Source organism: Meriones unguiculatus, chromosome 9, assembly GCF_030254825.1.
Source record: "Meriones unguiculatus strain TT.TT164.6M chromosome 9, Bangor_MerUng_6.1, whole genome shotgun sequence".
Taxonomy (NCBI): Eukaryota; Metazoa; Chordata; class Mammalia; order Rodentia; family Muridae; genus Meriones; species Meriones unguiculatus.
The window spans coordinates 91,262,770-91,334,858 of record NC_083357.1 but is presented as its reverse complement, the minus strand read 5'-3'; the positions used below and the strand labels follow the sequence as shown (position 1 = coordinate 91,334,858).

Below are 72,089 nucleotides of genomic sequence, written 5' to 3'. Positions count from 1 at the left end.
TTAGGGGGAAATTCACTGATAATTATTCTGCTAAATGGACATCATTTTAATCCAATTCCTAACGACTGAATATTATGTCCATCGCTTAACAAATCTATCAGTCTTTATCAGACTAGCTTTCATTTACTGTAAATGGAGATTAGGGCAGAGTAGCACAACCTGGCAAATTGCACAGAATAAAGGGATAAAGAATTCTCAGCCCTAAGTGGGACATCTGGCTTTGGATGATGCCAAACAGTATCTTCTGGTCACAGTATGATAGCTGCACATGTGAGTTCAAAGTAGTTGTAACAGCATGCCCAAGATCTGTGAAAGTTCAAGCTGGGGGACTTTTTAATTAATTAAATTATTTGTTCAGTCTCCATGACCCTTGTTACTAGGGTTCTCAGCTAAAGTCACCCCATATTCTCCAAGAAGTTTACCTTGTCCTGTGTCTCCAGCTTGTCACGGAGATGTCTCTGACCATGTTTTCTCTTTCTGCATGCCTTCTGTCCTCCTGCTCTCCCCAGATCTGATCCTCACTCTCATTTCTCTCTGCATTTTCTGTCTTACCTTGTCTCTGAGATTCCATTTTGCACAGGTCAGAGTGGTTAAGACAAAAAATACTGAAAAGGACTTGGACAAAAAGAAGCACTCCTCCATTGCTGGTGGGAGTGCAAACTTGTACAACCACTTTGAAAATCAATCTGGTGCTTTCTCAAAAAATTGGGAATAGCTCTACCTCAAGACCCAGCTCTACCACCTCTGGGCATGGAGACAGAAGATGCTCCACCATACAAGAGTACACTTGCTCAACTACATTCATACCAGTTTTGTTCATGACAGTGAGAATCTGGAATCAGCCTCAACTAAAGAATAAAGAAATTGTGGTACAAAATGGAATATTATTTAGCTGTCAAAAATAAGGAAATCATGAAATTTACAAACAAATGGATGAAACTAGAAAATATCATCCTGAGATGACTCAGAGCCAGAAAGATGCACATGATATATACTCACTTATAAATGGATTTTAGCCATATAGTACAGGATAAACATACAATTCACAGACCCAAAGCAGATAAGTAACAAGGAGGATCCGAGGTGGATGATTAACTCTCATTCAGACGGGAAACAGACTAGCTAAGGAGCATTTTAATACAGAGGAGAGGTAAGGATGAGCTCCTTACCTAATGAACTATTCACAGTTGATACCTAATAGGGGTGCAGAGTTCGATTTTGAGGCCCTTTTAAGATACCAGCTCCACCGAATGACTACAAATCCAAGACTATGTGGACAGCACACATTGGGCTCTGTAGATGTGAAAAAAAAAATACTGTCAATTCAAAAATTTTAATTAATGAAAATGGAGTTGTATCTGATAGAATTTGCTGAATAAGTTAAATATGATTAAATCAAGTTACAGAAACTTCACAAAGAACTAATAGAAATAATGAAAAAGTGTATAAGGGATTGAATAAACTATTTAGTATTTAGGAATAAGATAAGCCCAAGACTTAAGTTGGTAAAGCTGTGGAAGGGACTGAAAATGAAATCGAACTAGTTTTCTAAGAAGTATACTTTAGGGTATCTAAATCTTACTTGTATTCCCATATAGTGTATTTAAAATCACTCACACACGTATACACCATGGTGTTTGTATTGAGTGTAGCCCTCATAGATTCATGTGCTTGAATGCTTGACACATGGGGAGTGTCACTATTAGGATGTATGTTGGAGTATGTGCAGCCTTGTTGGAGAAAGTATGTCACTATAGAGGTAATCTTTGAGATCACATATCTATGCTCAGGATCTGCTCAGTATAGAAGATAGTCTTCTGTTGCTGCCTGTGGTTTAAAGGTAGAACTCTTGGATCCCCAAGCATTACATCTGCCTGCAAGCTGCCATGATTCCACCCATGATGACAATGGAATAAACATCTGAAACTTTAAGTCGGCCCCAATTAAATGTTTATGAGTTGCCTCCATCATGCTGTGTCTCCTCCCTGAAATAAAATCTTAACTAAGACAGAAGATATTACCAGGAGTGAGGTTTTGCTATGATAAGACTGACCGTGCCTTTGATTGGAGGAATGTGGAGTTCAGGACTTAGGATTTGAAAAACAGTGGAATACTTTAAGTGGTGAATAATGAGCCTTGCCAGTAGGAGCATGGAAGACAGTGGTGCTGAAGATGACTTCAAGTGAGGGGGCCTGGTTAAGAGGTTTCAGAGGAAGTGGATCTTAGTATGTCCCCTCAAGTGTTCTTGTGATATTTATGCAAAAAATGTGGCTGCTTTTTCTCCCTTGTATGAAGAGTCTGCTTGAGTCTTACATGAAGAGATTTGGATTAATTGCACTGGCAAATGGAAGCTCAAAACAGCCTAGTACAGACTCTGTCCTGTGGTTCACTCTTATGAAGAATGTTTTACTGAAATGTATCAAGGTTAGATGAGGAAGGGAGGGAGTAAGGGAGGGCCTACATCTGGGAGACAAAGTGAATAAACTGAAGTTAATAAAAAAATTTTAAAAAATTAATTAAATTAAAAAGAAGAAGAAAGGAAAAATAAAAAAAAAATGTATTGTTCAAGGGTTAAAGTGGCACCAGGAGTGGAATGGGGCTAAATCCTGTGTTCAAGAAGAGAAACAGATTCAAGATATTAAATGAAACTTGGAGAATGGTGACCTGAGGGCAAGATTCTCACCCACCTAAGCTTCCATCTTGTGAAAATGAATGAAAGAAAGGCTTAGTTCCACACCTTGGCAGCACACACCTTTAATCCTAGCACTCAACAGACAGAGGCAATAAGATATCTGATTTGAAGGACAGCCTGGTTTACAGAGCAAGTATCTAGGACAGCTAACTTTAAGCAGTGAAGGAAAACAGTGGAAAACAGAAAGCTGGTGAAGATGTAGCTTGACAAGGGAAGCATATTCTTGCAACAGAACTTGGCTGCGTTGTCCACATGGTTCTGGCTTTAGAACCAATGATGGAATTTCTGTCTTTGACTAAGGAAAGGTGTTGATGCCAGGTTTGTGACAGAGTTATCTCTGGGTGGAGTCCTAGAGAGACTGCTATATGAAGCTGTGAAGGTAAGCTTGGATTGTCCTGGAGAAGCCATGATGTTTGAGATGCCAAAGCCATGGGAAAGCTGTGAATAGGGGAGTGGCACAAGCCCAAGGGAAAGAAGTGTGCTGAAGTCCACAAACCTGAAAGGAGTTGGGGATCTGAAGAATGTTTTGACCAGACATGGAGGTACAGAATTTGGAGCTTACCCCTGGTTTTGGGTCTTCCTTTGGTCCAGCATTTCTTCACTGTGCTCCCTTCCCTATGTATTGGAACAGTAATGTATAACCCTGTTTGATGATATGTTAGAAGTATGTGGTCTGCTTTTTGATCTTGATTTTATAGGGGTTTGCAGTTACAAGATTGCCTGAATCTCATAAGAGACTTGAAACTTTGGACCTCTAAACCTTGTTCAGACTGTGATAAATTCTGGGGACTTCTGAAGTTAGAATAAATGCATTTCGCATTACACTATGGCTATAAACCTATGGGGGCCAGGGTTCAGGAGTGTTGTTATTTTAAAAGGTTTGGAGCCCATAGACTCATGTGTTTTAATGGTTGGCCTGTAGGGAGGAGTGCTATTGTGTGTGCTACTAACAGTGTAGCTTTGCAGAAGGAAGTATGTCACTGTGGAACTTGTCATCAAGGCCTCATAGGTATGCTTAAGTTTACCCAGTATTGAAGACTGTCTCCCGCTCTGGTCTTCAGATCAAAATGTAGAGCTCATGATAGCTCAGTAACCAATTGGTTTCCCATAGCAAGGGGAACAGGGACTATTTCTGACATGAACTCAATGGCAGGCTCTTTGACTTCCCCACCTCCCAAGGGAGGAGCAGTCCTGCTAGGCCACAGAGGAGGACTTTGCAGACAGACCTGAAGATACCTGATAAAACAGGGTCAGATGAAAGGGGAGGAGGTCCTCCCCAATCAGTAGACTTGGAAAGGGGCAGGGAGGAGATGAGGGAGGGAGGGAGGGACTGGGAGGGAATGAGGGATTGGGACACGGCTGGGATACAGAGTTAATAAAATGTAACTGATAAGAAAAAAATAAAAAAAAAATGTAGAACTCTCAGCTCCTCAAGCACTATGTCTGCCAGCAAACTGCCATATTTCCCAACATGATGATAATGTACTAAACCTCTGAAACCGAGAAAATAAAGCAAGAAAGAAAACAAAAGAACAATAAAAACAATTAAATGTTTTCATTTTTAAGAGTTCCTTGGTCATGCTGTCTCTTCACAGCAATAAAATCCTAACTAAGAAACGTATATAATTTTCTTTGAAACAAAAAATAAAACAAGTAAATTACAAAAGTAAAGTGAATATTAAAAGTTTTTTTTTTTTTTTGTTTCAGTATTTTTATGATAATTTCTTTCCAAAGGCCTAATTAGATGCTGGGCCTAGCACAAACTTTTTACCCCAGATACTTAAAGGCTGTCAAGGGAATGACAAGTTCAAGTCTGTGTTGGCATCAAAGTAGGATCAGGGCAAGCTCAGTGAGACATAGTGTCAAAATACAAAGGAAAAGAGGAACTAGAAATACATTTCAATAGTAGTGTGCTTCCAAGTACTACAATAAGAGGGGCCAGCGGGAGAGATGCTCAGCAGACAATTCTAATAAATGATTTATCCTGGATTTTTGTGCTAATTAATTTCTTTATCTCATCTCACTTCCCCCCTTCATTGCATGATGAGCAATTTTTATAGTATTAATATTTTATTAAGTTCAAGTTCCTATGCAATGTTTTGATATATATATATATATAGGTAGTCATTACCTTTCAGTTGTCTGTGCATGTCTTGTCTGCTTCTGAGTTAAAAGTTTAAAAGGGAAATTATCATCAGAGTCTTGGTTGCAGTTTTTACTATTGCTCGGGAGAAGAGAAAGGGAAATCCCTGGTCACATTATCTAATCAAGTGTTTATGAAGGGGGAAGCTTTTAGCATGTGGTGACAAAGAACACATTCTGGTTTAGACAAGGTGCTTCTTCTACTGTTGTATTCTCCTTACATTATTGAAATATTTGCTTTACCAGGGATACAAAGTGAATAAACTGTAATCAATCAAAAATTAATTAATTTAAAAGCAGATACTGCTGTTTCCAAGTGTGTAAAGGGATTCCCTGTTAACAGCCTTGCTGTTTAGTATGAACCATTGGTCAGGTTTTGTTTCTGGGTGCTTCCTCTCAAGTACCAACTATCTCTAGGAGGAGAAGCGATTTACAGGGTCACATCACTGGAAACACAAGGGGATTGCACTGCAGAGGTCAACCCAAGAAACATTTTGCTGTTTTTGACAGGTTCTTTTCTGCTCTGCAGACACTTGGCAACCTGATGAAATCAAGAAGCAGTATTCTACCATAAAATGCATACAATTATTCTCTATGAATTATACCTCTAAAACATTCCAGTTTCTATCCCTCCCTCAGTCTGGCTTTTTATAATTCTACTGGCTTGTTTTTATCAAGCCAGTATTTACCACTTTTGGGTACTTGATTGCAATTTCAAAGTTTGATAAATAATCATTTACAGAGTCCAAAGATGGCTAGTTCTTGTATATTTTACTTTTTGGAATTTTTGTTCTATTCATAGAACTCTGAAGCCTTCATTACTTACTTTTAAATCAAGAACTTCTTCTCTCTTCTTTCATAAGATTCCCTGTACTCTGCCCAAAGATTGGCTATGAGTATCAACATCTGCCTCCATACTCTGCAGGGTAGAGCCTTTCAGAGGCCCTCTGTGGTAGGCTCCTGTCCTGTTCCCTGTTTTCTCCCTAATCCAATGTCCATCCTCTTTGCCTTTCTGAATGGCGATTGAGCATCTTATCCAGAGTCCTCCTTCCTGATTAGCTTCCTTAGGTGTACAGATTTTAGTATGTTTATCCTATATTATATGTCTAGTATCTAGTATGAGTGAGTATATACCGTGTGTGTTTTTCTGTTTCTGGAAAGGACAGGAGCTCCACAAGGACAGCAACAGATCCTAAAAGTCTGGGCACAGGGGTCTTTTCTGAAACTGATACTCCAGCCAAGGACCACTCATGGAGATGGCCTGGAACCCCTGCACAGAGGTAGCCCATGACAGTTCAGTCTCCAAGTGGGTTCCATAGTAATGGGTACAGGGACTGTCTCTGACATGAACTGACTGGCCTGCCCTTTGATCACCTCCCCCTGAGGTGGGAGTAGCCTTACCAGGCCACAGAAGAAGACAATGCAGCCACTCCTGATGAGACCTGATAGACTAGGGACAGAGGGAAGGGGAGGATGACCTCCCGTTTCAGTGGACTGGGCGAGGGACAAGGGTGGGGAAGAGGAAGTGTGGGATTGGGAGGGGAGAAGAGAGAGAAGTACAGGGGGATACAAAGTGAATAAACTGTAATTAATAAAAATAATTTTAAAGAAGAAAAAATAGAACTTCCTCCCCAACCTCACTTTTTTCTTTTTTTAATTTTAATTTATTTTTATTAATTACAGTTTATTCACTTTGTATCCCAGCTGTAGCCCCCTCCTCCATCCCTTCCCAATCCCAGCCTCCTTCCCTCTTCTTCTCCTATGCTCCTCCCCCATTTCAATTTTTTTTGTTTGGATTTTTTTTCTTTTATTGTTTTTTTTTTTTGAATTTTATTTTTTTCTTATCAGTTACATTTTATTAACTCTGTATCCCAGCTGTGTCCTGATCCCTCATTCCCTCCCACTCCCTCCCTCCCCCCTCATCTCCACCGTGCTCCTTTCCAAGTCCACTGATGGGGGGGACCTCCTCCCCATTCATCTGATCCTGTTTTATCAGGTATCTTCAGGACTGGCTGCAAAGCCCTCCTCTGTGGCCTAACAGGACTGCTCCTCCCTTGAGGGGTGGGGAGGCCAAACCCAATTATAGGGAAGGTTCTCCTCTTCCATCTGACCTTAGCTTATCAGGTCTCATTTGAACTGGCCGCATTGTCATCCTCTGTGGGTTGGCAAGGCTGCTCCCCCCTCAGAAGGAGGTGATCAAAGAACCAGGCCATGAGTTCATGTCAGAGACTGTTCCTGTTCCTATTACTGGGAACCCTCTTGGAAACTGAGCTACCATGGGCTATATCTGTGAAGGGGATCTAGGTTATCTCCATGCCAACCTCACGTTTATAAAGACAGACCTTAGTATATTGCTTAGGGGACATTTCCTTCATCACTGGCTTTTTTCTTCTGCATGTTAAAAATTTTCACCTTGAACCTGGCTGATAAGAGCTTCAGTGCTCATAATAACTTCTGATTTATCATTTCACTTTATTCCCTCATTACTTATGTAGCTTCATTAATAATTTTAAGCAGCAGATTTTGTTGTTTTAAAGAGTAAGGTCTGTTTATCTTATTTGCAAAGTAGAAGTCAATTTACATCCATCACTTATAGTTCATTATTCCTCTTCTCCATGTTCTCCGTTTTTTATTTGCCTTGGTAATATTATTTGATAGTTTTAACAATTCTCTTTCATCACAGCCTAAATGGAAACACACACACACCTGACTGTTTGCTTTATATAAATAGCCTGCACTTTTGCAAACATTCTCAGAATGTACCCTGTTAATCCCTTTGACACTTTTCTGGTGATGTCTTTGGTTAATACCTGCATGATCATGAACCTAACATTTACCCTCTTTTAGTTGCAAGCATCTTCAATCCAATGCTGATAACATTCCCTTTCTACAGCATTTGGAACATGTCTGTTGTGTTAATCCATTGCCAGGTGATGCTTTAGATCTTGGGATTTAGATCTTGAGATTTCAAAAGAGGTCTTAATAGGTGAAAAACAAGCCTTGCAACCTTCCGGTTTCCTTCTAGTAAAACAAAGCAAAGCAAAATAAACAAAAAAACAGAACCTTCAAACTGCATTAGCAAGCTTATTAACAGGTGCATATATTCAACAAAATATGGCAAGTAGGAAATAGATGAATAAAGCCTAGCAAAACAAAGATTTCCTTTCCTCTAGGGGAAACAAGCTTGAACTCAAAATTCAAATTGTACTAAAAAGGTTCTCAATGTCGTCACTCTATAACTGTCTTTTTTGCTTTTATGCATTTTTAAGACTAATTACAAAGTTCTATTTTGAAGACTTATTATATGAGCATAGGGTACAATGTGAATGCACCATTTTATTTTAATTAGAAATAAATTCCTTTAATTAAATTCCTTTAATTTATTGTTTAAAGGAATTTTAACTGAGAGAAAATTATCTCAACCGAGTTAAATGATTTTTTTTCTTACCCTTTCATATAAGTAATCTAAGCTCCTGTGGCTTTTAAAACATCCACACACGAATCCAAATACATTTGTATATTCAAATACGAAATGAAAATATACATAGTACAATGATGTTAATTAACATTATTGGTGCTTTCATTCACATCAAAACAGCTTCTTTTAACATATTTTTCTTGCTCTGTAACATATACCTAGAATTAATACATATTCGTCAATAACATTCAAGTTGTAAATATCAAGTTGTAAATATTGGTGACTATAACATGGTCACCAATTAAAATTAAAACTAAAATCAATCATTACTTCTAATATTGATGAATCTACGGTATTATATTTTTGTAGAGGAGAGTAGTGCAAATCCTTTCAAATTTAGACTGAAGTTTAAACAATATTCCAATTTTAAATTAAAAACCTTTCCCAATTCCTTGAGTTAAAATAGGTACTTCTCTAAATTAGCAGAACTTTTCAACCATAAAAAAGAGCCAGCAACTTTCAAGTAAGCATTACAGAGGCTCAGGTATGTTTTAACTAAAAGGAATGTGCTGTTAAATCGTGCTCAGCCCTAATTAAAAAGGCCTTAGGATAATGTAACTTCTAGTGAGAGTTGATAAGAATCAGAATCAAAAATAGAAAGCAATAAAAACATCTTTAACATAAAACAAAGACAATACCGCCTAGCCTATAATGAATGTAGTACAAAACTTGAACTAACTTCCACATTTTTAACTTTAAGGCTAATTAAGAAAAGTTTCTAGGGGTGAGTAAAGAGAAATGTTAACTTTTAATGACTAACTGTTGCTAGAAAGAATATTCAATGAATAAAAGTATGCAATTAAAATAAAATGTAGAAATATACAATGAAAAAGCATAATCTTGCTCAATTTATAATTTAGTTTTTCTCTTCAGTATTCAACATATAATATATACTCAAAATTTGTAAAGTTGCTGCCTGTCAGAAAAGGTTCTATATAAAACAGAGAAAAGAGAAAGCTAAGGAGAAAAATCATTTAAAATATTTATGTCCTCTTGAGTCCAGCTCACCCCACAGAAACTATGGTCTGTAACAAAAGTTAGTAAAAATAGCTATTGTACTGTTCATTTTTTTGATGAATGAACACTGCTTCAAACACATAAATTACTCAGAATTGTGGCAAATATACTTTCTGAACATATATATATATGCAGAAAATGCAACTCCACAATCATGAGACATAACATTTTCATTTCACAGATCCACCTTCAGTGAATAACTTTTGATTTGAACTAAAAGAATTGAAAAATTAGCAACAAACAAGTTTTATCTCAGAGTTTATTAACATACCTCTCATATAATTATGATTCTTCCAATCTTCCACACTGGATGGTAAAGGCTTTGTGATTTATGACAAGCTTTAGTAAATGTTTCCTACTCCTTCTGCAGGGACTAGGGACACCATGATCTCTGGGATCCCTATTTAGTCGAATCTGTGGATAAAAAAAGAAAAGTGAGGTGGATATCAACGATATTCAAGAAGGTATAATTCTTTCCTCTCTGACCTCAGTCAAAGCTAAGCTGTGAAATGGCATGAAGACATTTCTGTTCCTCTGTGAATAAATCCTATCTTGTTACACTGTCTTCTAAAACCTGACACAAAGTTATCATGTTTGCAAAAAACCCTGAAAAATTACTAGAATATGGCCGTTGCACTGGCAAGGGATCATATCCAAAGACTTTCTAGGTCTATATGATCATGCTTTAATGCTGACATGATCTGGATTATAGTATGATCATATTTCAGTGTAGTTAAAAATAAAAAGATCTTGTAAGCTTTAGCGGTAATAAAGTTTGTTAAAAGCTCTAGGGCTCAATGACCAAAAACTTCTTAGGGGACTTTATTCTTTGATAAAACATTGCAGATTTTATAAAATAAGAGCATATGAGGTTTTTTTTTTTAAAAACAAATGAAAAAAATAATAAACTGTATATCAGTAGATGGTTGACTTAACACTAGTTCTAAACCAATAACTTCCTGGAAGATGGCAAGTTCTCTAGCCAGAAAAAAAAAATCTACATCTTCCCTTTATGTTTGACACCACTGAGCCTTTAGGAAACTCTCATATACAGTGTATCTATAATTATAACCATGCATCCCATACATTGCAAGTATAAATACTGTGAATTTGTTCCTTAAAAACATAACCAGTGTCCTCTGAACATCTAGGCCCTAAAGAAATGTTTACAAACTCATGATTGTGGTTGTGTAAACTCTGCAATTTCCCACAATGTATGACATACATTTCTAGATTTTTGAAGTGCCAAGGAGTTTCATTATTGTGTACAATATACTCAAAATATATTCGCTAATCCCATTTTTCCATCAACATTTATATTTATTCACTTGATAGCCTATTCAGAGCCCCCTCCCTCCTCTCCATCCAGTCCTCCCCTCACACTCCTCTCTCCCCATTCCTCACTCAGCTTCTCCTCAGAGAAAAGAAGGACCACCATGGTTAACAATCCACGCTGGTTTATCCAGTCTCAGCAGGACTAAGCACATCATTCCTCCCCACCCCCCGCCCCAGAGGCCAAATAAGTCATCTCAGCTAGAGGAAAGTGATTCATAGGTAGGCAACAGGGTCAGAGACAGCCCCCACTTAATTGTTAGGGAGCCACAGGAAGAACAAGCTGAACATCTTTTATAGATGTGTAGGAGGACTAGGTTCATCCCATGCAAGCTCTTTCATTGTTGGTTCAATCTCTGTTAGACTCTTTACTAAGTAGGTCTTCTTGTGGTGTCTTTGACCCCTCCATTTCCCTCACTCTTTCACAAAACTTCCAAGCTTTTATGATTGTACCATTTTTTTTTTAAAGACTGACTTTTAAAAAGTTATGTACATATCAAATTTTACACATTAGGATGAACTGGTTTTTATTCTCACATTTTAATGAAAGACAATTAAAATATTTGGTTTGCAACGTCCTGTTTTAATAAATATTTTGGTTAGGTAGATTTGAAAATTATTTTTCTAAAGCAACAAACTCAACATATATAATCACTACCATTACTCTTTGTGCTGTTCTTTTTGCTGGATAAATTAAAACAAGCCACAAAGAAACAACCACAAATAGAGCTCTAGAACCCTGACACAGAAATGCATAGATTAGACCCTGCTTCACCATGAAATCAAGGCATTGTTTTGTTTCTACATCACTGTACATTTTCAGATGTAGAGTTCTTTTTTAAAAAATTAATAATTTTGAAGGGAATTATGGAAAAGCAAGCATTAGGTTATCAAATATTCTTATAAAAATAACTTACATGTACCTAAGAAGCTTTTGAATTTTAACTTTGTTAATCCCATTGGACAATGGAGAAGTTTTGGCACCGAGGCTCCACTAATCTCCAGCTCTTACTATGCTCAACAGACTAAATGACCTGCTGGCTGTCATCACTTTTGCAGGCTCAGAGGAATCCATAATATTGAAGCCTGCACATCCTAAATCTAATCATTTCATTTTTTTTTTCATTAAAGTGTTTCAAGATTTTGAAGAAAATACAGTTTCTTTTCCTACCTTGAAAAGGTCATAGTTTTACATATAAAATATGTAAGATATTTATTTTTTAAAAAAAATTATATAAGAAAATTGAATAGAGCAGTGTGAAGAAGCAGCAAGAATGACCTTCATGAATCAAATCTTCAAGCAGCTGCTTTTCTGTGTTTAGGAACTATGGCCCTGGCTGCTGCCATACTGAAAAGAAAGGATACAAAGCCAAGATGAAGAACAAGCCAGAGAGAAGTTCTGAAATAGGAAAAGGAAAGAAAGGATGTGATGCTACTATATTCTCTAACAGTTCCGTTATTATATAGTTCTTTGAAATCATGCTCAGGGGCAAAGTTTGCTATGTTGTCTGGATTTGCTCATAAGTAAATATTCCTATTGAACAGTTTCCTTGCATTTGGGCATATAAAGCATAAAGCACATATATTTTCAAAAAATGCCTACCCGTTTAACTTTGATCACGAAATAGGAAGATAGATAAATTAAAATTTCCTAGGCACTAGAAAGTGGTGAAGGTAAGGAAAACATGGAGATACATTGCACACGTTGAAACATTTTAGCATAAGGGGCTCCTTTAATATTTTCTACTTATGACAGCTTTTTGCCTGAGACGTTTTACACATCTTTGGTAGTATAAGCATATGAAAAGATATATAAATCAAACATTTAGTACTAACAAGTCATGAAGGAAATAATTTTTAAATAGTTCCTTGGCATATACATAATTTTACCACTTATTAAAAATGGGAGCAAATTTGCATTTTGATGAGATGGGTATGCTCATTTATTTTTTTTTACATAAAGAATTAAATGTTGGCTGAATATTTGGCACTAAAGAATGTAGAAAATCTCAATATTTTTGTCAGAGTTGACAGATATTTATTTTATTTAATAATTTCTATGCCATTTTGCATAAATTAATAGTGTAAATTGGCAACAGTATATTTAATGTCATTTTATTAGTTTTTGGAATTCTGGTCTAATCTTAACAAGAATCATTTACTGATTTTTTTATTATATATATATCAGTAACTCAAATAAAAACACATTAAATCAAACATTCTAATAAGTCCAATACATTCATATACTAATTTGATACACACAGAAAAAAGAATCTGGGGAAATAATTAAAAACATTCTTTTCCATAATTGGTATGCTTTATGAGAACAGACAGTTCCATATGTTCAGTGTAAACACTGAAGTTCATAGAATGTAGTGGTCTTAAACCCAAGTAGAGTTGTTTTAGCCAGGATTCAGTGACATTGTCCAGTGTGGCCACACATCAATCACAGTGTGTTCCTTATTTGCATGTAGGAGCAAGGCTGTAATGAAATCTCATTGTGGAACAAAGGCAAGCATTTCCAGAAACATTGTGAATTCATCACCCATTTGATTTTATATTAGCATTTGGTTATGTCAAAAACATTTTAATTTGACAATATTTTAAACCCCGTATTTACTTATATTACCCCAATCTGATTGGCCTGCCCTTTGATCACCTTCCCCTGAGGAGAGAGCAGTCTTACCAGGCCACAGAGGAAGACAATGCAGCCACTCCTGATGAGACCTGATAGACTAGGGTCAGAGGGAAGGCGGGGAGGACCTCCTTTTTTAGTGGACTGGGAGAGGGACACAGGTGGGGAAGAGTAAGGGTGGGATTGGGAAGGGAGGAGGACGGGAAGTACAGGAGGGATATAAAGTGAATAAACTCTAATTAATAAAAATAATTTTAAAAAAGAACCTATAAGATTTTAGGGTAGGTAGATCTTTCAAAATCTCAATTCAAATCAAAACAGAAATAAAATATCAGACTTTTATTTTAAAGAACATATATATATTAATTGAATTTAGCTTTAAAAAACTTACATTAGTCTAATAGCCACTTATACTAGACATATAGCATAGATTAAACATACTAACCTGTAAACAACCCAGATGTTCCTCAACTGAGGAATGGATACAGAAATTGTGGTACATTTACCATGGAATTCTACTAAGCAATTAAAAACAAGGAAATCATGAAATTTGCAGGCAAATGGTGAGAACCAGAAAAGATCATCCTGATTGAGGTATCAAAGAAAGAGAAAGACACACACGGTATGTACTCACTTATAAGTGGATACTAGACATATAATATAGGATAAACCTGCAAAGATCTGTACACCTAAAGAAGTTAACTAGGAGGAGGACCCTGGGTATGGTGATCAATCCTCACTCAGAAAGGCAAACAGGACATTGGAAGAAGGAGAAGACAAGTAACAGGACAGGAGCCTACCACAGAGGGCCTCTGAATGACTCTATCCAGCAGTGTATCAAAGCAGATACTGAGACTCATAAACAAATTTTGGGCAGAGTGCAGGGAATCTTAGTAAAGAAGGAGGAGATAGTAAGACCTGGAGAGGACAGTAGCTCTACAAGGAGAGCAACAGAACCAAAATATCTGAGCAAAGGGATGTTTTCTGAGACTGATCCTCCACCCAAGGACTATTCATGAATATCACCTAGAACACCTGCTCAGATGTAGCCCATGGGTAGCTCAGTCTCCATGGGTGTCTTCAAGTAAGGGAAGGAGGGGCAGACTCTGGCATGAATTTGGTTGCTTGCTCTTTGGTCACCTCCCCCTGACAAGGTGGCATAACTAGACCACAGAGAAAGAGGATCCAGATAGACCTGATAGACTATGGTCAAATAGTTGGGGAAGAGGACTTCCCTATCAATGGACTAGAGGAGGGACAAAGGGGGAGAAGAGGGAGAAAGAGTGGGAGCAGGAGGAGATGAGAGAGGGCCTACAGGCTGGATAGAAAGTGAATAAAGTGTAATAATGAAAAAACAGAAGATAATAATAATAATAAAGAAAAAACTTACATTTGATATGTGAATTGAAAAATAAGTAAACTTTTAAGTTACTTTATTGTTGTTTATTGTTTTTTTTTTTTTTTTTTTTTCAATTTGACATAGCTAGAGTTAGCTGGAAAGTGGAATCCTAAACTGAGAAATTACATCAGGTGGATTGGCCTTAGTGGCTGATGCCTGTGTCATCTTCTAGCCCCAAGTGGGTAGTGGCATGACTGGGGGTGTAAGCATGAGCTGAGTAAAAAGCTGGATGATAAGGCTGTAGCTCCTGATGTTTGTAGGAGACACAGTTGCAGAGCACACTCCCTGATTCCCTGGCAGTTACATTCTTTCAGCTCCATCTTTCACAGTGTTTGTGAACCTTCTATGTAGGTAGCCCGTGAGGGCTAAGCTCCACCACTCTTCTGTTTGATTAGTTGTAGTATTGAAGACAGGCTTCTGTATTCACTGCAGAAACTGAGTCAGGGCATAGACCCAGCAGCTGGCTGGTAGCCCAATAGAATTTTTTTTTTTTCCTGAGGACAACTTTCCAGGGCTTCCATTGATAGTATATGACTGAGGGGCCAGAATTATGTTGCTAGCATCTGGCCAGTGCTCATAGCTTCCTGGAGTGAACTTACATCCATTTATGTAAGTGGGGGTTACAGAGTAAGTAGGCTATATGGTTCTTAGCTCTAGTGGGTTCTTTCCACTGGTAGTGACAGAGTGTCTAAAACTGAAAGAATCGGGGGGCAGAGAAAAAGACCACATACATACACACTTACACTTGATGAAGTAAGACAGGCTGCAACAGGCAGGTTCCAACAAGCTACTGTTTTCCAGATTCTCTTTACACACACACAAATACATACACAATCATACATATCTACATATTACGTGGATGGAAATGGATTCCAGCCTTACCAGCTACTATACACACACACATATATACATGTATACAGTTGCTGGATGAAACAATCCCCAAAGAGTACCCTGCAAACCATACTTTTATTTTTTTTTCCCACTTTTATTTTTGCTGGTATATATATATACCAGCAAAATCTTCTAAACATTACAAAAACCTCAAGGTTGTTACATTCTATTTTTTTCTTTAAGTAAACCATTACCATGAGTATAAATAAGAAAAACATGTTCCCAATACCTTTACATGATAAAATGTTTTATTAGTATTATAGGTGAAGAACAAATATGAAAAAAAGTTATTCTCAAAAATCCATATACATTTGTAACCAAGAAACTTGTTTATACATTAGTGTGAGCAGGGATCCAAGATGACAGCACCAGGAAGATACTGTTTCTTACCAGCAGGACAGCAGGGACTGCATAGTGACCAACAGACAGAACTCTGGGCCCTAAAATACCAGCGATTGTGTTTCCCATGTGAGAGGAAACCCCAGTTTCAGATCACCCAACTCAACAGTGTGAGCAAGCAAGGTAACTTCTCAGCTCAGAAAGCTGAGGACAAAAACTAGTATAAATTGTCATTTCAGTCATGGGTCCAACTTGAGAGTGTCATGTCAGCCAGTGCTATTCTGGGCTATTGTCTTTGCTTGCCAACCTTAAAAAGTCCCTGGCTTTTCTATTTAGTGTGTATTTTTCTCAACTTCATGTTGTTCATTTGACTTTCTACATCAGAGTCACTAGCAGAAACATCTTTACTTAACCTTGCTAAACACTCTATTTTTCCAAATTCTTTCTATAGGTAGTGGTCATTGCTTGCAATCTACATCTGTACGTTCTTCTCAAGGGTGGTGGCTGAATCTTTAATCTGCTCCAGAAGCAATGCCTGACTGAGATCAAGCACTGTTACTGTGAGTGCCGGTGATACTGCCCAGGGAGGGGCTGAAAACCTCCTCAGAGTTTTCATACAACTCACATATTATGAAAGATGTGTGACCATAAGGGCAATCAGAGCTATGCTCCACAACAGCATGAAATCCTCAGGCCTTGTAGTCTTCAGGACTGTGCCTTTCTGAAACAAACTCATGATTGTGTTAACCAGTGAGCTGCATTCTAAAGGGTTTTGCTTTTCTCCTGCATGGCTCCCGACATGTTCTCTGTAGAAGTCTGTCTATTGTAAACAGAAGTTTTCTTGATAAAGAGTAAGGACAATTTGCCTCTGCATGTACTAAGAAAATGTTTTGGTTGGTGTTAGGGATTATACTGGTGTAGTGAAGCTCGTTGTAGGCTGTTCTCTAAAATCAACCAAGTCTGACCCACATAACTGCCGAACCGTGAACTGAACAAGGACAACAGTAGAGATGACATAGTGGATGGAGCCAAAATGGCCTCAACCTTACACAAAGAATTACAGTCCCTCTGATTTTAAAATGGCTGGTGTATAAATTCAGTTGGTCCTCTCCTGCCAACTCTATGCTGTAAATCCTGGATTTCAGAAGTCACTCCTGAAAAAGTAAGTCCCTTCAACACATTTTAATTTTAAGTCTATTCTTTTAGCAGAACAGTATTTGGTTTTCCCTCTCTCCCTGACCTATCTGCTCTCAAGGCTTTGGTCACTTGAGCATTGTCAGTAATGGGTTCTATCTCATGATGGGTACCTTAAGTTGTTTGCTTACTCTGAACATGCTATTACAATTGAGGTTATTCAACATGAATGCTTTCTAACTCCAGAGATCAACCATTAGAAGTATTTGATTCTTTCTATGGTCTTAGATCCATGTTGTGGAGAATTCATTCACTGTTATTATTATTTTTTTTTTTAATCTTTAAAAATTTTCTTTTATTTATTTATTTTTTTTCAATGCAGTTTATTCAGGAACCTTGAACAATCCTAGGACCCTGGGGAAAGCTAGCCCACAGCTTAAATAGCCTCTGGGTAGCCAACCCAGGTGTGCCACGTGGACAATGCAGATAGGTCCACATACATGGAAGCAAGCCAGATCCTCAGCCTTAGCCAAATGTGGAATTGTTCGTGAAAGAGAGTACTCACCATCGGGAAGGTGGAAGGCTGAAACCAGCTCCATCTTTAAGGCATAGCATTCCGCAGCTCTCTACAGTTCCCCCTTTTTGTTTTAGACGCATCAGGCAAGAGTAGAGGTCTGATCTCTGATATTAGAAATAAATTGGGACTTTGTACCGATGTTCATTTAGGTGTCATCCACCCAAAGAGCATCAGACCCGTCTGATACCTTTTTCTCAGAGGCGGGACCTGGGACATCAACCCACATGCAATCAGACATGCTCTTCTCTGGGTCCAAAGCGGCTGACCCTGAGTGCAGTGCTTAGCCTCGCATCGTGAGCGTATCATTTTAGCTTTTTATGGTATCTAACCATGCTTGGGGAGAATGTCCTGCTTCAATGGCTGTAAGGCCTGAATGATCATGGCTGCATCACACTGTTGTGAGACTCTAATCTTGCATATATACCACAGGCAAACCAAGGAGACCAACACCAGAAGGCCTGCTAACGCTCCCATGCCGGCCCATTCCTTCAGATGATTCATGGCTGCAGCAATCCATGTTGATAATCCTGTGGCTAGTCCTGTGTCCACTCTGGTAGAATTTACTGTGACAATGGCCACTCTCAGCTGCTCCATCGTAGTATCGAATTCTCCAGTCCAATTACCTAAAATATAGCTCGACAATTGTTTAGACAGATTTGCAGCACAGGAAAAATTCTCATGTTGTATGCTAGTGACACAAAGTCCAGCATACTTTCATTGACAGCCAGGTTGAGCAATTTGCCATAGGGTATCAATTTGCTCCTGCACGAGGTCAATCCTCTGATTGACCACCATCAAGCTTCCTTTTAGTTGAGCATTAATTCCTTTATGTACAACTAAGGCATGAGCTACATTGGCCAAATGATTATTCAGGGTCTGAGCAGTCTGCCTAGTATGACTCATGGCTAATGCCCTTGTGGTAGCTCCAACAGCCGCCAATGAGATGGTAGTAACAATGGTGGCTGTAGTTCCAAGATCCCTTTTCTGTCTGAAGAGAGTCATAGCGTGAGGGGCATCAATGGGCACAGGTACCCAGTGAGGCATGCGAGTAACCAGGGCATACCTAAATTTACTAGCATTCCAGCATTGGGCAAAAAAGCAAGTATAATTACCACAATTACTTGGCTCTATCTGGCTAATAATGAATAAAAATGAGGGATATAGACAAACAGGTGTGGGCTTATAGGAACTATTATGAGAAGCCTTAACCCCTCGTTGGAACATCCTGCGTCAGTTCTAGAACTAGCAGTGGTAGTGTCCGAGGTCTGAGTAGGTTCAGGAGACCATTGCCCCCAGGGGCGAGACGTGCTCCATGCCAATTGACTAACTCCATGTTTTCCTCCAATTTTGAAAGTCATTTAAGGTTCTTAAATTATTTTTTCCCTTTTTTTAAAATTTTTCATCAATTACACTTTATTCATTCTGCATCCCCCCATAAGCCCCTCCCTCCTCCCCTCCCAATCCCACCCTCCCTCCTCCCTCTGCTTGCATGCCACTCCCCAAGTCCACTAATAGGTGAGGTTCTCCTCTCCTTTCTGATCTTAGTCTGTCAGTTCACATCAAAAGTGGCTGTATTGTCCTCTACTATGGCCTGGTAAGGCTGCTCCCCGCCAGAGGGAGGTGATCAAAGAGCAGGCCAATCAGATTATGTCAGAGGCAGTCCCTCTTCCCATTACTATGTAACCCAATTGGACTCTGAACTGCCCTGGGCTACATCTGTGCAGGGGTTCTGGGTTATCTCCATGAATAGTCCTTGGTTGGAGTATGAGTCTCTGGGAAGTTCCCTGTGTTCAAATTTTCTTGTTCTGTTGCTCTCCTTGTGGAGACCCTGTCCTCTCCAGCTCTTACTATTTCCCAGTTCTTACCTAGAATTCCGTTCACCTGCAAAACAGTTGCCCATCCGGCTCAGCATCTGCTTTGATAGTCTGAAGACCCACTAAAACCTGTGCATCTAAAGAAACTAAGCAAGAGAGAGGACCCTAACTAAAATGTCCAATCCCCATCCAGAAAGGCAAAGAGGATGGACATCAGAAGAAGAAGAAAACAGGAAACAACCTAGGAACCTACCACAGAGGGCCTCTGAAAGCCACTGTTATTATTTTTAAATGATGCTTAAGACCACTAAAAACAAGTTTAACTTTAGACTTCACAATGTCCTTTATGAGACGAAGAAGGAGAACTAAAAGAAAGGAACAATATTAAACCTCTGCACTAAAGTGTGTGTGGGCTTCTCAAGAAAAAGTGTTGCCGACTTGCACATGAAATTTTAAGTTACAAGAGAACATGTTAATAAAAAAGTAGCTTGTCTTTTATTATATTACTTGTTTGTTGTCTGCATATGTAGAGAATCCTTCATTTATGCTCCCAAAGATAGCTTTCACAGAAATGTTCCTCCCATTAACAGAAACACCATCTTGTTGCTTCTGTCCGTAGGAAAGATTGTCCTTATTCCTCAAGATGGCAGTGGGGTGAACTTACTCTGAAAAGACCTCAATACACAGGAAACACTGTACCATCCAGTCATAAACCGTGCACACCAAATGATAAACTACATCTTACTTTGGGAAGATGATTAAATTTTCATTTATTTTATAACATTCATGGAAAATATGTTTGAGGTTTTCAATAGAATCCTAAAATATTTTCAAACACCATATTTGGTTTTCCATTTGAACACTGCCTACATTTTATTCTAAAACAGGCTTTTGATAACCTTTTGGAAAAGTGTATTGCCTTTCCATACCTCCATTTTCAAATTCTAAAGTTATGCTGTTAAAATGTGTTTCTCTGCCTTGGCTTCTCCTAGTTGGCTGCTAGCCAAAGTTTTGCAGTAAATTTGTTTTAGTGAATTACTTTTTCTCCTTTTGTACTTCTTGCCACCTTTGCTGCCTTTCTGTTGCTGGCCAGCTTCCCACTGCACCATGTTAAGCCTTACTTGAAAGCAAGGTGAAAAAAAAATAAAATCTGTTCATAACATTATAGACAAGAGATTTAGTTGCTTCTTATAGTTGCTAGTTTTTTTTTCCTTCTACCTTTCTAGATTCAATCCACATTCAACTCAAATACTATATTTAGCAGTTTTAAGAAATTAGATTTCTTTAAAAGAATATTATAAAATTTTAAATAGTTTTTTTTTTATTTAATTTTGCACTGTGCTAACCATCTTTATTTTCTGAGCACCAAGGGTACTAACTTCACAATAACTTTAAAATGTCAGCCAGTCCTGAAGATACCTGATAAAACAGGATCAGATGAATGGGGAGGAGGTCCCCCCTATCAGTGGACTTGGAAAGGGGCACGGTGGAGATGAGGGAGGGAGGGAGGGAGGGAGGGACTGGGAGGGAATGAGGGATCGGGACACGGCTGGGATACAGAGTTAATAAAATGTAACTGATAAAAAAATAATAATAAAATAAAAAAGTCTTCATTTGAATAATGCATACAGAAAGTCTCCAAAATAAATAAAATTACTAAAGTGAAGGAAATTTTATTAAATACTATTACTATAATTCTTATGTTTTCAGAAATTCTTAACTGTCATGGGCTAATAAAAAAATTTGATTAAAATGATTCTGAATGGATTACTGTTTGTGTCAGAATCACACATTTGAATTCATATATTAACATCATGTCTTTGGCAGTGGTATAATTTAAGAGACATGAAATAAATTGTGAGTATAATTCTTCTTTTACTTAATGAAAATTGTTAAAAGCAAAATAATCTCATTTACCTTAAATATTTAATCCTTCAAGCCTGTGTTTCATGTAACTTCAATAGAAATAGAGTCAGCCATATTTTAGCAAAATTTTATAAAGTTATATTTTTTATTCAGGCTAAACAGTGTTAAAATAGAGAGTTTGTACAATCTTCTATGTGACACCAACCTTTGATAAGTTTTGAAAACATAAATTTTGATTGATATACACTTTAACAAACAAGAAAAATTTGCTAAGTATGAAATCATACTAAGAAAAGGGGTTTACTTTGCCAATATTAAAACTGTATGGTCTATTTCAAAGAGAGAAAATTTCTATAATGAGGACACACATTATATGCATATATACTTTCTGTAATAAGTAAATCTTGTAGGAAAAAATAGATGAAATAACCTATCTTGAGGCTATAGTAAACAATCCACAAGCTTGTAGCAATAACTTAATACTATGATATATTTCACTTACATCTTTATTAATATATAGCTTTGTTTAAATTATTAAATTATTGAGTATATCTTTATTACCATACTCATTTTTTGCTAAATTGTTATTCTAAATTGTCACATAATATCTTACACACAAAAAAATACATTGTAGAAGAGCCTTAAGTAATTGGCTATTTGATACTCAATACACTTTTACATGGGGTCAATTGTCAAAAATGTAAAAATCTATCTATTGTATAAGGGTGGTCATATAATTTTGAAATGGACATGAAATTATGAAAAATGTTCCTATTTTAAAGTAGGGAATCTAAAAAGTTTCTCCACAATTTTTTTTTACAATATAGATACTGTCTCAATAATAAGTATAAAATCAGATAATAGACTTTGTTTATACAAAATGTTCACAATATATTAAAATAACTAAAGCTTAGTCTTATAACCTACATTTTGGTAGGAAAGGATAGCATTTTAAATTATCACCATTTTATTGAGTTCACTTATATAATGTTATATATAATTTACATCAATGAAGATTCACTATGATCTCTTCATATTTTGTTAAACAGTAAATCCTGCAACATTAATTTTAAAGAAAAAATGACTGATGCTATGGATAGGGTACTTAATGAAGAGGAAAGCAAAACTCATGTAGACTTATAGTGCCTTTCAATATCCCTAAGTTCTGGTGCATTAGTATTTGGATGAACACTATTATTGTCTTCCTGTCTCTAAGAGCAAAGTACATAGATATTTCCTGCCTCAGCACAGTTCTGAAAGTATGTGTTATAGATAAAATGAAAACAACTATATCCACATTTTGAGAGTGAATATTTCTAAAACATATTTTCTTTTGTTTACATGAGTAGAAGTTGAAAGGGTTCATGAAATTGTCTTCTTTTTATGAATCATGATCTAGAAGTTGGAAACACAATGTCATTACAAAGATATGAATGGTTGTCACGTCCAAGAGCTGATGAAATGTAACCAGGGCTATTTCAGTATTAAATATATGCTGTAATACTGTTGCATTTCAGGAAACCAAGGGCCCTGAAAACTGCAATAAAAAAAAGTGTTAGTAAATGAAAATTAAGATTTAGAAAAGAATCTTTTATGCCAGGCTAAAGAGAATGATTTTACATGTTATAAAAAAAAAAAAAAAAAAAAAAAACAAGGAAAATTGAAAAAAAAATGAAGTTAAGCAGTTCAATTTACCTAAAATAATAGTAGAAAGTGTTTTATAATTAAAAGTGGTTTTAGAATAGTAATCAACCAGGGATATAAGGGCACAGTGATAAATTATGACATCTAATGTATGTTTCCAGTTGGTGTAAGAAAATGATTCTCATATGTACTACTTATAGGTTAAATGAATATTATTTATTGATATTTTATCATTTATTGAGAGTTTTTCATGTTTCAAGATCTAAACTTAATTGTTTAAAGTAATATTTACTTACTTGAATTGTATTATGCAAAAATTGCATACAGATATTTTAAATTTATCTCTTCTTGTTTGATTATCTGAAGGTTAGAGTCATAAAAAAAGCAATCATATTCACACAGTAGAAAATACGATAAGCCTTGATTAACACTCATATCTACCTGACAAGTCCATGCTTATTTCAGAAATCATCATAGATTTTCTTTGAAAACTTCTTTAATGTCTCATTACTTGTGTTATAAGCCAACTATACAATTAAGCTAGCATTTTATATAAATATATATAACTTTATCTATGGTGTGTCTCTGAAATCAGTACCAAGAAGACAATTTAAAAAGCCTCAAGATGATATTTTCTCTTGAATCTGCTTGCCAACTTATATTTCAATTGTCTTTGGAAACAATGTACTGTGAACACTAAATAAACCATAGCATCAAACTTGAAAAAGAAAGAAAGAAAGAAAGAAAGAAAGGAAGGAAGGAAGGAAGGAAGGAAGAAAGAAAGAAAGAAAGAAAGAAAGAAAGAAAGAAAGAAAGAAAGAAAGAAAGAAAAGAAGTCACTTTCACCTGGAATGATTTTCTTAAATACCATTTTTTTTTTCCCTTCAAATCTATCATATTGGAGTTCCGAGGTCTATGCTTCCATCTACTTTGTACCTACCATTATATAATGAGTTGGTTGTGAGTCCTGGAAAAAGATTTTGCAGGGAAGAGTCCATGGAACATGAGGTATTAGATATGAGTTTGGATTTCAGATAATAAGCTGAAAGAAAGTTATTCCTTTTTTTTCTATCTTTATTCTTTTTTTTATTTTTTAATTAATTTATTTTTTTATTAATTACTGTTTCTTTACTTTGTATCCCAGTGGTCCCTCTCCTTCGTCCCCTCCCAACCTCACCCTCTGTCCCTCATCTCCTCCCATGCCCCTCCCCAAGTGTACTGATAGGGTAGGTCCTCCTCCACTTCCCTCTGACCCTAGCCTATCAGGTCTCATCAAGAATGGCTGCAATGTCTTCCTCTGTGGCCTGGTAGGGCTGCTCCCACCTCAGGGGAGGTGATCAAAGAGTCAGCTACTAAGTTCATGTCAGAGACAGTCCCTGTTCCCCTTACTAGAGAACCCACTTGGAGACTGAGCTGCCATTGGCTACATCTGTGCAGGGGTTCTAGTTTATCTCCAGGCATAGTCCTTGATTGGAGTATCAGTCTCAGAAAAGACCCCTTTCCCCAGACGTTTTGGTTCTGTTGTTCTCCTTGTGAAGCTCCTGTCCCTTCCAGATCTATCTCCCCCTTCTTTCATAAGATTCCCTGCACTCTGTTCAAAGTTTGGCTATGATTCTCAGCATCTGTTTTGATAACTTGCTGGGTAGAGCCTTTCAGAGGCCCTCTGTGCTAGGCTCCTCTCCTGTTTTCTCCCTCTTCCAATGTCCACCCTGTTTGCCTTTCTGAGTGAGGACTGATCATCTTACCCAGGGTCCTTCTTCTTGCTTAGCGTCTTTAGTTAATAATATACAAACTTTATGTGATGGCCATTTAAAAATTCAACCAGAAATTTAACATGGTTATCCTCTGTTACTATGCTGAATTTGAGGTATTGATAACCTTAATTGTTTGTTTAGTAAAATCTTTATTTTTATCACAGAAAATTTAATGTATTTGAATAGGCAGTGTTGTCCCATACCTCTATAGTACATATATAGTAAAATATTGCATACTCATAATAACCTGAAAATTATAGAATTCTGCATGACATTTGGACCAGAGGATATAATAAATTGAGGCCTGCAGAGACTGATGAATCAACCACCAACCATGCATGGAGAAAACCTAGACCCCCTGCCCATGGGCAGCTCAGTCTCCTTGGGTGTTCCCTAGTAAAGGGAACAGGGGCAGTATCTGACATGAGCTCAGTTGCCTGCTCTTTGGCCACTGCCCCCTGGCAACGTGGCCTTACTAGGCCACAGAGAAAGAGGATCTGACAGTCCTGATGAGACCTGATAGGCTATGGTCAGAGAGTAAAAGAGGAGGACCTCTTCTATTAGTGGTCTAGGGTAGAGTAATAGGAGGGAAGTGAAAGGGAGAATGAGACTCAGAGGAGATGAAGGAGAGGGCTGCAGTCAGGATTCAAAATGAATAAATTGTAATAAATAATAATAATCATTATTATAAAAGAAATTGAGGGCATATATCAATTTCTAAATATATTTTATATTAAACATAAATGTGTTTAGTATTTTTATAATAATGAATATAATTTTGAAATGATGCCCTAGAGCAGTAAATAAAGGTGTCTCCTGAAAAAAAAAATGACAGCAAGAATGGAGAATAATAAGAACAGCTAGAAAGTTTCATTTTAATCACAGCCTAAAAATACTATGAATATTATATTAGTCTTGTGTCTCTTCTTTGAAAAAGGACTCTCTAGATAGTTGCTGTGCTCAAAGGGGAATCCATACAGTCTTATCTGAGTTCTCAACCTTCACAGCTCTTACAGGAGTTACAACATTGCTGGTGAAATATGTATGTTATGTGGAAGTCCCAATGTCACCCAGAGGCTATGTATATGTGTGACATTTCAGCCTAGATTAAGTACATCATAAAGTCTCAAAGATTTAATTACATATATACTAGAGATTTCAAAACTAATATTTACAGAAAAGATAAATTAGAACTGCAACTTAAGTATTTGAAATCTTTCTTGGTGTTTCCATTTATGACTATATGGACATTGTGTACACACACACACACACATATATATATATACATGTTAATCATATAAGCTTCATAAATATAATATATGTAAGTATGTATAATATAAATATCTACATATATACAGATTGATAAATAGATAGGTGGTGAGTGGGTGGATGGACTGATGATAGATAGATGATAGATAGATGATAGATAGATGATAGATAGATACATACGTAGATAGATGCATAGACAGATAATAGAGGAAAGACACAGAAGAGACAAAAATACCACAATTCTTTTTTTAATGAAAGAATGAGCTTAATTGGTTTTCTTATCTTTCTTGTTCAGCTTTGAAGATTTTCAGAGAAAAGTGGATTTCTTTAGACTTTTATTTTATAGTACTCTAAAACAATATGCAGTGGAAAATTTTCCAACAATTCTAATCAAAATTTTCTTGCTATACACTAATATCTTAGAAAGTTAAACATTGTTCCTTATTTAATAAATCTTTAATTTTCAAACTATATACTTTAAATTAAAAAACTAGAACATAATTAAATATAGATCTAGAGTATATTTGCATATATATACACAAATATATATAGTAATATATTGAATACACTGAGAAGAAAATTATAATTAAACTTATAAATTATAAGTCAAACTTATACATTATAATCAAACTTATACTCAGACTTAAATGAATTTATAAGTTTGATTATAAAATTTCTTGATCTACCTTTATTCTTACTAATATACATGCTTTTGTACAATTGTCTGCATTCCACGCATGAGCTTGTATTCTTTCTATAGAATAGATTGAAATTTGCTAAAGTGCTCGACCTAACATTTTGTAGTATTGATCTTTGTCTGGCTTCTCTTCACCAAATGGTCAAATGTGGGCACATTCTGTCCTGCGTTACTGGCAAGTAGGAATCACTGGATGAAAGACGGTCTGTTCGTACCTATAAGGGCACAAAAGCTTTCCATTTAATTGTGGATACAATTTAGATGAAATTTTGCATAAAAATGTTCTTTTACATAGATACTTTGATACTGTTAAACAAATAACCATGTTACATGTTTTGGTTATGTGATTTGCTATGTGCAAATATCAAAGGTTTTGCTGAACTGCTTTCCAAAGTTGTGTAAGCAGTTCTTGATGGAGTTAGTACTTTATGTGAATCTCAATTGTTCTATATCTTTAGCAGCCATCATGAGGGTAAGTCTTTTCAGTTTTAGCAATTAAAATGTGTACACATTAGAAAGTCATTGTGGTTTAATTTGCGTTTCCTGAACCATACTGAAGGTCATTGTCTTTTAGTTTTATGAAGTGCCTGCTGTTCTTTATACATTAATACTAAGGTAATTTATCTGCTGTGACATCAAATTTGAAGTTTCCCTGAAGATTCATAATTCATATTTTATGAATTGTTTCTTTTGCTCTGTAGACCCTTTTTTTGTCCTCGAGTCAACATTATTTGAGAAGTGCGATGTTTTAATTTTATGAAGTAAAATTTATTTATAGATTTTAAGGTCAAATTTTCAGTGACAAAATTAAGAAGTTTTTTTTCCAAAGGTAGTTCATTAAAGTTTTCCTTGTTCTTTCCTCCAAGATAAAGAAAGACTATTTTAGCACTTTTCATTTTATGATTTACTTTGAATTGTTTTCGTATAGTAACAATTAAGTTTGACTTATTTAATTATTCCCTGTGAATTTCCATCTTTTCAGTATCATTTCCTGAGAAAATTTGATTGTCCTATAACATTTCTATGGCACCTTCATAAATCAATTATTTTATAAATTATTTATGGAAACAAATACATAGAGAATATTTATATATTTAAATGAGTGGCATTTTTAATGTCTAAATTCTTTATTTAATTTGCATTTCTCAGTCTATGTCGTATTCTCTGATTTTTTTTTCAACTTTAAAATTGAGTCTAAAATCTGGTTGTATAAAACGCTTTACAGGTGTAACTTTTAAAGGTCTTTATGGCTGTCCTAATTATATACCTACATATTCATACAAATCAAATTTCTAATTTTTAGTGTTGTGGAAGTTTGTGTTTGAGAGTGGTTCTGCTATATAGAATATCTGAAGAATATTAGTTTATGAAGCACAGTGAGATTTCTAATTCACAGCCTTATTCGTACCTCGCGTCGTGCTTACATCATTTACTCTTTGTCAGCAAATTTTCCTTTCTAGTTTATGCTCCTGATATTTTTCTTATATCAGATTTGTTACCTATTCACATTTCCATGCTTTTCAAATGGTATAGCTTATGTAGTTTAATTTCACATTGTCTTTTTTCAGTGCACGTGAAATAATAGAATATTTGCTGTAGACTACTATTTACAAATAATTTCTCATTTTTAAATAGGAGAAATTCTGTCAGTTTCATTACATCATTTAGTCCACAAGGGTGACACCCCCGCCCTGCCCCTGCTGGCCCATCCAATACCCCGTGCAGCAAGGGAAAGAGCCAGCTCTTCTCTGATGTTTTTGGGCAGCTCACCCACAATGCCCTGCTCTCCTGAGTGTAGCAGCGGGGGAGGGGCAGAAACAGCTCTCTTGCTCTCATGACCTCCAGGGCCATATCTCCTGCCCGCTTTAGGTGACAAGAGGCTAAGGTGGTGGAGGACATCCCTCTCTCACTTATGACACTGCATCTCACATAAGCTGCTGGGCTAACTCTCCCATCATTATGCTCCCAGGGGCTGGCTTACTGGTAACTCCCGTAACCAGCATTACTGTATTCCCTGGGTGATGTGTAGGATCTGCACTTCCTGAGTACTGCAGTCAACTAACTCTTCTCAAGCCCCCAGGACCAGCTCTGGGGTAAGGGATAGGGCCAGTACTGTACAGCCCTCAGACATCAACAAGTCCTCAGGTGGCAGCACAGACCCAGGACAACTTCCTGACTTTTGGTTGATGCCTGGTGATGCAGAGTCATGGGCCAAGATGTAGCCCCATTGGCCACACAGGCCAGGACCCCACTATGGTCTCAGGTGCTATCACTGGTTACTCATATCAGACTGTTCCTCACTACCCTTAAGTCTCCAGTTCTGCCTCTCTTCAATGTGCTCACACTTTTCTGTCTCTTGTTCTTTTCCATTTTTAGACAACTTATCTCCTTCTATTATGGGTGTCCATGGTCCCTGAATGTCTGGGGTTGTCTCAGGAGTGGTCTTCAGAATAGCATGACCCACCTATGCACTATGACATACGACAGGGATCATCCTGGGCATGGTATGCCCTCCCTGGCCTATGCTGCACTGGACTGGTGGTCGTGTATGGCCAAGCTCCCTTTCCAGACCCCACGGTACCAGACAGGTGCTCATCTCAGGCTCCTCCTCGTCTTGGCTGCCTGAGTGGGTCCATGCAGGGGTTGTGTGTCTCAGGTTCACTCCAGCCTGGAGCCTGAGGTGTCAGGTGAGGTTTTTCTAGTCTCTGGCTTGATACCCACCTTGGGAGTCTGTTAGAGCCTGTGTGGCACTAGCCTGGTGGTCGTCTTAGGCTAACTCAAGGTCTGGAACCCCTGGCATCTTGTGGTCATCTCAGGTGCACATTTGTCGGTGTGTGTTACACTATTAATCACTGAGATGTTCACAGGTCAGAACACTGAGCTTAGTCCTGTCCCTGTCGTCTCTCCACTCTGCCACCTAGTGATGCACAGGTGACACAGCAGCCACACCTGCAATGCCATCGGGGCAGTAGACAAGATAGCAGGATATTTATACTATCTATGTAATTTTGGATAAGCAAAAACAGCATGTTTAGACTTTCTCCTCAGAAAATGGGAGCTCCCCCCTTATGCTAACTCCCACAGCACATCAGGTTGAAGCAGGAGTAAACACACATTCTTCCACTGAGGCCAGACAAGGGAGCCCAGCTAGCGGAAAGTGATCTAAAGGCAGGCAACAGAGTCCATGTCAGAGACAAAACCTTGTTCTGCTTGCTAGGGAACCCTCATGAAGACCAAGCAGCCCTTCAGCTACATATGTGTAAGAGACATAGATCCAGTCCATGCATGCTCTTTGGTTGGTGGTTCAGTGTCTGTGAGCCTCCACGATCCTGGTTAGTTGACACCATTGGACTTCTTGTGGAGTTCCTGTTCTCTCTGGATTCCCCTATATTTCACTCAACTTTTACAAGACTTCCCTAGCTCTGCCTAATGACTGGCTGTGGGAAAATATTTAATTGTTGCTGGTTTCCAGTTTCAGAGGTTTAGTCCATTATTGTCATGGCAGAAAACATGTTGCTGCAGAAGAAGCTGAAAGTTCCCTTTCTGGATCTGTATGAGGCAGAAGGAGACTATGTGCCACACTAGGCTTAGCTTGGGAATGTAACTCAAAGTTGCCCTCACAGTGACATTCTTCCTCCAACAAGGCCACACCTCCTAATAGTAACACTCACTATGGAGCAAACATTCAAATATATTCAAACTGCCACAGAAGGTTATGGGAGAGTATAGAAGGAGATAAAGGAAGGTGTAAATGATGTAATTATATATGCTGCTCAAATAAAAGCAGAAAAGAAAACCTGAAGGGAGTAAAACGTTCTCAAATACTATTTTATAGTTGGTTTTCTGTTATGGAGAAATTTTAAAATTAGTAAATATGTTCTATTTAAAAATCTTTCAGAGGACCTGGTTTCCAGTGTTTAAATTACATGTAGCTCACAACTCCCTGTAACTACAGTTCTGGTGGACCCAGTGTTCGCTTCTGACTCCTACATACACATGCTACGCGTAAATCCCCTCAGGCTCGCACAAATACTCATAAATAATACGTAAATAGATATTTAAAAAAACAAAAGTTAAACAAATAAAATAGAATTGCTTTCCATAAAATTGGAGTGTAAATACGTAATAAAAAGAGATTCGACATTGGATACAATTTGTATACTAACTTGTCTTTCTAGATTTTAATAAAATTTTGATGGTTTTCATGAGAAAATCTTATCTATTCAGTACATAGGGATTAATTGTTCAGAATAAATGTAGCATATATTTTGTTGTCTTATTACTTTTAGCCAGGTTTTTAATATATAATGTGAAATTTCACATTAAAGATGGATGCTTGCCTTTTTTTTTATCCATTATAACAGTTTATGGCTCTCAATAAAAAAAAATAAAAATGTTAAAAGTTACTCTAACATTAACATGGCTAAGCATAAATATTCCTCATAAGCACCAGTTATATATATTTTATATTTTGTTTCTGTCTTCTCATCTTCTCATTAGGTTAATCAATTTACCTAATCTATTTCTGTTCTACACTTATGGAATTTCTTGAATAAAGAGCAGGGCATAAAAAGTGTGTAAGAGATGAGGACGAAGCACCCAAGCAAACCCAAGTTATCACACACTACAGTACAGTGCTAGAAGAGTCAAGCTGTAATTATTTGTTTTATGTTTAAAAGTGTATATGTGTGCATACGTGTGCATATGTAGATATGTATGTGCATATGTGCATATATGTGTGTGCATGTGTGCTTCTGTGAGTGTATGTGCATGTGTCTACACATGTATGTGTGTCTGTGTGCTGGTATGTATGTGTGTGTCCACATGTGTGCATGTGTATGCTCATATGTGTATGAATGTTCACACATGTGTGCATTTGTCTGTGTGCACACGCATATGAATACTCATGTTTTCATGAACATTTGTATGTGTGTGCATATGTGAATGTGCATACATTCATGTGTATATATGTGTTTAATTGTTTCTGTGCACACATGCATGTGTGAATGCATGTGTAAATATGTGTATGTGAATATGTGTGTGTGCATGTGTGCTGGTGTGTGTGTTTGTGTGTCTCTGTGTTTAAGGAGTATGTCTACATGTGAATAGAGTTACTTGAGGAATTAAGGAAAACCTGTAATATCCCTGAGCTCTCTCCTATTGGTTCTAAAAGATTAACTGGGGTCCTCCCATTCCAGTGTCCAGACTTTTATAGTAAACTTAAAAAGAAAAAAAAAATACTGAATTTTTTTTTTTTTTTTTTCTCAATGCAGTTCATTCAGGAACCTTGAACAATCATCTGACCCTGGGGAAAGCCAGCCCACAGCTTAAATAGCCTCTGGGTAGCCAACCCAGGCGTGCCACGTGGGCAATGCAGATAGGTCCACATACATGGAAGCAAGCCAGATCCTCGGCCTTAGCCAAATGTGGAATTGTTCGTGACAGAGAGCACTCACCATCGGGAAGGTGGAAGGCGGAAACCAGCTCCATCTTTAAGGCATAGCATTCCGCAGCTCTCTACAGTTCCCCCTTTTTGTTTTAGACGCATCAGGCAAGAGTAGAGGTCTGATCTCTGACATTAGAAATAAATTGGGACTTTGTACTGATGTTCATTTAGGTGTCATCCACCCAAAGAGCATCAGACCCGTCTGATACCTTTTTCTCAGAGGCGGGACCTGGGGCATCAACCCACATGCAATCAGGCATGCTCTTCTCTGGGTCGAAAGCGGCTGACTCTGAGTGCAGTGCTTAGCCTCGCATCCTGAGCATAACATTTTAGCTTTTTCTGGTAGCCAACCATGCTTGGGGAGACTGTCCTGCTTCAATGGCTGTAAAGGCCTGAATGATCATGGCTGAGAAAAAGAGGTGCAAAAATTTTCCTGACTAGAAGGTATATTCCATTTTTCATTTTGAATTTAGGTTGGTGATCTTAATTTCCCCATCCATTTTTTTCACTTTTCTGTTTAAATTATTTTAAACATTAATGATGAATGAATATATGATGTAATATAAAATGTAGGTAAATGCTCATTGCTCTTATTCAGTTATTCAGAAGCAAATAGTTTAATTATCTTTCAATTATAGAAATATTTCAGGAAAGGTTTATAATCTCATTTAACTTGACTCCCTTATATTATCATCAAACATTTTTTCAGGAAAAATTATAATATAACAATAGAAACTTCCATGTGATGATTTTTATGTTATCTTTTTATATTTTGTTTTTATATGTTTTGTCATTATCACATAGAAGTCTGTTCTTTTCTAGAGACAGACAGTGGGTAGAACCAGGTAAGAGGAAAAGTGGAGAAGAACCGGAAGAGTAGAAGGGATATGTTATAGCCTACCATCATCAGGATATGTTATATAAGAAAATAATCTGTTTTCAATAGAAGGACTGGGGGATAAATCTGCATCTCTAATGAACTGGGCAGTTGTAGTTATCAACTTGACCTAATCTCTCCCAAACTGACAAAACACTGAGCAGATCAGTAGATCTCCAGGACTCTTTTGGGCTTCTGAGCATAAATGAGGTTTTCAGCCTCATGGACCAAGTAAGTGGCTACATGATTCTCAGCGTCGACAAAGTAAACGCAGACATTGATGGACTACCTGGACCATACTGTATATGCAATCTATCGAATCCTCTTTTACTATGCCTTCATTCTATTAGTTTTGTTTCAACAAAGAATCCTGATTGTTACAATATGCTTCCTAGATTTTTCAGGCACTTCCAACAAGGGTCTCATTTTCTTGCCAGCAAGTGTTGACTGCTTCTATTTTCCAGGGAGAGGGGTAGGGGGTTACTTTGAGTCTGCTAACTTTTTTGTGTATTTCCGGTGCTTTTTTCCCTTCACTTCTGGAAGAAATGTTCCAGTTTAGAAAAAAAATAAATAACTACACAACAGATATAATAACAACAGGGTTCAAGTTCAGTGATTTGTTGGAATACTTGAGTACATGTCAATTTTTATTAGGATATGTTTGTTAAATTTAGTTCTGCTGATGTGAAAGCTCCAGAATTACAGTTAATCTAGGAAATGATAAAAATATTAAATCAGAGGTTAAGACTTATGCTACATTTTAATGCAAAGATATACTTAGGTTATAATGCTGTAAATGTTTCACTAATAAAGGCATTCACATAAGAAGATCTCAAAGGAGAGGAAATATATTCAATAAGAGAAAAGAGGAAAGAAAATGCATAAAGTTTTGTCCTATCATCTATGACAAAGATGTATCCTTGACATCAATGGCTGTCTTGATTTTTAAAGTAATTTCAGGGTATTCAATGCATTTTTGGTATATTTATATTGAAATATTCTTTCTGATTCCATTTATGTGTATGAGCCTTGCTGAGTGTTTGAGATATTATGAAGGAAACTATGGCATTCAGATCAATCTAGAGAATCTCTCAGGTAGCAGGGAGTCCAGTCAATTTCTTCTCAGCTCTCAGGCAACATATTGTGACAGAGCGGTTTGCACTTTCTGCAGTAACTCACAATTTCCAACTTTCTCTCGCTTTTATTTTAAAGCTTACTTATCTTACTTAAGAAGGTCTGAATTTCTTGTCCTTAGTTTGTGCCCATACTTTTAATTGCATATATTTAAAGTATACAGTACAGTGTAATGATCATATATATATGATATATATATATGAGATATAATAACAACAAGTGAAGCCAATTATCACATCTACATTTATGTGGTCTGCTGCTTGTATTTTAAGAAAATTTAAAGCGTATTCTCACCAAAATTTCAATCTACATCAAGTTGCTAATCTATAACCCTTATCTCATAAAACAATACTTCTAAAAATGACTGAGCATCAAATTATGTGCTTTATGTTTTTACTAAATAATAATTTTTGTTTAATTGTATTTTTATTTAGTTAAGCTATATAATAAATAATAAATATCATCAATGAAAAATATATAATAAAATACAAGCTAATATGTAAATAATTACTATAACCAAATATTTTACTTTTATGTAGTTGAGTTTGATATCAAAGAGTAGTTCCACTTTAATATCACCATTTAATATTACAATTCTGAAATTATTCTCTTGCTTAATTATTATACTATAATTTTAGATTATGATAAGGATAATACATACACTCAGGCTAAAAAAAAAAAGATACCGACTTTGCCAGATAATATAATAATGAGACAGTTTAAGCATTTAAAAATTTAATAGACAGCATGCCCAATTTTTTTAAAATAATATTTGTGTTGTTTTCCATTATTTGGAATTGAGGGGTTTATCCACATAGTGGAAATTCCTCTGCAGGACAGAAAGTAATTGGACACCCCCAAATTGGAAAAAAAGTACAGGCTGTTGGGGTCATTTGGTATGGGTGTTGGAAACTGAACTCAGGTCCTTTGAAAGAGCAAAAAATCTGGCACAGAGATCTTTTCTCAGACTGATACTCCAACCAAGACCATGCATGGGGATAACCTAGAACCCTTGCACAGATGTAGCCCATGGCAGCTCTGTCTCCAAGTGTGTACCCTAGTAAGGGGAACAGAGACTGTCTCTGACATGAACTCAGTGGCTGGCTCTTTGACCTCCCCTCCTTACCAGGCCACAGAAGAAAACAATGCAGCCAGTATTGATGAGACCTGATAGACTTGGGTCAGAAGGAAGGGGAGGAGGACCTCCCCTAACAGAGGACTTGGAGAGGGGCATGGAAGGAGATAAGGAAAAAAGGGAGGAGTTGGGAGGAGGAAAGGGACGGGGCTACAGCTGGGATTCAAAGTCAATAAACTATAATTAATAAAAAAATTAATTAGTTAAAAAATAAGTAGAATGTTAAAAAAGATCAAAGGAATTATAATTAATAGTGGACTTGTAATTCTTTATCTTGTTGTGTGGAAGATAATAAAAAACTTGGAAAGAAGAAAAAGAATGAGCAATATATACTCTGAATTGTTCAGCAAAATATTAGTCACATTTTAATAATTAGTTATCATATTTATTTAAGTAGCAAAAAAGTTTTCTTTCAGTTGCATATATACAAAAATTAGGACAAATAAACTTATTCTCCCCCTGATGAAATTTTACAAAGAGCTTATTCTGATAAATGGTATCTGTAATTCTAGGTAATTTAAATTTTTTTATTTCTTTCATCATAAAACTCAGATATTTTAATTTGCATTCAACATGTAGAAAAAAACTTCCTTAGACTCTCCCTCTGCCTTGTCAAAAAGGGGGGGGGGTGCGGCAGTGGAAACTGCATGAACAAAATTACAATGTTATTCAAGGGCATTTTAATAACTGAGAATTGATACTGAAAATGATTGAAATCTGCTGAAGGCTTAACTATATAATTTTAGTCATCGCATAGAATAATAATGGAAAGCAGAGCGTCTCCGGTGGAATACATTATAGGAGCCGTTTCAGAGGGATGTGAAACATGTTGAAGCTGTTTCCTAGCCTCTAGGATTTGAAATAGATAATGCATTTGACCCTCTCAGCACAGGAGACTCACTATCCCCAGAGAGCACTTTCACTAGCTTGTTAATCTCTGTCTAAGTAGTAACCTGTGCACCGGTATAATAAAGATCAAGTTGGTTAAAGTATCTGTGGTCCTAGTTTAATGCATAAATACTTCTGGCAACAAAGATAAAACCAGAAAATACCCTGAGGTATCCAAGGAACTGCAGAGTGAAGATAAAATTATTCGACTGAGTGGAACTGCTGAATTTAATACCAATATAGAAATTTTATCAGTTTATCTTGAAAGAAATTGAAAAATGTAGTACTTCAAATAATATAGCGTCAGAAGATGAAGTGCTTAAGTCGTGATTATGGTGTAGCTGTCTGTGGACTTACTTCTCTATTGCTCAGTAAAAAGGGAAAGTAAATGAGTCCTTCAGAATGATATAAGCTGCAGTTCTTCAGAAGTGCTTTCAAAGAATATCACTGTTTACTGTGCAATTAGTGCTCACAAATATTTCTACCTGGAAATATCAGAATGTTATAAAGAATTATAAAGGTAAAAGAAATCATTCTTGTTGATGTTTAGATATGTTGTAAATAGACACCAGATAACTGAAATTTTTCATGAACAGTACCAGAGTTATTTAATGTAAACATTATATTATTATTATTATTATAATTATTGGTGGTCATAAGAGTAGTACATTATAAAGAAGATTGTTTAATCTGAATAATAAAATTGCCTAATTACTATGGGTTAAAAAGTAATTAAGAAGTCAAAGATTTGATCCTGGCATTTAATTAAACTTTGTTCCTGCAAGTTTGTTAGCAGATCTTTTGTAGCTATTTGAATTTAATAAGGCATGCAATACTACCTCCCAATATAAGCATTTCTGTCAATGCTATCCATAACAAAAAGTGACTTTTTAAGGTTAAAATACTTTTCATTTTTATGATGTATTTTTAAAGAGGCATATATGGGGGTGATCTGAGAATTGTTCCCAATTCTTAGCTCAGCATGTGGTATATATAACAAAATCTTGGGCATTCTACATGTCAGTAATTACTCACAGGTATGCTCAGGAGTTGGCTGAGTCAGTGAAGTGGCTGCTACACAGCCATGAGGAACTTACCTTAGATTTCTATTACCTAGTTAAAGCCAGATGTGACGGCTTTCCTCTCTAATTCTAGCACAGGGAATGCAGACACAGACAGAGCCCTGAAATTCATTGCTTAGCCAGTATAACTTACTTACTGAGGTTCAGGTTCAATAACGTCACTGTCTAAAATAACAATATGGAGAGATTTTAAGGAACCCACATGATGTCCACTTATAACCTACCTAAACACACAGAGTGAGTGGAGGGTATTATATACACCTTCACACAAGTAAGTACATGCATATATGACATAAAATAAACATGTATACACACAGACAGACAAAATGATGCACACAAGCACAGGCACACACAAGTAATTACTTAGTGTTTTAATGAAAAGTAACCACTTTCCTTCTGTCTTGTTTCCATTTCAAAATACCCAGTGGAAAGTTTTTTGTTTATCACAACAACATCTCGTTTTCCTGTGATGGGAAGTGCATTTTATTAAAGGAATGGGATTAGAATCCTAAACTCATGATGCTATGTTCTCCTTAATGATTATTTAATACAGGAATATGAGCCATAATTATATTCGTATTTCTATTTTTATTTAAAAATCACTTGATTGTTGAACAGATTATAAATAAACTTTACTTTTATTTTTGCTATGTTCTGTGTACATAACTCTCTGAGGTCAATGAACCTTTCACATGGTGATGGATCTAAAACAGCTGTTAGTTGGGGCAACTCACATATCTAGACACATCTTTCCAGATGTTTAAATGGGTTACAGTCACCATCCTTGCTACACCCACATGCCCTTACATCACTTTCCTGGCTCTGTGTGTTCCTGCTTTGACTTTGGAGGTGATACCTGGCTTCACACAGTGCCTGTCTTCAGATCACTGTAGGAACCAACAATGAGGCTTGCAGTGCCCGTTTCTCCCCTACAGTGTATTTCATTATGGGGGTAGATCTGTCCCTGAGAACATGTAGGTCTGAGCTGATTAGTTATAAAATTCTTCTGTTGAGGCCCAGTGAGGCTAGACTTGACTGGTTTCTCTATATCCCAACTCTTTTTTCATCCTGCATAAACTTGCCCTGCATTTTTTTTTAAGACACTTGCATTATGACTCATGTATGTCAGTTTTCATGTTGAAGTGAGCAACTCTTGTCATCCAAGAGAGGAAAGAAAGACGTTCTAACTACTTCCACGGACTCTGAATTGTTGTTCTATCCCTAGGAAACTTTTCTCCTTGAAATTGCAAAGGACAATCTCGATTTTTATCATTTTCTCCTTCTCACTTCAAAAGTGATCTAATCATTTTGACTAATGAAAATTTATTGTGAAAACATTTATAGATTACATTATGTACAGTCAAGTTCACAGGTTTGTCAAATACTCTACAAAATTAAGATTAATGTATTTGCTTTGTAATAGGATATTATTTTTAAAAAGAGGAGAAAGTATGACAATTAAAACTTAGAATATGAATAAATGTTCAGACACTTTTACACATAAATGAATAATCACATTCAATGTCTGACCTACAAATGTCATTCTATTTTTAATTTATTCTTTCAATATTTCATCGCATTATTTTATTTCCCTAACTCCTTCTTCTCTGATTCCTCTCTCTACCCATACAGCCTCCCTTTTTTCACCTTTTTAATTAATAAATTTTTTATTAATTGCAGTTTATTAACTTTGTATTCCAGCTGTAGCCCCCTCCCTTGTCACCTTCCAATCCCACCCTACCTCTCTCATCTCTTCTTATGCCCCTCCCCAAATCCACTAATAGGGGAGGACTTCCTCTCCTTCCATCTGATCCCAGCTTATGAGGTCTCATAAGGACTGGCTGCATTGTCCTCCTCCATGGCCCAGCAAGGTTGTTCCCCCATCAGAGGGCGGTGATCAAAGAGCCAGCCACTGAATTCATGGCAGAGACAGTCCCTGCTCCCATAGCCAGGGGACCTACTTGGAGACGAAGCTGCCATGAGCCACATCTATGCAGGGGTTCTAGGTTATCTCCATGCATGGTCCTTGGTTGAAGTATCAGTCTCGGAAAAGACTCCTTTGTCCAAATCCTTTGGTTCTGTTGCTCTACTTATGGAGCTCCTGACCACTACCCTCAGGTGCTTTACCTCCCCCTTCTTTCACAAGACTCCTTGCACTGTGCCCAAAGTTTGGCCATGACTCTCAGGATCTGCTTTTGTACCTTGTTGGGTAGAGTCCTTCATAGGCCCCCTGTGGTAGGCTCCTGACATGTTCCAAACCCTCTTTTTCTTCTGATATCTGTCCTGTTTGCATTTCTGAGTGAAGATTGAACATCTTACCCAGGGTCCTCCTTCTTGCTTAGCTTCTTTAGGTGTACAGATTTTGGTGTGTTTATCCTATATTATATGTCTAATATCCACTTATAAGTGAGTATATACTATATGTGTATTTCTGCTTCTGGGATACCTCACTCAGGATGCTCACACATTCAACAAGGAAATTTGCTCAAACAGGTTCATAGCAGCTTTATTCATAATAGTCAGAATCTGGAAACAACCTAGATGCCCCTCAACTGATGAAAGAATACAGAAATTGTGGGGCATTTAAACAATGGAACACTACTAAGCTATTAAAAGCCAGGGTAAACATGATTCTTTTTTTTTTTTTTTTTCAATGCAGTTTATTCAGGAACCTTGAACAATCATCTGACCCTGGGGAAAGCCAACCCACAGCTTAAATAGCCTCTGGGTAGCCAACCCCAGCATGCCACGTGGGCAATGCAGATAGGTCCTCATACATGGAAGCAAGCCAGATCCTCAGCCTTAGCCAACTGGGGAGTTGTTCATGACAGAGAGCACTCACCATCGGGAAGGTGGAAGGCGGAAACCAGCTCCATTTTTAAGGCACGGCATTACGCAGCTCTCTACAGTACCCCATTTTTGTTTTAGACGCATCAGTCAAGAGTAGAGGTCTGATCTCTGATATTAGAAATAAATTGGGACTTTGTACTGATGTTCATTTAGGTGTCATCCACCCAAAGAGCATCAGACCCGTCTGATACCTTTTTCTCAGAGGCGGGACCTGGGGCATCAACCTGCATGCAATCAGACATGCTCTTCTCTGGGTCCAAAGCAGCTGACCCTGAGTGCAGTGCATAGCCTTGCATCGTGAGCGTAACATTTTAGCTTTTTCTGGTAGCCAACCATGCTTGGGGAGACTGTCTTGCTTCAATGGCTGTAAAGGCCTGAATGGTCATGGCTGCATTACGCTGTTGTGAGACTCTAATCTTGCATATATACCACAGGCAAACCAAGGAGACCAACACCAGAAGGCCTGCTAACGCTCCCATGCCGGCCCATTCCTTCAGATGATTCATGGCTGCAGCAATCCATGGTGATAATCCTGTGGCTAGTCCTGCGTCCACTCTGGTAGAATTTACTGTGATAATGGCCACTCTCAGCTGCTCCATCATAGTATCGAATTCTCCAGTCCAATTAACTAAAATATAGCTAGACAATTGTTTAGACAGATTTGCAGCACAGGGAAAATTCTTATGTTGTGGGAGCAGCCTTACCAGGCCATAGTAGAGGACAATGCAGCCACTTTTGATATGAACTGATGGACTAAGATCAGAAAGGAGAGGAGAACCTCCACTATCAGTGGACTTGGGGAGTGGCATGCATGCAGAGGGAGGAGGGAGGGTGGGATTGGGACGGGAGGAGGGAGGGTGGGATTGGGACGGGAGGAGGGAGGGGCTTATGGGGGGATGCAGAATGAATAAAGTATAATTGATGAAAAATTTTTAAAAAAAGGGAAAAAATAATTTAAGAACCTTAAAGGACTTTCAAAAGTGGAGGAAAACATGGAGTTAGTCAATTTACATGGAGCACGTCTCGCCCCTGGGGGCAATAGTCTCCTGAACCTACTCACACCTCGGACACCACCACTGCTAGTTTTAGAACTGATGCACGATGTTCCAATGAGGGGGTTAAGGCTTCTCATAATATTTCCTATAAGCCCACACCTGTTTGTTTATATCCCCCATTTTTATTCATTATTAGCCAGATAGAGCCAAGTAATTGTGGTAATGATACTTGCTTTTTTTCCCAATGCTGGAATGCTAGTAAATTTACTAGCTGATTATTCGCATGCCTCGCTGGGTGCCTGTGCCATTGATGCCCCTCATGCTATGACTCTCTTCAGACAGAAAAGGGATCTTGGAACTACAGCCACCATTGTTACTACCATCTCATTGGCGGCTGTTGGAGCTACCACCGGGGCATTAGCCAGGAGTCATACTGGGCAGACTGCTCAGACCCTGAATAACCTTTTAGCCAATGTAGCTCATGCCTTAGATGTACAAAAAGTAATTAATGCTCAACTAAAAGGAGGCTTGATGGTGTTCAATCAGAGGATTGACCTCGTGCAAGAGCAAATTGATACCCTATGGCAAATCACTCAACTTGGCTGTCAATGAAAGTATGCTGGACTTTGAGTCACTAGCATACAACATAAACATGATTCTTGAAGGCAAGATGAAGCTGAAACATGTGTACTACAGACTCAAATAAAGTGTTTATACTTAAAGATAATAAAAACCCATGAATGGAATCCACAATTTTTTTGAAATTATGTTGCTACTAAGAGGTTTGCCAAACTCCATATACAAGAATTTTCTCCATATGCAAGAATTTTCAAGGCCCTAAGATTTTATTTATTGGTAAATTTTATGAAGTCCATCAAACAATGATTTTTTTTCCTGGAGTTACATACCAAGAAATTCATTTTTCAAGAATCTAGAACACCGGCAGCTAAAGCAATCTTTGCTAGTATACTACACTAGGTAACTGATGATGACTGCTCAGAGTGCCTAGAATGTGGTTTGCTCTAGATGCATCCCTCTGCTTTGAGCTATTTGTATCTCAATTAGGAAATTATACTCAGTAGGATCTTGAGAGCTGTCTGCAATGTCAGCTGCGTTATTTTCTCAGGCCCTCCATGACAAAGCACACCATAGCAATCTGTGTCCTAACAGAACTATATTCTCTTTTATGTCTGGAGACTGAAAGTCTGAATTCATCATATCAGGTGCTTTAATTTTAACTGGAACAATCAGAAAACATTCCAATGTCATTTTAGATATGGTGACAGAAAGCAATCTGTAATGTTCCTTGTTTTATAGATGTATCTTTATCTTCTTTAGGACACAACTTTTTGGCTCCTTTCTATAAAGGCAACAATGACAGGTGTTGAATTGGATTTGAACAAAACTGAAAATTTTTAATCATAATTCTATCTACAAAAACTCTATTTTAAAATAAGTACATATTCAAATACACTAATTACTAGTTTTCAGCCTATCTTTCTGAAAAACTAATTTTAATATAGGATAGCCAAACTTCAGATATAGAGGTCATACATCTTTTTCATCTATAATCTACTTTTCATCAGTTAATATTTGAATTATTAATTTCACAAGTTCAAATTCTACAAAACACAAAGATTACAAAGCTAAAAAGAGTATAATAGAAATGTTACTAAGAGATATTAATGATGAGAATAAGAAAGAAATTTTTAATGTCTTATTTATTTATTTATTACAATTTATTCACTTTGATTCCTGGCTGTAGCTCTCTCCCTTCTCCCCTCCCAGTCTCACTCATCCTTCCTCTTCTCCCCCTACGTAAAGGAACTTAAAAATTATATATTTAAGTGGTTTTTTTTAAAGAACTAGGGTAAATATCAAAAATTATAAAAGATTTGAAAATTTCTGAGTCATTTACTCAGAGTTGCTATAATATAGTTGCTGAAGTTTAAATAAGTATATGAGGTGAGTAAAAGAATGCAGGAGATGAATTTAAAAGAGGTGTGTAAAATGAGTCATGAGTCAGGAAACTGCAAGTTTAAATAAGGTGACATTTGAGTCAAGAACTAAAGAAATGAGAAAGTAATTGGTGTCAATAGCTGCAAGGAACTTAAAGGTCTTGAGACTGGAACTTGTCCAGCAAGACTGAGGGCCATAGAACTGGCCAAAGCAGATTGAAGAAAGTGAGGTAGAGTGAAAGGGATACACTAAGAGGTTAGTAATTGTTTAAGTAAATTTAAAGTTTGCCTTTTACAGTCCAGCTGCTTTGAAAAAAAAAAAGAGCTAACAGTTTTGAGCATAAAAGTAATTGATCTTCATTTTATATGACAGCAAGACTATTGCACCTAAAATTATAAGGACTGATTTTATGAAAAAAATAAAATAAAATAAAATAAAAGCACTGAGCTCTCCCAGGAGTGAGTTATCTAGATAAGAAACTGTGGTGTTTAGAATCACAAGGCAAAAAAAAAAAAAAAAAAAAAAAAAAAAAAGAATCACAAGGCACAATAGACGTTATGAGAGAGAACTGGTCTCAACTCTTGCAGGAGATACAGCATGAATTGTGAAAACATGAGTTTTATAAAAATAAATTGTGTTGAGTAAATATTTCTTGAGGGGTTTAAGGTTATGATGATTTTTAATTAAATATTTTTTAATATTAGTTACAGTTTATTCACTTTGTATCCCAGCTCTAGCCAACTCCCTCATTCCCTGCCAATCCCACCCTCCTTCCTTCATCTCCTCCCTGCCCCTTTTCAAGTCCACTGATAGGGGAGGTCCTCCTCCCCTCCCATCTTTCCCTAGCTTATCAGATATCTTCAGGACTGGCTGCATTGTTCTCCTCTGTGGCTTAGCAAGCCTTGCTCTGGTTGGGGGCCAGAATCAAAGAGCCAAGGCATTGAGTTCATGTCAGAGACAGTCCTTGTTCCCCTTACTAGTGTACACACTTGAATACTGAGCTACCATGGGCTGTATCTAAGCAGGGGCCTACCACAGAGAGCCTGTGAAAGACTCTGCCTAGCAGTGTATCAAATCAAATGCTGAGACTCATAACGGAACCTTTGGCAGAGTAGAGGGAATCATATGAAACAAGGGGGAGTTAGTATGACCTGGATAGAACAGGACCTCCACAAGGACCAAATATATCTGGGCACAGGGGTCTTTTATGAGACTATCTCCAACCAAGGACCATGTATGATGTGTTTTTAAAACAGTGATTGTGCAAAGGGTATGTATGTAGCACAATGAGGATGTTCATCATTATGCATGCTAAGTTTGACAGTGAGTTAAGGACTTTAATTAAAAGGTGAAGTTATGTGGAAAGAATAGGAGCTTCACAAGGACCAAATATATCTGGGCACAGGGTCTTTTCTGAAACTGACATTCAACCAAGGACCATGTATGGATATTACCTAGAAACTCTGCTCAGATGTAGCCTGTGGTAGTTCAGTAACCAATTGGTTTCTCAAAGTGAAGGGAACAAGGACTATTTCTAACAGGAACTCAATGAGTGGCTCTTTGGCCTCCCTACCCCCTAAGGGAGGAGCAGTCCTGTTAGGCCACAGAGGAGGGCTTTGCAGCCAGTCCTGAAGATACCTGATAAAACAGGATCAGATGAATGGGGAGGAGGTCACCCCCTATCAGTGGACTTGGAAAGGGGCACGGTGGAGATGAGGGAGGGAGGGAGGGACTGGGAGGGAATGAGGGATCGGGACACAGCTGGGATACAGAGTTAATTAAATGTAACTGATAAGAAAAAAATAAAATTCAAAATTAAAATTAAAAAAATTTAAAAAAAGGTGAAGTTATGAAGGGACTAGGTTGTGGATATATGTCTGGGATGGTAACAGTGACTTTGTCTGTGCAGACATTCTTTCCATTGGAAAAATAAGTGCTGATGGAGCAGGATCATTTTTCTCCATAAAAATGAGGGTAAAATGGAAAGAAGATAAAGTTTAGAAGACAAAAAGAATCTACCTAGTAAAGATTATTGAAAAAAAACCACAGAATAGCAGAAACATAACTCAAGCTAAAGGCCATACATCTCAAATTTACAGTTAATATATATATATATTTTTCATTTTTATATACCAATTGTAGGCCCCTCCCTCATCTCTCCCAGTCCCATCCTCCCTCCCTCTTCCCACTTATCTCCCTCTGTTAGTCCACAGAAAGGGGAGACCTCTTCCCCTTCCATCTGACCCTATCATATCAAGTCTCATCAGGACTGGTTGCATCTATACAAGGCAAGGCCATCCCACCTGATCAAAGAGCAGACAACAAAGTCAATGTCAGAGACATCCCTTGCACCCATTACTAGGGTACCCATATGGAAACTGAAATTCCTATTAGCTACATCTAAACAGGGGGTCTAGGTCCTGTCCATGCATCGTCCTCTGTTAGTGCATCAGTCTCTGCAGGCTCCCCTGGGCTCAGATTTATTAGATTTGTTGGTTTCCTGTGGAACGCCTGTCCCATGCAGGTCTTTCTATCACCCCCCCAACTCTTTCATAAGACACTCTGTATTCTGCACAAAATTTGGCTGTGAGTCTAGCATCTGCTTCCATTCCCTGTTGGGTGGAGTCTTTAGGAGGACATCTATGGTAGGCTCCCTTCCTGTTCTCTCTCTTCAACCACTTCAAATGTCTATTCTATTTACACAACTGAAAGAGAATTAAGCATTGTCTCTAGAGTCCTCCTTGTTATTTAGCTTCTTTAGGTCTGTGGATTTTAGTATGGTTATCCTATATTATATGGCTAATATCCAGTAATAAGTAAGTGTATACTATGCATGTCTTTCTGGTTCTGGTTTAATTCACTCAGGATGATCATTTCTCGTTTCATCCCTTTGCCTGCAAATTTCACGATTTACTTGTTTTTAATTGCTGAGTAGTATTCCATTGTGCAAATCTACCGCAATTTCTTTATCTTCAATTGAGGGACATCTAGGTAGTGTCTAGATTCTGGCTATTATGAGTAAAACTGCTATCAACATAGTTGAGCAAATGTCCTTGTTTTATGGTGGAGCATCTTTCAGATATATGCCCAGGAGTGTGATATAGCTGGGTCTTGAGGTAGTGCTATTTCCAATTTTTCTGTGAAATCACCAGATTGATTTTCAAGTTTGCACTATCACAAGCAATGGAGGAGTGTGCAGTGAGTCTTATGAAAGGAGGGGTAGGGATAGGAGGACCCGGAGGGGCCAGGAACTCCACAAGGAGACCAACAGAGCCAACAAATTTGGGCCCAGGAGAGCCTGTGGAGACTGATGTACCAACCAAGAACCATGTGTGGAGGGGACCTAGGCCCCCCACTCAGATGTATCTGATAGGCAGCTCAGTGTGCACTTGGGATCCCTAGTAAGGAGAAGCAGCGTCTATTTCTGAAATGGACTCTGTTTCCTGCCCTTGGGTCACTGTCCCCTGGCAAGGTGTCCTTGGTAGGCCACAGAGGAAGAGGATACAGCCAGTCCAGATGAGATTTAATCAGTTGGGATCAGTTGGTAGGGGAGGAGGGCCGGGATACAATATGAATAAATTGTAATGAAAAATTTAAAAAGTAATATTCTAAGGGAAGTGCTTGGATCCCATAGGTAAGGGGAAATTTAATAGATTTTATGAGTATGGTGGGTGGGTTGGGCCAGGAATAGGATGGGTCAGGTGATGAGGAAGATGGGATGGAGAGAAAGAGTGCCCAGAAATGGGGAGTGGGTACTTGTTATGTGGTATGGAAAACCATTGTCACAGAGACTTTCTGAAGGTTATTCTAATGAGACTTTGGGGACATTCAATGGGAATTAGAAAAGGTCTTTGTTTGTAATGTCTGCAAATTCTCAGTGGCTTCTAAATACATTAGTCACACATATTATTCATTAATTTTAAGTTTATTTTGACAAGCTACTCATTTCAATATTTGTTGTCACTGTACTTGAAATACTAGATATTTTACCCTGTTTATGTACATTATTAATTTTATACTATATATAAACCACATATCCATAAAGCAATTTTCTCAGTTAATTAGAACTTTAGCATTTTAATTAAATCACAAACTATTTATTTAAATGTCATTAAATACAAAAAATATATGAGGAAGCTAGGAGGAGTGGAGGAAGGGAGAACTGCGCTTGGGGTTTAAAAAATATGAAAATGTCAAATGAACCTTATTTTGATCCAAAATTCATTTATATGTATATATCTACATGCATATCTACATATAGAGACTACATGAAATTATTTTTACACATTTATGCTTTGATAGGCCTGTGAATGCAAGATATCAACATAGTTTTATTTTTAATATTTAATTAGTATCATAAAAATCTCATTTTTTGCTCTCAAAAATTTGCTACTTCCCTGAAATATGTTTAATTGACCCAATAAAACATGCAAATACCTCTGTGATACAATGGGAAGAAGTCCACAATACTATCAAACAGTACCAAAATACACCTATAAAATGAAACAAATGACCCAGGTGTCAAGAGAATTGACACTGAAAATCCCAGATGTTTTTCTTTTCTTTTTTTTTTTTTTTGGTTGGCAAAGTCACCTTTTTTTTTTTTTTTTTTTCAATGCAGTTTATTCAGGAACCTTGAACAATCCAATCATCTGACCCTGGGGAAAGCCAGCCCACAGCTTAAATAGCCTCTGGGTAGCCAACCCCAGCATGCCACGTGGGCAATGCAGATAGGTCCACATACATGGAAGCAAGCCAGATCCTCAGCCTTAGCCAAATGTGGAGTTGTTTGTGACAGAGAGCACTCACCACTGGGAAGGTGGAAGGCGGAAACCAGCTCCATCTTTAAGGCACAGAATTACACAGCTCTCTACAGTTCCCCCTTTTTGTTTTAGACGCATCAGGCAAGAGTAGAGGTCTGATCTCTGATATTAGAAATATATTGGGACTTTGTACTGATGTTCATTTAGGTGTCATCCACCCAAAGAGCATCAGACCCGTCCGATACCTTTTTCTCAGAGGCGGGACCTGGGACATCAACCCGCATGTAACCAGACATACTCTTCTCTGGGTCCAAAGTGGCTGACCCTGAGTGCAGTGCTTAGCCTCGCATCCTGAGCATAACATTTTAGCTTTTTATGGTATCCAACCATGCTTGGGGAGAATGTCCTGCTTCAATGGCTGTAAAGGCCTGAATGATCATGGCTGCATCACACTGTTGTGAGACTCTAATCTTGCATATATACCACAGGCAAACCAAGGAGACCAACACCAGAAGGCCTGCTAACGCTCCCATGCCCGCCCATTCCTTCAAATGATTCATGGCTGCAGCAATCCATGATGATAATCCTGTGGCTAGTCCTGCGTCCACTCCGGTAGAATTTACTGTGACAATGGCCACTCTCAGCTGCTCCATCGTAGTATCGAATTCTCCAGTCCAATTACCTAAAATATAGCTCGACAATTGTTTAGACAGATTTGCAGCACAGGACAGAAAAGGGATCTTAGAACTACAGCCACCATTGTTACTACCATCTCATTGGCAGCTGTTGGAGCTACCACCGGGGCATTAGCCATGAGTCATACTGGGCAGACTGCTCAGACCCTGAACAATCATTTAGCTAATGTAGCTCATGCCTTAGTTGTACATAAAGGAATTAATGCTCAACTAAAAGGAAGCTTGATGGTGTTCAATCAGAGGATTGACCTCGTGCAGGAGCAAATTGATACCCTATGGCAAATCGCTCAACTTGGCTGTCAATGAAAATATGCTGGACTTTGAGTCACTAGCATATAACATGAGAATTTTTCCAGATGTTTTTCTTTTGGGTGGTTACATTAGAAAGGGTTGAACAGGAGTACCAAAGCAAAACAAACTCAATGGGTATTTTTATGATCAATCACAAAATAATTAAAGTATAAAACATTCAATATGAATCATAGGTTACAAATACCTCCATTTCACCATATGGGGCAATATGACTGAATCTATTAATAAATTTACAGCTGGTGGACTGATCAAAAGAAAGGGGAAATGGGCTCATTGTATAATACATGGGGATTTAGAAAAATAAAGGTGAATTCAAACAAGGATCAAGATTGGTAGTTTTATATAACATCTTCACAGAAGAAATGAAAACTGTAAAGAAAATTAACAGGAGATATATGGCCCCTGGATGATAGATGGAAAACGTGATAGTTTTCACATGCTTGATCCATATATACAGTGTTGACTTCAGATCATTTCTCTCACGTGTGAACACTGCAAGAATATCTGGTGCCCATGCAGGTGAGACCAGCATTTCAGATGCTCCAGGAATGAAGTTATGGATTGCTATGTGCCACCGTTTGTGTGGTGGGGAATAAATCCAATTCTCCTTGAGCAACAAATGCTCTTACCTGTTTGACCCTAAATTAAAGAGTTTGGTCAGGCCACTGTGTAAAAGTTAAGGACAAATGAACATATTTGTTTTTCTAAAATTATTATTGTTATTATTATTATTATTATTATTATTACTATAGGCAGTCCCATAATTCACTACTTAATCATTCACCGACCAGAAACCAAAGATTGAGTCATGGAAGGTTGTTCTTTTCTACCATAAATTGGAAAGAAAATAATGCCACTGATGGTTTTCTTTAGCTGGGGAGCATACAAGGTGTTTCCTAAACTCAGCTTCAACATTTGCACCAGAACAGCCAATTCATGTGCTCAGAAATAACTGTCCTTCCAAGACCCCTGTATACATATGTAGCCATAGCCAGTGGGTAGCTTAGTTCTCATGTGTGTTCCCTAAATAAAAAGAGCAGGGGCTGTCTGAACTGGATTCTGTTGTCTGCTTTTAGATAGATCACTTCCTCTGGCAGGGCTGCCTTGCCAGACCTCAGTTGAAGAGGATGCACTCAATACTGATGCTATTTGATATGCCCAGTGGGTTGTGGGAAGGCCCCTGTGCACTAGCAGAGGGGATCGGGGGGGAAAAGAGAGGAAGGGAGGGACTGGGAGGAGAGGAGCACTTGGAGGGCGGGGGCTGGATAGGGATGTAAAGTGAATTAATAGAAAGAGAAAAAACTGTCCTTGACTCTTTACCCCCAAACAGGCTTTCCTTATTCCCATTGTTAATCACTTTAGAATTCAGACTAAAGTCTCCATATTGAAACCCCAGGTTGCCCTTTACCTTGTTTCCTTCACCAGTTGCAGCTTTCTCTGTGCTGACATATGTCACATGGAGAAAAATTTGTAATGTGTTTAGCATGTCTGGTAAATGCTAAAGGAGATGAGTATTGCCTTCCTTTGCCAAATCATCTTTACTGATAAGCTTGCTTTTTTGCATAATTCCTGAAAAATAAATAATCTTTATTTTCAAATCATGGTTCTACCTTTGGCAGAGTACAGAGAATCATATGAAAGAAGGGGGAGTTAGTATGACCTGGAGAGACAGGAGCTCCACAAGGACCAAATATATCTGGGCACAGTTGTCTTTTATGACACTGTTTCTCTAAACAAGGACCATGCATGGTTATAACCTAGAATCCCTGCTCAGATGTAGCCCTTGGTAGCTCAGTATCCATGTGGGTACCCTAGTAAGGGGAACAGAGACTGTTTCTTACATGAACTGAATGGCTGGCTCTTTGACCTCTGCCCCTCCCCCCCATCCCAGGGAGGAGCAGCCCTGCTAGGCCACAGAGGAGTACTTTGCAGCCAGTCCTGAAGTCTGATAAAACAGTATCAGATGAAAGGGGAGGAGGTTCTCCCCTATCAGTGGACTTGGAAAGGGGCAGGGAGGAGATGATGGAAGGAGGGTGGGATTGGGAGGGAAAGAAGGAATGGGATACAGCAGGGATACAAAGTTAACAAACTGTAACTAATATTAAAAAAATAAAAATTAAAAAAATTACTCAAAGAAATCATGGTTTTATTTTCACCTAGTATACAAATTATCAACACCAGTGTTTCATAACATGCCCTTCATTTAAATATAAATACTCTTGATCGTAGAGAATTTTCTGCAAAACACAACAAATATTTTCATGTAAAAATATTGCCAAGCACAAATAAAATTGTATTTTTTACATTTATTTATTCACTTCACACCTGAAACACAGCCCTCTCCCTCTTCTCCTCCCAGTCCTGTCCCCACCCTCTTTCTCTTTCAGAAAAGCTGAGTCCCCCATCCTATCAACCTGCCCTGACACATGAAGCTGCATCAGGACTAAGTACTAAGTACATCCTCTTCCACAGAGGCCAAACAAGGTAGCCAGCTAGGAGAAAGTGATTTGAAAGCAGTCAATGGCGTCCGTGTCAGAGATATCACCCACTCTAACTGCTAGGAGCCCCTCATAAAGACCAAGCTGCCCATCAGCTGCATATGTATAGGAGACCTATTACCAGTCTATGCATGCTCTTTGGATTGTGGCTCAGTCTCTGTGAGCCCCCATGACCCTTGGTTACTTGACTCCATTGTTCTTGTGGAGTTCTTGTCCCCTCCTCTGGGTCCATCTAATCTATTCTTCATCCACCTCACCCACTAGACTCTCCAAGGTCGCCCAATGTTTGGCTGTGGTTCTCTGCATCTGTTCCAGTCCACTCTTGGGTGGAGCCACTCAGTGGACAGCCATGCTAGGTTCCTGTCTGCAGGCATAGCAGAGTTTCTTTAATAGTACCAGAGTTTGGCTCTCTTCCATGAGATGGATCTCAGCTTGGCAGTCATTGTTTGGCCCTTCCCTCAATCTCTGCTCCATCTTTATCCCTGCACACCTTGTTGGCAGGGTAAATTTTGGGTCAAAGGTTTTGTGGATGGGTTATTGACCCTTCCCTCCACTGGAAGTGCTGCCTGAAAGTAAGAGATGACCACTTCAATCTCTATCCTCCACTGCTAGGAATCTAATCTCAATCAGTAATTTATTTTCCCTAGTATATTCAATTTTATCTTTTTAAATATTTTCCTGAAAATAAAATATAATTACATCATACCCATTCCTCTCTTTGCTTCATTCAACCCTTTCTTTTTTTTTTTTAATTTTTTATTTTTTTTATCAGTTACATTTTATTAACTCTGTATCCCAGCCATGTCCCGATCCCTCATTCCCTCCCAGTCCCTCCCTCCCTCCCTCATCTCCACCGTGCCCCTTTCCAAGTCCACTGATAGGGGGGACCTCCTCCCCATTCATCTGATCCTGTTTTATCAGGTATCTTCAGGACTGGCTGCAAAGCCCTCCTCTGTGGCCTAACAGGACTGCTCTTCCCTTCGGGGGTGGGGAGACCAAAGAGCCAGTCATTGAGTTCCTGTTAGAAATAGTCCCTGTTCCCCTCACTTTGGGAAATCAATTGGTTACTGAGCTACCACAGGCTACATCTGAGTGGAGGTTCTAGGTTATATCCATACATGGTCCTTGGTTGAATGTCAGTCTCAAAAAAGACCCTGTGCCCAGATATATTTGGTCCTTGTGGAGCTCCTATCCTTTCCCCATCAGACTAACTCCCCTTCTTTCTTATGATTCCCTGTACTCTGCCAAAGGTTTGGTCATGAGTCTTTGCTTTGAAAACACTGCTAGTTAGAGTCTTTCAGATGCGCTCAGTAGACTCCTGTCTTACGTTCAATGCTCATCCCATCTGTCTTTCTAAATGAGGATTGATCATCTTACCCCATGTCCGCTCAATTGATTATCTTTTTTAGGTGTATAGATTTCATTATGTTTATCATATCTTATAGGTCTATATAAGTGAGTATATCCCATGTTTGTCTTTCTCCTTCTGGGATATTTCACTCAGAATGATCTTTTCTATTTCTTCTTCTGGTTCTTCTTCTTCTTCTTCTTCTTCTTCTTCTTCTTCTTCTTCTTCTTCTTCTTCTTCTTCTTCTTCTTCCTCCTCCTCCTCCTCCTCCTCCTCCTCCTTCTTCTCCTTCTTCTTCTTCTCGTCTTCCTATTCTTATTCTTCTCTTTCTCCTCCTCCTCCGCCTCTTTTTCTTCCTTGCCAAGCTATGACTGTTTTATAACTGAACAAATTAGAAAAATTTCATGGTCAACACCTTAATTCATCCATCTAATAAGCCCGTTTATCTGGTCTTCCCTGTTGCCAGCATCTTCACCTTCCACAAAGTGAGTTGTTTTCTTCCTTCCACCTCGTGGAGAAGGCAGTTTGAAAGGCCACAGGACATAGAGCTGCGGAATGCTATGCCTTAAAGATGGAGCTGGTTTCCGCCTTCCACCTTCCCGATGGTGAGTGCTCTCTGTCACGAACAACTCCACATTTGGCTAAGGCCAAGGATCTGGCTTGCTTCTATGTATGTGGACCTATCTGCATTGCCCCCGTGGCACGCCTGGGTTGGCTACCCAGAGGCTATTTAAGCTGTGGGCTGGCTTTCCCCGGGGTCCGAGGATTGTTCAATGTTCCTGAATAAACTGCATTGAAAAAAAAAAAAAGGAAAAAAATAAAAAATAAATAAAAAAATAAAAGAAGACCCAAGGGTGTAAAAAATTTCCCCCTTTGTTTAAAAATAAATTCACATATGTCTGAAAAAAAAAAAAAAAAAAAAAGAAACTGCTTAGAATGGGATGGAGATAGCTTAGCAGTAAGAGCACTGACTGCTCTTCCAGAAGACTCAGTTTCAGTTCCCAGCACCCATATGAGAGATCAAAGCCACTTGTAACTTCAGTTACATGGGATCTAACACCCTCTTCTGGCCTGCATGGGCTGATCGTCCACTCATAAAACCTAAAACCTAAAGTAATCAGCTTAGAAAGGCGGCCTTTCAAAAAAAAAAAAAAAAAAAAAAACAAACTGTACACAAAATTACTTAGGCAGTTTTCTTGCCTTGAGAGAGTAATTTCGAAAGTAATTTGTCACTATGAAGTCCTTAACAAAAGCTGAATGTGGGTGCCTGGAGAGATGGTTCACAGTTGAAAGCAGATCCTGCCCTGCTAAAGGACCATAAGTCTCACAGCCGCCTGTAACTCCAGTTCCAGAGATGCATACTGCCTTATGTAGACATTTGCAACTATATATGCAAAACTATACACAAACATACATATAGATAAGCTAAAAGTAATGTAAATGAGTATTTTTCAATGTACTTAGATTTACAGTAATATTTGTTGATCCAGTGTTGCTATTCCCCTTGGCTCCCACCATACTCAGCTCCAATGTTATCATTTAGGTTAATTGCTGATTTCTAGTAAATACTTGATTTTCTCATTCTGAATAAGAAAACACTCTCCTTCTCCTCCCCCCTCCCCACTGGAACCATGGTGTCTGTACCAGAGGAAATAAAGAAGGTTCCTGCTGTGCCAGAAACCCTTTTGAAAAAGCAAAGGAATTTGGCAGTGTTGAAGATGAAGCACCTGCAGAAGAGTTTTGCCCTTAAGGTGCTGTGAAAGGAAAGGAGTAAGTTCATCTATGAGATGACAAAGCACTTCTCATCACAAAGTACAGGCAGATGTACTGGACTGAGATTCATGTGGCCAGGATGACAAGGAAAGCTGGAAACCTCTATGTGCCGGCCGAATCATAATTGGCGTTTGTCATCAGGATCTGAGGTATCAATGTTGTAAGCCCAAAGGTCCACAAGGTATTGCAGCTTGTTCTTCTTTGACAGATCTTTAATGGCACCTTTGTTAAGCTCAAGAGGCTTCCATTAACATGCTGCGAGGATTGTGGAACTATAGATTGTCTGGGTGTACCCCAACCTGAAGACCGTGAATGTGCTCATCTACAAGCGAGGCTATGGCAAAATCAACAAAAAGTGAATTGCCTTGACAGATAATTCCTTGATTGCTCCATATCTTGGTAAATTTGGTATCATGCATGGAGGATCTAATTTATGAGATCTATGTTTGGAAAACACTTCAAGGAAGCAAATAATGTCCTGTGGTCATTCAACCCTTTCTGTGTGCTTCATCCCTTACTCTTTCTCAAAATCATGGACTCCATTTCTTTACTTATTTTCATACACACACAAATTTCAAAACATATAAATACAATCTGCTCAGTTAGCATAAAGTTACATTTATATACCTGATTGCATCTTTTGAAAAAGTGAAACGTATAGTCCTCTCGTCATCATCTCTTCTCATTACCTAGGAAAGCCCCTCTGGCTGCCTTTCTCAGTGCCATCACTGTTTTCCGATTATTCCCCGAATCTGTCTAAAATGAAAATGGCAGCTGTGCTAAAGCCATTATGTTTTCTACCAGGCAAATACCAAGGAGTTTTGGGAACATAGCTCCCACATGCTACTATTCCTCACTATTTTTCAAACTGACACTTCCCTGATTGGATCTCTGGCCTTTGACTGGCTTCCGTTCTGCTTCTCTAGCTGTCGGAGACTGGCTTGGACTGAATGGCCTCCTGTGGTCAGCTGAGTATACTTAGGCCCCAGATGCTTTATGTTTCCTTGGAAAAATAATTTTTTCCATGAATTTTTTTCTGCATTTGTCCTTCAGCAAATTACCCTTATCCTACAGTTTTCTTGGGTCAAAAGCATAATGTATCTAGCCTCCTGGAGATAGTCTGCCTTGTTAATTTTATTTTATTTTTTAATTTTCAGTTTTGCTATTTTCCCTCTGTATTTGCCCCAGGACATGAATTTCATTTTCATTGGTACAGTTGGGTAGACCTAGGTTTTCGTGTAATAACACTGAATCCTTGCAATGACCTTAAAATAGAAGAGTCTGTATTATAAACTCAAATTCTTTACTGATTTATATGATGGACTTTCCAGATTACTAAAATATAATGCAGTATGTATATGAGTGCTTTCTACAAAACCATTTCTGTTCCATTGAATTGCAAATTTCCTCAAAACTCTATACTCCTGCTCTTTATTACATGAAGTGCTAAGCTGAATGAAACTCACATAATTCTTCATATGTATCATTTTTTCTAATTTTAAGAGCTGTGTGTATTTAATGAGCTAAAATAAAGATAAAAATACAAACTCTAAGATGAAAAATATGATCTTATTTGAATTCACTCTCCAGGAAATAAGTTAAAGATTATTATAGATAATCATATTCACTTTTGTAATATATTTCTATTAGAATGTATATACATACATATATATATATATATATATGCCCTCTAGTTATATCATTATACTATCACACAGTTTAATGAGGAATCTATTGTCTTTCAGATATCAATAACATAAAATATTATTTCATTATATTAAACATTAATTTAGGTGGAAAGTATGTGTTTCGAATTTTACAGATGAATAATGCTATTCTACTTTGAAAAGTATTTCAATCAAAAAAGTCCATTTCAGAATACCTTGCAGAATAATTTTTAATATCAGATTAAATTGATGAGTAAGCAGTTTTTGAACTTCGAATCTGGAGGATGTCCTGACTGCTGAGGTAGTAAAACAAATCAATTGACTTATTGTCTACTTTATAATATTAACTTAAACATAAGACATAGCCAATATATCTACAAAATAAACATTCCTGACACTCTACGGTATTCCTGAAACTTATAATTTGACAGTATTCAATATATTAATATTCATTATTCCTAATTTTCTCATTTTTTAATTTTAAAATTTATTTATATAATTTTTATTTTTCTTTACTATCTGAAAAACTTAATTCTTACTTTCTTTAGTTTTTCAAATAATAATGTTTCTATAATCTTTGTAGCTTTGGAAAATTTCACCACACCTTTGCTTCAGGATTGCTAAGTACAAGTCCCATGGGTGGTAATTGTTTATTCAAAGTGCACCTTTGTATCTTACCTCTAGTACCAGTATTTTCTTGTTGTAACTAAGTTTACACTATTAATAATCATGATTTTAAAACCTCTCATAGTTCTCAAATTCTTTAATTACCAACAGAAGTGAACACTTAAAAGTTCAGTTGGCAACACATCATGTGACATAAATGGATTTTAAATAGTCTCTACACATTTTGCATATGTTTTAAGAATTTATGAGACTAAGTTTGTTAAGAAAGTAAGCAGTATAATACCAGCAACAGTAATTTATCCCGTAAGTTCTTCATGGTGTGGCTATTACGTCAGAGGTAAAGGATCTGCAATGTACTGCTGTTCACAAAAAATTCCAAAACAACCACATAAGAGCTCAGTTTGGTGCCATGTATGATTTGAAGAGGAAGTGTACCGTCTACTGCTGACATACTGCGCTACAGAGAAACATAATAGTTCACATCATGTGTTGTCTACATCTATTTGCTTTATTTGCTGTTAATTTTATTTGTTGTTGATTTTAAGGAAGTAAAACTGATTTTCTAAGGAAGTAAAATTGAGTCAGTGAGTTCACCAAGGATCATTCTATTTTAACTTATTTGGTAGGTCACAGCATTTGCCAGATTGTAGTATCCTCATTCCTATTATTTGTCATATCAAATAAAAGGAACATGTTACTAGTTAACACATAAAACCCTGTAATATTAATGGTTTTACAAAATGAAACCATAACTATTGTTTATTAATTCTGAATGAATACCTCCTTCTTTGGTTTGGTTTGTTTGAGGCAGTCTCACTACTAAGCCAAGGCTAGCGGCCAAATAAGAGTCCTCCTGTTTCAGCCTTGCAAACTAAATTACATGTTTACACTATAATCTTCACTTGAGAATATCCATTCAGACAAAAAAAAAAAAATAGTCAAATAAAAGATGTGATGTTTTAAGTAAATGACATAAGAATTTGGATAAATAGATATCGGTTCATTTCATTCATGTCATTATGAAATGTACAAAAGTAAGTATAAAAGGTTTGTGACTTTGCAGCCAGTCCTGAAGATACCTGATAAAACAGGGTCGGATGAAAGGGGAGGAGGTTCTTCCCAAGCAGTGGACTTGGAAAGGGGCAGGGAGGAGATGAGGGAGGAAGGGAGGGAGAGAGGGATTGGGAGGGAATGAGGGAGCAGGATATAGCTGGTATATGGAGTTAATAAAATATAACTAATAATAAAAATTAAAAAATACATCTTTAAAAAAAGAAAAGTTATTTCCTCTGTATTGTTATCTACGAAATGTAAAAAGTGATGTTACTTTATTTGCAAAATAAAAGAAATATACTTGCTGATGAGAAAAAAAAAGTTTGTGAAACCTACAGGAGTCATGGGGAAACTGTTATATCATGTATTTTAAACTTTTCTGATAAAAGAACAAAATGAGTGACAAGCATTCAAATTGTATGTAGAGTTTTCCTCTCCTTTCAATTGCCATCATCAAATGCTTTATGGGACTTTTAACAAATTACTGAAAATTCTTTAAGGCTTTTTCCTTAGAATTTGTACACTTTAGTAACAAATCATGACCTATGCATTCATGCAATCACACAAATCTAGACTGTATTCTAGCAATATACTTAGCTCAGTTATAAAGTGACCGTAGAAATAGCCTTTATGCTTCTCACATCTTTGCTTTTGCCTTTAGCTGAGGCAAACATTTTATATTTTTAAAATTCCAATTCTGGACGTTTTACATACTTTACTTCTCAGTAAAAAAAAAAAAAAATGACTGCAGCATCATTTTCAAAGTATCTGTCCACTTGAATTCCATATAAAGTCTTTTCTATAAAGACTAGATGGTATAATTATTTTAAAACAGCAATATTTTCTTTTATCATTTAAAGTATAAAAATAATTCCTATGATTGGCAGTGTTTATAGACTGTGACATACATATGATACAATCTTGAAATGCAATGTGATTTTGATTACATACATCTCCATAAATGAAAGTAAATTATCAGTTAACTAATTACACATACATTGTACGACTTTTAGAGGGAAGATGTGTCAAAATACCTATTTACATAAGATTGAGTAGCAACATCAGACCGAATAAACAAATCAGCACAAGTGTAGCCTAGTAAATCACTAAATTTATTGCTGTTACTTATAGGAGTGTTAGTGAGAAACTGAAGAAATTAAAGTCTCAAAGACAGCTGCTTCACTGCAAAGCCCACCCCAGCTTAGGTGAAGAGACATGAGTGCTGTACCCATGGAGCTCCTTGCAGGTCTGGTAGGCAGACCATTCAAGAGCATGTCTGACAGCAATGTATCCTTATATATATACAGTTTATGTATCCATAGAGAATACTGTTAGCTTCCAGAACTTCCCAAGGCCTTGTGAATTGTCTATGCTGTTAGTTTTTTTTTTTCTTTTTTTTATTTAATTTTTCTTTACTTTTTGAGTCTGAATGATCCTTTTCTGGGTGGACTATATTAGTTAAGAGGAAATTTCTACAGAGACTAATGAAAAAATAGTTATAGATACATGTGTTAACTAGTAGAAAACAGTCTTTTGTGATTGAGTGGGCATGTCAACACACATTTATTTTGGGATTTTAATGGGGAAGGATGCATGAGCAGGGTTAGAGGATGGAAGGAAAGGGGAAATTACATAATCACATTTTATTTTAAAATAAACCTGAAAGGAATTCACAAATACATAAAGGCTTTGTAAATAGTTCTTGCATTAAAGAGTTGAACAAGAATGTTTGTGACATAATATTTTCTAACATTCCCTAGGTAATCAGCAAAGCATCTATATTTTGTAGTTGGTTTTGTAAAGAAAAAAAAAAGAAACACACTTCTTGTCTTTGTGATATTCAGTCATTGTGTGACAGAAACCCACAATTCTAACATAGAACCAGAGAGATTGCATTTGGATGTTTATCTATCTCGTTGGCTGTATTTCGTTGCTGATGCAGTATTCTTCTTCTTATGCAATTAATTCCATTTAATGAATTACAGTTCCACACCCTTTCAAAAGCTTGCAATAAAGACTTGAAAATGAACAAAAGTTGGAGTGTTTTGATTGAAATACTAAAATATTTTTTATGAAAGGTGATGCAATAGTGTGATATAGGCACATCATTTAAAATTTTTACATAGGTGCTAGAGAAATTGTCCAGTGGTTTAGGAGCACTGGCTGCTATTGCACTTTGGTGGCATTCTCAGCACCCACACGGCACCTCACAACTGCCTGTAACTCCAGTTCAGGAGATCTAGTGGTCTCTAGTGGTCTTATTTTTGTGGTACTAAGGCATTCAAAACCATTAAACTACATAAATATTTTACAAAAAGATCAGCAAAACTTTGTGTAGTCAATATCTCTTTTCGAGTGTTATTTGTAACACATTCAAGAGGAAAAGCTGTGTAAGCTGCATTACTTTAGTCATTATGTACATTAAATTTGTAATTAATTACCACTGTATATCCTTAAAACATGTGTAACTGAAATAATGAAATAGTTTATAAAACCAAGAGTTGTACTATTTACGTTAGTGTATGGCTTTTAAAAATTTTAGGACTTTATAAAAGATATCCCTTGACATTTTAGGGTTACTGACATCATATTTAGTTAGTTTTATTCATTCTCTGAGAATATTATTCATTAAGTGCAAAGTGCAAGTGGAACTTTTATCCATCTTCATACCACTCTTACTGAAGAAAATCAGTGGGATGGGTAAAAGCCATTGTTAAATACAACTCACTGAAATAACGTGAGAGCATTTTACCACAGACAACGTGATGCTAAACATCAACATGCATCCTGGCCATACCGGCCAATTCTTTGTAACGTCATAATGAAGTCTGTACACTGTTCGGGGAAATTTAATCTCAAATAAGATTTGCCATAACTTTTTAATTTTTAAGTTTTATGCATGTTTATAGTTAATCTTAGTAATTTTCATCACCTTAATTTTCACCCCTCTTCATGTTAACACCTTTTTTTATTTTCCAACAATTCTCACTCCTACTTCTATATCTTCTCTGTGAAGGACTCACTGAGCTTAAAATGCACAAAAACTTTTAGTGTTAGTCTTTGAAGAATCTGTGTCATTTTCAGCAATTTGATTTAGTAAAGCTTTACTAAATCAAATTGCTGAAAATGACACAGATTCTTCAAAGACTAACACTAAAAGTTTTTGTGCATATATATATTATATATATATACATTATATATACATATATATATATACATATAATGTGTATGTTGGGGACATGGGGTATACATTCTCTTATAGTGGACAGAGAATGGATGCAAATTCTCTGCTTACATGTGGCTACTAGGGTTATAACACATATCCTCAGTCTTGGCCATGAGTTCCTTTACCTGCAGAGCCATCTACCCTGCCCTGTGTAAAGACATTTTCTAGTAAACTCCAAGAATCAGCAAGAATTAATAATAAAATTATTAACAGTGAAAAGAAAATATATTTAAATGAAGGGAGTACACGGGAGTGACAAATTAAGATGACTTAGAGAGTAAAAGAATGGCAGGAAGTGAGTGACACTGAGATAGGTACTTACACAAGGGTTTGCGTGAATATATTGTACATGAATTTACATATATTTTCTGCAGTCATCAATGCAGAACAAGCTTGAAAAGTGAAATTTTTCTGTTGAAAAAAGCGCATGTTTAGTACATGGAAGAAAAGAATATTTCTGAAACATCAGGTCTGGAGGCAGCTAAATATTCAGACTTTTGTCCTGAGAAGACCCTGCTTCTGCCAGCTAATTTCCTTCTAAACCTGTAGTCAGTGAGTGCATTGTAAGCTGTGGGCTACAATAATTAAAGAAAGATTTGAGGGGCTGAGGAGATTAACCTGGAACAACATGCTGATTGTGGAAGCATGAGGACCTGAAGTTAGATTCTAAGCAACCACAGAAAAGCTATGAATGGTGCTACACATCTGGAACCCCAGTGTTAGGGGAACAAAGAAAGGAGGTCCTTAAGCTCATTTGCTGGCTAACCAAGATCATTAGTGATCCTGAGGTTAGTAAGAGAACTTGTTTCAACAAGTAAGAGAGACATTAAGCAGAGGAAGATACAGAATTTGATTTCCATATACACTGAACTTTGACATCCACATGAACCCATCTTTCACCTCCATATAAACTACAAATAAACACACACATTTGGGGAGACACTGAAAATAAGTGAGCAAATTTAAAAAAATCACATTCAAAATATTATGCAGATTCCTTCTTTTACTGTAATACTATCTCTTAACCTGTACTCAACTTTAAAATTACAGTTTCTAGTATATGTTAACAGTAAGAGACCGCTTGAGTTACTTTTAGTTGTTTAGTTACTGTAATACAGGAAACTCATTTAGTGGTCATTTGACTGGGTTGCTGTGTTAGTTCTTTTTCTTCCTGTAATAAAATATCATGGCCAATAAATAAATAAATAAATAAATAAATAAATAATAAGATAGAGCTTAATTTGTCTTATAAGCCTAAAGGGGTAGGAGTCCATCACAGTGGGGAGGCTCGGCAGCCAGCAGGCACAGCCACAGGAACAGATGGGGAGATGACATTTTAAGCCATAAGAATGAAGCAGAGACAGTGAACTCTAAACATGAAAATGCTATGAACTCCCAAAGCCACCTCCAAAGAACTGCTTTTGCAAGCACAGCTATCTCTCCTAAACGTTCCTAATAGCATTAAAACCTGAGATCAGGTGATCAACTGCCTGAGTGTGTGGAGGTATTTCTCACTTAAACCACCACCGTTGTGCCCCAAGACCTACACATTCATCTTAGCTCTGTCACTTGAAACTCGGAAGAAGCTTTCTTGAAGGAATTTAAAAACTATATTTATCAAAGCAATTAAAAACTAATATAAAGAGGTCACCACAAAGGCATTTCAAGGATGAATTAAAATATATATAAGAAGTAATTATGGTATGTTTTTACTCAATAAGTTTTCACAAATATTTTTTTCATTAGGGTTCTATTCTTGAGCCTCCAAATGACAAGAATGTTATTTCACTATTAAGTGTCTTCCAACTGTCAGATACAGTGAATTAGTTATTTTGCTTATCCTTATCTGTGGACTTTTCAGTTGACCTATGCAGACCTTGTGTGCTGGACCTGGGATCTGAGGACCTGAAAGAATGGAGCACACTACAATCTAACGTTCTAATATACAAAGAAAGCAATAATCTAAGGAAGGTTATTTCAGGTCAGAAAAACACCTAACTAAATGCCAGCCAGAGTGCACTAAATATTAACAGAGCAGCCCTTTCCCAGGACACACCAACTTAAAGAAAATTGCCTGGTACTTACTATAGATTATATTTGGGAAAACATGAAAGCAAAGCAGAAGGTCATATCCAGCTTCAGGGTATACTAACCAGACTGAGTTCTATAGCTATATTCTGACATCCAACAAGAAAAAAAAGACAAACAAACAACAACAACAAAAACATGTCTTATAAATTGAATGTAAATATCTCCCACAGGAGGCACAAAAACTTGCATATAAGAACTGTCCCGGCAATAAGATGCACCTGAAGTAAAAGGTCCTCTGCATTTTTTTTTCCCCTGGAGCTTCTCTAAAAACCCTCAAAGGCATTGGTCACCAAGGGTCATTCATTTTAATGTTTTCCAAAAAATATGCCTTGTTTTTAAATGTTGTGGGTTTTTAATTTAATAAATATGATTACTTGATGGCATACAAGTATATGTACCCATGTTTAGAGCTGGTGCCCACAGACCCTGAGATAGCATACCATATGCTGCAGCTGGAGATATATGTGAGCTATGATGTGGGTGTTGGAAGACAAATACGAGTCTCTTCAAGTGGACCAAATGCTCATACCCACCAAGTGGTCTCACCAGCTCCAACTATATGCTCTTATGACATAATTGTTTTATGTCAACTTTCAAATTGCAAGTATTTAATGGTCCAATTTCAGTCACTGACTAAAATATCTTAAATACTTAAAATGTAAAATCATGTAACATCATGATTCTGTGAAATATAATTTGAAATGAATGCAGTGTTTCTGTGCTAATACAACTCATATTAAGTATTTGACACTAGAACTACTTCAACAACTAACTAAACTTGGTTATTGTTTGTTTGAAAGGATAATTAGTAAGCCAGATAAAGAGAAAAACATTCTCATATTATATTAAAATAAATAGGCTTTGCTCAGAATGAACTTTGAATGTACAGATTTAAGATCTCATACCTATAAGAATTATGAAGAAGTCAAAATCAATTTAGTTTAATTTGTAGAGTAAGCAACTAACTTTGCAGTCCCTAGCCAAGACAGTGAACTCTGTAGATGAGGAAGACATTCTTCTATTTGAACAGCACTCTTAAGCTGAGTTCTTTATATATATATATATATATATATATATAAACTATTTAAGAAATGAAGCCAGCAGAGTTAAGTTTGTGTGGTATTAGAGCCAGTAAGAAGTCCTGTTATTCCAGCACTCCAGAGGCCAAGGCAGGAAGGTAAGAAGAGCAAAGGCAGTGTGAATTACACTGTATGATATAGAATTGTTTGAGTGACTTTGTAAGATAATGCATCAAAACAAAGTAAAAACAACAATAAAAACAAAGGAAGAGTTATAATAGTATAAAGCAGAAGAGGGTAAAAGAAAGGAATGGCACCAGACAGCTGAAAAGCAAAGAGAAAGCAACTGAGAGGCTTAAAGAAACCAATCAATTTCGTTAACTAAACTTTTCAAATTTGACTCAAATGAGTCCAATATCTATTAATCATTATTAAATATCTGAAATTATAATGCTGATAATTAGCTTCAATTGTCAAATTGACACAACAGCAAATTACCCGGGAAGAGAGACTCAATGGGGGATTTTATTCACTGAACTGGCCTGTAGGCGTGTGGGTGGTAGATTTTCTTAATTATGTTGATTGATATACCATCACATCTACCAATGTCAGTGGTATAATTCTGTAGATAGGGTACTGGATGATACATGGATAGAGAACGTGAGATGAGTATAAACAAAGGAGCAAATGGGCTCATTGATTTCTCTCTGATCTTGACTGTGCATGTGCTGTGAGTGCCTGTTTGCCATTCCTGCTGTGATTTTCTCAGACAAAATTGTAACCAACAGTAGTGAATCCTTTTTCCTTTAAGTTATTTTGATCTAGGTATGTTTCCAAGCAAAAGAATTAAAACTCCAACAATGGTCACACACAAGGAGGTTAAAATGGAACACACAAGGATCAGAGAAATGGAAAACAACTTGGTGTTATTTGTTTATTCTTTTCTTTACTACAATGTCTTGACCATGAATGTGCCTATTATTTTGAAGAGATATTCAAAATATTCATATTAATGTTTAATATTCTTCATGTAGTAGGGTCCATTTCTATCATCAAACACCTTCAATTGAAGATTCCCTGTTATTAAATAATGGTGTCTAAGCTCAGCTTCAGAGAATGTAATGTCTATTTAGTAAAATTGAGATGTATGGGAAGCCAAGAATATTATATAGACATCTTCTATTTCTTCATATAAATAGCATTTATTTACTTTGCTGTAGTTTCTGCTTATAATATTAAGGTTGACTGCTTACCTGTATTCCTTTCTGTTATGGGCCTGTTCACAGTGAAGGATGATTGAACTTCCTTCTCTTCCTGATAAATCACAATAATGTGTCTACATTTATTTGGTATTTTGCTGAGATTACAAGGGAAATAAAAACCAAGAGACCTTACCCTAAGAAACACTAGGCACAAAATGTGAGAAAACTATAAATATTGAGCCAGAAAAGTCAAGTGTGCAAATTTAGTTCTTTCTGTTTATAAAATCAAAGTGTTGATCTATTTTTCTTCACTCTACCTCTTTGGATTTTCATATTCTTCATACTATACAAAACATTGTTATAAAGAGTGTTTAACAACTTATGTGAGATGATTTAGTTTAAAAGTTTATATTTCATGAGAAATTTTTAAAAATTCTAAAATAGAGAAAATTTCTGTTTCAACACTTGTTCTTTATAGAACTACATCCATCTTTTATCACACTCTTGCAAATGTATTTAGTGGATGGTTAATTAAAATCTCTCTTCTCAAATCATATACTATATAAGTACACTTTAATGATTAACTGGTAGACAAGATAAGCATACTAAAAACCCTAGCTCAAATTACCATATTTACTATGGGATATAGTGCTTAAAATATGGAACAGTAAGCAAAATATAGTTGGAACTTTTAGCATAAATAGTTACACTGTAGCATAGGTGACCACTTGGACTTTTGAAGACCCATCACTAGAGAGAACATTCTACATAAAGGAAGCAACATAGGCTTCAATTTTAAAAGGAAAAATAAAAGCATTGATTTTCAATATAAAGGAATAAAGACTGTAAAAAGGAGTAAAGTGATGCAAAAAGAAGAAAGTCAACTCTTAGAGAACTTTCACTAAATGAATGGGGTTGCTCTACTTCTGTAATTGATGGCCTTGAAGAGTTGTAAACATTTTGATTTCATGACTGAATTTATTTTAAAAAATAAACAAACAATTTCAGTAGAGATATTAGTGAGATTTTGTGTTAAGTATAGAAAGACACAATCATTTCGTGAGTTTATAAAGTAATTCAGATGGAGACTTAGAAATATTTTTCAGGTTTATCTGATCTTGGACTTCCCATCATCACTCAAGATCATAGTTCACTAGGAGTACTGTTTTCCAGTTTAATCCATGAGGAAACTAGCTAGTCCTAGAAATAGATAGAACAAAAGAAGAACTAAAATCAAATAACTCAATGTTTGTAATTCAATGTAGTATTACTTATAATGTAAACCAATATGTTGAAAGAGGGATGTAAAATGCAAATGGACTTGAGGGATATTAAAAATAAGGGGCTCTAAGAACAGAATGTTCTTCTAACGGGGTTGATGTGGGTTATTTGAAGTATCTTTCCAGATAATTTGATAACATTACAAGAATTGGCTACAACTTTATATGTTCTAGATAGTGATCTTGTCTTCTTATCTTTTGTACTACATCAAGATAAGAGAGGACATCCAATATCCTAGTCACATCTGGAAGCAGTGACAACTTTTAAATGTGTACTAAGCAAATCTTATTCCTTCTCACATTTCTCCAATTCAATTGCTTATCTGAGTTGTCAGTACTCCTTTTCTCCTCCAGGAGGAAATAATTTGGATCCACTCTGCAGCACCATGCAGTCAGTCATTACAGACTGATGTAATCTAGAAACTATGAACCCAAATTATAAGAAGTAGGCATTAGTGATGCCAGCAAGCTATGGCTTTATACATTAATTCGTGCTGTTTTTATTACCAAAGGATGGGAAAAAAAATGTGGTAGTGTTATATTAGTTTGTAACGGATTATATAACGACCATCTATGTGGGTAGGTTGCCAAAAAAAAAAATATTGCACTTTTTTTTCTGTATATAAGTAAAAGCAACTTTGAGAATTTTACACCCTCTCTTCGTGAATTTTTGCTTACTATTTTCTCTTCTTGGTGTACATGACATGACTAATATACAAATGGAAGAGTGGGGTGGGGAAGAAATACATGTCTAGGATGCAAATAAAGAGTGTTTGTGTGAAAGATACACATGACAGAGCTAGGATACAGATCAAGAGTGGAGTGGGAAGATACTTATCATGCTGATAAATATTTAAAAGGCATTTTATGTTTAATGTGTTGCTATTTAAGGTTTAAGACACAATATGTTTTAAAATTAAGATTCTGAAGGTGAAAAAGTGGTTTGATCGCTAAAGTAAGCAAAAATAAGGTATATTGAGAAGACTTATAATAATTTCAATACTAAAGTACATTTGCCAGTGCTGAAAATAAGAGCCATGAAAACAAGAGAGAAAGACAGACAGACAGACAGACAGACAGAGATTCTAAACTCATATTTATTTTATCAATAGCTTCCTTTAGAACTGTATTTTGTTTTAAAGTGCTCTTCAGAGTACGATTCCTGGGAGAAATTATTCATAAATGGCACTAATGAGTGTCAAGCTGTATTTCAATGCATTTTGAAAATTGTCCTATTAATTAATGGTGTAATTAAGCTTTTGTCAGTGACATATCATATTTCTGACAGGAATAGATGGCCTGTGTAAGTCAGTGCCAGGCAGTCATCCAGACAGCTGCTGTGTATAATGGATGGTAGCAATTTAGAGCAGGTTTACAGGGAGGGGACCACCTACATGGGGGAGGCTGGCAACTTGCATTTAAAAACACTTCTGCGCACTGTACTTCAGGAAATGACTGCAACTGAGATTGATTTGACCCCCTTCCTAGGACGGCACATTAGCCTTTTACCATTAACCATAAATAGTGTTTCCCTGAGCCTTTGTGACAAAAAAAAAGTGAATTAGCTCCCAATTTTCATTTTCATTTAATCGTGTATTCTAATTCTATCTGCATATTAATGTGATCTGGGTAAAGCCAGCCTGATTAGGACACCTCACCAAAGCTAATAGGATGCAATGCACCCTCACTGATGAAAACACACATTTCAGTGTTGCCCACAACCTCCCATCTCTTTTTATAGAATTTGGACCACTTTTTAATGTGTTTTTTTTTTCTTGTATCAGTGTATCACATCCTCCACGATTTAATTCTCAAAACAGGGCCATAAAAGAACGAAAATTGAAAAAGAAGCGAGATTCAAGTTCACCCACATCAACACAATTAAATATAAATCATTTTATTCTGGTCCTCCCTCTGAAGCAGATATCTATTAATTCTAGCATTAATAATTTACATTCTGGCTCCAGCTATGAAGCTCTTAAAATTGAATAAAATTCAAATACAAGGGTAGAAGAATTTCCTTGATAGAAGCATGAAGCTTCTATGTACCAAATCAATTTTTAAAGAAAAAAAGTGTTTGTTTTCTTATGTTTTCCATTTTCTAGTTGTCAATTCCTAAATTACTTTTATGTTTTAGAAATAAATTTGGAAAATAAATATAAATTTAATTTGTATTTATTAAAATAAATATACTTAAAATTAATTTTATATAATGTATCAGGTCACTTTCCCAGTATTTTTCCTTGTTTACATACAATGATAAAACAGTTGGCAGTGATTCAGAAATCAATGCCACCATACTAAAATATTTTGAAATAGGACATGGCATTAAAGATCACCTATTTCGACCCACTTCATTTTACAGATGAAGAAAATGAACTGTGAGAGATTATGCAATTTGCCCAAGGTCAGGCATCCAGAAAGTATCAAGACCTGACAACCACAATTCTATTCAAAGGTTGCTTTCAAAGGCATTCTTTTAAATATAAAGGTTTAGATTTAAACGGAAATAAAATGCCAAGAGAAACAATATGACAAAGTGGGAGAGCATGAAGGAGAGACTAAAACAATGAAGGGTAAGAGAAAAATGAAGGAAGAGAAAAGGAGAGGACAGGAAAGAAGTAGAGGAGTGAAGGGGGACAAGGCTGAAAGAAAAACAGAAATGTAATGAAAATGTGCCAGATGCACAAGGGTTCCATTTGAATCCTCTTAACATTCTTCAATAGTTTGATGCAAAAAAAAAAAAAAAAAAAAAAAAAAAAAAAAGGCCCATTTTTGGCTGCAAGATTTGATTCACTGCATTTTACATTAAGCCTACAAATGAGGTATGTTCAAGAATCTTATTTTCCAACTGTTTTTAAAATCTCTTAGAAGTGGGTCCAAGGTTACGCAAGTGTATTTGTAATATTTTATTCAGCTTCTCATGTGTTGCAAACATTCCATGTCAGAGATGCCAAAGTTGTACAGATAAGTGTGACTTTGAGAGTTTGTAGAGCATTTAAGTAGGGCTTGCAAATGTGGTAGTTCAGCTCTTCTTTTTTTTTAATTTTTTATTTAACTTTTATTAATTATACTTTATTCCTTTTGTATCCCCCCATAGTCCAGTCCCTCCTCCCCTCCCGGTCCCACCCTCCCCCCCTTTCTGCATGCATGCCTCTCCCCAAGTCCACTGATAGGGGAGGTCCTCATCTCCTTCTTTCTGATCTTTTTTTTTTTTTTTTTGTTCTTCTCAATGCAGTTTATTCAGGAACCCTGAACAATCTTCTGACCCTGGGGAAAGCCAGCCCACAGCTTAAATAGCCTCTGGGTAGCCAACCCCAGCATGCCACGTGGGCAATGCAGATAGGTCCACATACATGGAAGCAAGCCATATCCTCAGCCTTAGCCAAATGTGGAGTTGTTCGTGACAGAGAGCACTCACCATCGGGAAGGTGGAAGGCGGAAACCAGCTCCATCTTTAAGGCATAGCATTTCGCAGCTCTCTACAGTTCCCCCTTTTTGTTTTAGACGCATCAGGCAAGAGTAGAGGTCTGATCTCTGATATTAGAAATAAATTGGGACTTTGTACCAATGTTCATTTAGGTGTCATCCACCCAAAGAGCATCAGACCCGTCCAATACCTTTTTCTCAGAAGCGGCTCTTCTTTGGAAGGTTTTTCTCTATGACAAAATAAAGCCTGTGAATTTCTTCTTCTAATCCAGGACATTGCCACTGAAAGAAATATTAAGAAATTATATTAACATTCTTCTAGTAACAACTAGTAAATAGGTGGCCTAGATAAAATTGTGCATTTCTTAGATTCACATATTCATTTATTCTTAACATGATTCTCTGAGAGATTATTTTCACTTTACAGACAAAGAAATGGAGCTAGAAACATTAACCCAGTTGATAGCAAACAGTCAGCAAAGATGCAGTTCCAACAACTAAGACATCCTCACTCTAAGAATCATCAAGATATGTTACCACTGACTGAGCAAAGAGAAAACAGACAAGTAAATACACAGATAAATTAGAACAAATTATCCCTCATATTCCTTAAGAGGAGCCAACACTATGGACAAGGCTGTCTCAAGGAAGAACATTTTATTTAAAAAAAATTAAACACCAGTTGGAGATACTGATATATATAGCCTACCAGAGATGGCCACTCAGACACAGCTTATGACTCATTTCAGCTTCAGCAGATATTCAGATATGCAGGGACATAGGGGTGATTGCAAGTATCCAAAATTTTTTTTAAGCAGAAACTATGTCCTGGCTTCTTGTTCAGTAGCTCCAGAGTTGCTGGAAGCTGCCAGTGGAGCAAGCAGTTAAACAGAGTCTAAGATAAGCCATCAGCTGTAGAACATCCTGTAGAAATAGATGCAGATAATTTAGCTAGGACAACTTGACCTTGGGTTCTGAGAAGATATCTGGGTAATATTCCATGAGATTCTCCATCAAGGAGGTAAAATTCTAGCTAACCTGAAACAGACTTAGCAAGAATACAAGATGGAGGAAAGTGCATTGTCCTGTCATGTAACAATGTGGTTCATTAAGTAAACTGCCTGACACAAAAACAGAACAATAAAAATAAAGTAAAATATTTCAGATTCTTAGCTTTCACATGAAAGAAGAGCATGGTTTTATAACCCCATCCCTGAAGAAGAAAAGAACAGGAGGATCTGTGAAGCTAACTGGCTGACTAGTTTAAATGATCATTAAACTCCAGGAACATGAGAGATCTTGTCTCCAAAATAAAAATAGGAAAGAATGGCTAAGTAGGAAAGAGAGCTTGCTGCCTTTTCAAGAACCTCGCTTAACCTCTAAGTTCAAAAGGGTAGAAGAAGAGACCTGACTGCCATAAATTATCCCCATAACACTACATGAGTTCTGACTTCCATAAATTATTCTGTTGCCATTATATGAGTTCTGTGTCAATCTTACTTTACTCTCAATAAAATAAAAACAAAAGAGTAAATGGAGATTACTGGAGACTCCTTGAGACTTCAGTCCCAATAAAACAAAAATAAAAGGTTAAAAGGATTATTTTATATACAATTCCTCCTCCCACAGGAAAATATACACATGAACATACACATATATAGAACATAAAACAAGCAGGCTTGGGATAATTCTACACATTAAATACTTGCCTTCAAACTACAAGATTGTGAGTTCATCCCCAGTATCTACTTAAAACTGTAGGAATGCTGGTGTGCACTTGTGATCCTAGCACTGGAGAAAGGAAGACAAACTGATACTTTTTTATTTCAATTTTTTAAATTTTGATTTTAATTTAATTTAATTTATTTACATATTACAATTTATTCACTTTGTATCCTAGATGTAGCCTCCTCCCTTGTCTCTTCCCAGTCCTACCCACCCTCCCTCTTCTCCCCTTTGCCCATTTCCTAGTCACCTCACAGGGGAGGACCTCTTCCCCTACTATCTGACCCTACTGATTCTTAAGGTCCCTGGAAAACCTAGTCCAGTCAACTTGGTGA

At 37.0% G+C, this 72,089-nt stretch overlaps 1 non-coding gene and 1 pseudogene across 1 annotated transcript; one reads left to right on the top strand and one right to left on the bottom strand.

The window, feature by feature from the left end:
* Nucleotides 1–29,513: 29,513 nt before the first annotated feature.
* Nucleotides 29,514–29,650, bottom strand: LOC132656698 (small nucleolar RNA SNORA17). Its single transcript, XR_009594411.1, has one exon. It is a non-coding gene; the product is annotated as a small nucleolar RNA SNORA17 (small nucleolar RNA).
* Nucleotides 29,651–54,293: 24,643 nt separating this feature from the next.
* LOC132656394 (large ribosomal subunit protein uL30-like) lies at nucleotides 54,294–55,195 on the top strand (annotated as a pseudogene).
* Nucleotides 55,196–72,089: the final 16,894 nt, after the last annotated feature.